Genomic DNA, 72,089 nt, shown 5'->3' on the forward strand with positions numbered 1-72,089 from the left:
TGGGGGATGCAATGTGATTCGTGGAGTTTGACTGAAGTGATGTCATGGACTGAAGTTTTGGGGATGCAGTAGAATTCCATGGCAAGGATTCTTGGAAATTTCTTGGAATGAAATGTCATGGGTTTTGGGGCATGGGGTGGAGTGTCATGGCATAAGATTCAAGGAATGTCATGTAAAACATTACATTAGCATTGACAAGACATGTCATTAGAATGAAAGAATTGTATTCGCCTTAACAAAACATTGTAACAACACTGACACATACTGCATGAATTGGAGAGTAATACTATTACTGCCTTTGTTCAACATTAGTCCCACAGAAACACTGGATTTCAATTACATTGCATATGAAGAAATGAACAAACGCACAAAAGGGAATACAGAAAGCAGCTCTTTTATTTACACGCTCCCCTGTATCCAAAAGCACCAGCCTGCCCCGTGTGAGGCTCGAACTCACGACCTTCAGATTATGAGACTGACGCGCTGCCTAACTGCGCCAACGAGGCATGTGCTGTGACGAGTTGTGAGCGGTGAAGCACTAGCTTCTAGATCATCTGCCATTCGGTGCAGCTCCAACAGCACTGCTCACCCTTAGCCGTCACGTCAGGATGGCCGAGCGGTCTAAGGCGCTGCGTTCAGGTCGCAGTCTCCCCTGGAGGCGTGGGTTCAAATCCCACTTCTGACAACCCCAACCTTTGGCTGCGGGCTCAAGCTAGAGTCTTTAACCCTCTGGCAAGTTTACCCAGAAATGCATTAGTGTTGACCAAGCACTGCGTTTCAGTTCACGCTAGAGTTAACCAAACATTACGGTAACACTGACCTGCATTACATGGACTTTAAAGTAACACTTTAGTGCAATGTATGGGATTCGATGGCATTTTCGTGCAATTTTCTTGGAATGTCAAGTCGTGACATTTCATGAAATTGGACATGTTTATAGAATGGAGTTCAACGGAATTCCATGGACTGCCATGTTGTGATGTTTACCGGAAGAAGAACTTGTTTATGAAAGGCTATTCGTGTTTTTGTTTTTTGGGGTGGGGGATGCAATGTGATTCGTGGAGTTTGACTGAAGTGATGTCATGGACTGAAGTTTTGGGGATGCAGTAGAATTCCATGGCAAGGATTCTTGGAAATTTCTTGGAATGAAATGTCATGGGTTTTGGGGCATGGGGTGGAGTGTCATGGCATAAGATTCAAGGAATGTCATGTAAAACATTACATTAGCATTGACAAGACATGTCATTAGAATGAAAGAATTGTATTCGCCTTAACAAAACATTGTAACAACACTGACACATACTGCATGAATCGGAGAGTAATACTATTACTGCCTTTGTTCAACATTAGTCCCACAGAAACACTGGATTTCAATTACATTGCATATGAAGAAATGAACAAACGCACAAAAGGGAATACAGAAAGCAGCTCTTTTATTTACACGCTCCCCTGTATCCAAAAGCACCAGCCTGCCCCGTGTGAGGCTCGAACTCACGACCTTCAGATTATGAGACTGACGCGCTGCCTAACTGCGCCAACGAGGCATGTGCTGTGACGAGTTGTGAGCGGTGAAGCACTAGCTTCTAGATCATCTGCCATTCGGTGCAGCTCCAACCGCACTGCTCACCCTTAGCCGTCAAGTCAGGATGGCCGAGCGGTCTAAGGCGCTGCGTTCAGGTCGCAGTCTCCCCTGGAGGCGTGGGTTCGAATCCCACTTCTGACAAACCCAACCTTTGGCTGCGGGCTCAAGCTAGAGTCTTTAACCCTCTGGCAAGTTTACCCAGAAATGCATTAGTGTTGACCAAGCACTGCGTTTCAGTTCACGCTAGAGTTAACCAAACATTACGGTAACACTGACCTGCACTGCATGGACTTTAAAGTAAAACTTTAGTGCAATGTATGGGATTCGATGGCATTTTCGTGCAATTTTCTTGGAATGTCAAGTCGTGACATTTCATGAAATTGGACATGTTTATAGAATGGAGTTCAACGGAATTCCATGGACTGCCATGTTGTGATGTTTACCGGAAGAAGAACTTGTTTATGAAAGGCTATTCGTGTTTTTGTTTTTTGGGGTGGGGGATGCAATGTGATTCGTGGAGTTTGACTGAAGTGATGTCATGGACTGAAGTTTTGGGGATGCAGTAGAATTCCATGGCAAGGATTCTTGGAAATTTCTTGGAATGAAATGTCATGGGTTTTGGGGCATGGGGTGGAGTGTCATGGCATAAGATTCAAGGAATGTCATGTAAAACATTACATTAGCATTGACAAGACATGTCATTAGAATGAAAGAATTGTATTCGCCTTAACAAAACATTGTAACAACACTGACACATACTGCATGAATCGGAGAGTAATACTATTACTGCCTTTGTTCAACATTAGTCCCACAGAAACACTGGATTTCAATTACATTGCATATGAAGAAATGAACAAACGCACAAAAGGGAATACAGAAAGCAGCTCTTTTATTTACACGCTCCCCTGTATCCAAAAGCACCAGCCTGCCCCGTGTGAGGCTCGAACTCACGACCTTCAGATTATGAGACTGACGCGCTGCCTAACTGCGCCAACGAGGCATGTGCTGTGACGAGTTGTGAGCGGTGAAGCACTAGCTTCTAGATCATCTGCCATTCGGTGCAGCTCCAACAGCACTGCTCACCCTTAGCCGTCACGTCAGGATGGCCGAGCGGTCTAAGGCGCTGCGTTCAGGTCGCAGTCTCCCCTGGAGGCGTGGGTTCAAATCCCACTTCTGACAACCCCAACCTTTGGCTGCGGGCTCAAGCTAGAGTCTTTAACCCTCTGGCAAGTTTACCCAGAAATGCATTAGTGTTGACCAAGCACTGCGTTTCAGTTCACGCTAGAATTAACCAAACATTACGGTAACACTGACCTGCATTACATGGACTTTAAAGTAACACTTTAGTGCAATGTATGGGATTCGATGGCATTTTCGTGCAATTTTCTTGGAATGTCAAGTCGTGACATTTCATGAAATTGGACATGTTTATAGAATGGAGTTCAACGGAATTCCATGGACTGCCATGTTGTGATGTTTACCGGAAGAAGAACTTGTTTATGAAAGGCTATTCGTGTTTTTGTTTTTTGGGGTGGGGGATGCAATGTGATTCGTGGAGTTTGACTGAAGTGATGTCATGGACTGAAGTTTTGGGGATGCAGTAGAATTCCATGGCAACGATTCTTGGAAATTTCTTGGAATGAAATGTCATGGGTTTTGGGGCATGGGGTGGAGTGTCATGGCATAAGATTCAAGGAATGTCATGTAAAACATTACATTAGCATTGACAAGACATGTCATTAGAATGAAAGAATTGTATTCGCCTTAACAAAACATTGTAACAACACTGACACATACTGCATGAATCGGAGAGTAATACTATTACTGCCTTTGTTCAACATTAGTCCCACAGAAACACTGGATTTCAATTACATTGCATATGAAGAAATGAACAAACGCACAAAAGGGAATACAGAAAGCAGCTCTTTTATTTACACGCTCCCCTGTATCCAAAAGCACCAGCCTGCCCCGTGTGAGGCTCGAACTCACGACCTTCAGATTATGAGACTGACGCGCTGCCTAACTGCGCCAACGAGGCATGTGCTGTGACGAGTTGTGAGCGGTGAAGCACTAGCTTCTAGATCATCTGCCATTCGGTGCAGCTCCAACAGCACTGCTCACCCTTAGCCGTCACGTCAGGATGGCCGAGCGGTCTAAGGCGCTGCGTTCAGGTCGCAGTCTCCCCTGGAGGCGTGGGTTCAAATCCCACTTCTGACAACCCCAACCTTTGGCTGCGGGCTCAAGCTAGAGTCTTTAACCCTCTGGCAAGTTTACCCAGAAATGCATTAGTGTTGACCAAGCACTGCGTTTCAGTTCACGCTAGAGTTAACCAAACATTACGGTAACACTGACCTGCATTACATGGACTTTAAAGTAACACTTTAGTGCAATGTATGGGATTCGATGGCATTTTCGTGCAATTTTCTTGGAATGTCAAGTCGTGACATTTCATGAAATTGGACATGTTTATAGAATGGAGTTCAACGGAATTCCATGGACTGCCATGTTGTGATGTTTACCGGAAGAAGAACTTGTTTATGAAAGGCTATTCGTGTTTTTGTTTTTTGGGGTGGGGGATGCAATGTGATTCGTGGAGTTTGACTGAAGTGATGTCATGGACTGAAGTTTTGGGGATGCAGTAGAATTTCATGGCAAGGATTCTTGGAAATTTCTTGGAATGAAATGTCATGGGTTTTGGGGCATGGGGTGGAGTGTCATGGCATAAGATTCAAGGAATGTCATGTAAAACATTACATTAGCATTGACAAGACATGTCATTAGAATGAAAGAATTGTATTCGCCTTAACAAAACATTGTAACAACACTGACACATACTGCATGAATCGGAGAGTAATACTATTACTGCCTTTGTTCAACATTAGTCCCACAGAAACACTGGATTTCAATTACATTGCATATGAAGAAATGAACAAACGCACAAAAGGGAATACAGAAAGCAGCTCTTTTATTTACACGCTCCCCTGTATCCAAAAGCACCAGCCTGCCCCGTGTGAGGCTCGAACTCACGACCTTCAGATTATGAGACTGACGCGCTGCCTAACTGCGCCAACGAGGCATGTGCTGTGACGAGTTGTGAGCGGTGAAGCACTAGCTTCTAGATCATCTGCCATTCGGTGCAGCTCCAACAGCACTGCTCACCCTTAGCCGTCACGTCAGGATGGCCGAGCGGTCTAAGGCGCTGCGTTCAGGTCGCAGTCTCCCCTGGAGGCGTGGGTTCAAATCCCACTTCTGACAACCCCAACCTTTGGCTGCGGGCTCAAGCTAGAGTCTTTAACCCTCTGGCAAGTTTACCCAGAAATGCATTAGTGTTGACCAAGCACTGCGTTTCAGTTCACGCTAGAGTTAACCAAACATTACGGTAACACTGACCTGCACTACATGGACTTTAAAGTAACACTTTAGTGCAATGTATGGGATTCGATGGCATTTTCGTGCAATTTTCTTGGAATGTCAAGTCGTGACATTTCATGAAATTGGACATGTTTATAGAATGGAGTTCAACGGAATTCCATGGACTGCCATGTTGTGATGTTTACCGGAAGAAGAACTTGTTTATGAAAGGCTATTCGTGTTTTTGTTTTTTGGGGTGGGGGATGCAATGTGATTCGTGGAGTTTGACTGAAGTGATGTCATGGACTGAAGTTTTGGGGATGCAGTAGAATTTCATGGCAAGGATTCTTGGAAATTTCTTGGAATGAAATGTCATGGGTTTTGGGGCATGGGGTGGAGTGTCATGGCATAAGATTCAAAGAATGTCATGTAAAACATTACATTAGCATTGACAAGACATGTCATTAGAATGAAAGAATTGTATTCGCCTTAACAAAACATTGTAACAACACTGACACATAATTCAATGAATCGGAGAGTAATACTATTACTGCCTTTGTTCAACATTAGTCCCACAGAAACACTGGATTTCAATTACATTGCATATGAAGAAATGAACAAACGCACAAAAGGGAATACAGAAAGCAGCTCTTTTATTTACACGCTCCCCTGTATCCAAAAGCACCAGCCTGCCCCGTGTGAGGCTCGAACTCACGACCTTCAGATTATGAGACTGACGCGCTGCCTAACTGCGCCAATGAGGCATGTGCTGTGACGAGTTGTGAGCGGTGAAGCACTAGCTTCTAGATCATCTGCCATTCGGTGCAGCTCCAACAGCACTGCTCACCCTTAGCCGTCACGTCAGGATGGCCGAGTGGTCTAAGGCGCTGCGTTCAGGTCGCAGTCTCCCCTGGAGGCGTGGGTTCAAATCCCACTTCTGACAACCCCAACCTTTGGCTGCGGGCTCAAGCTAGAGTCTTTAACCCTCTGGCAAGTTTACCCAGAAATGCATTAGTGTTGACCAAGCACTGCGTTTCAGTTCACGCTAGAGTTAACCAAACATTACGGTAACACTGACCTGCACTACATGGACTTTAAAGTAACACTTTAGTGCAATGTATGGGATTCGATGGCATTTTCGTGCAATTTTCTTGGAATGTCAAGTCGTGACATTTCATGAAATTGGACATGTTTATAGAATGGAGTTCAACGGAATTCCATGGACTGCCATGTTGTGATGTTTACCGGAAGAAGAACTTGTTTATGAAAGGCTATTCGTGTTTTTGTTTTTTGGGGTGGGGGATGCAATGTGATTCGTGGAGTTTGACTGAAGTGATGTCATGGACTGAAGTTTTGGGGATGCAGTAGAATTTCATGGCAAGGATTCTTGGAAATTTCTTGGAATGAAATGTCATGGGTTTTGGGGCATGGGGTGGAGTGTCATGGCATAAGATTCAAAGAATGTCATGTAAAACATTACATTAGCATTGACAAGACATGTCATTAGAATGAAAGAATTGTATTCGCCTTAACAAAACATTGTAACAACACTGACACATAATTCAATGAATCGGAGAGTAATACTATTACTGCCTTTGTTCAACATTAGTCCCACAGAAACACTGGATTTCAATTACATTGCATATGAAGAAATGAACAAACGCACAAAAGGGAATACAGAAAGCAGCTCTTTTATTTACACGCTCCCCTGTATCCAAAAGCACCAGCCTGCCCCGTGTGAGGCTCGAACTCACGACCTTCAGATTATGAGACTGACGCGCTGCCTAACTGCGCCAACGAGGCATGTGCTGTGACGAGTTGTGAGCGGTGAAGCACTAGCTTCTAGATCATCTGCCATTCGGTGCAGCTCCAACAGCACTGCTCACCCTTAGCCGTCACGTCAGGATGGCCGAGCGGTCTAAGGCGCTGCGTTCAGGTCGCAGTCTCCCCTGGAGGCGTGGGTTCGAATCCCACTTCTGACAACCCCAACCTTTGGCTGCGGGCTCAAGCTAGAGTCTTTAACCCTCTGGCAAGTTTACCCAGAAATGCATTAGTGTTGACCAAGCACTGCGTTTCAGTTCACGCTAGAGTTAACCAAACATTACGGTAACACTGACCTGCATTACATGGACTTTAAAGTAACACTTTAGTGCAATGTATGGGATTCGATGGCATTTTCGTGCAATTTTCTTGGAATGTCAAGTCGTGACTTTTCATGAAATTGGACATGTTTATAGAATGGAGTTCAACGGAATTCCATGGACTGCCATGTTGTGATGTTTACCGGAAGAAGAACTTGTTTATGAAAGGCTATTCGTGTTTTTGTTTTTTGGGGTGGGGGATGCAATGTGATTCGTGGAGTTTGACTGAAGTGATGTCATGGACTGAAGTTTTGGGGATGCAGTAGAATTTCATGGCAAGGATTCTTGGAAATTTCTTGGAATGAAATGTCATGGGTTTTGGGGCATGGGGTGGAGTGTCATGGCATAAGATTCAAGGAATGTCATGTAAAACATTACATTAGCATTGACAAGACATGTCATTAGAATGAAAGAATTGTATTCGCCTTAACAAAACATTGTAACAACACTGACACATAATTCAATGAATCGGAGAGTAATACTATTACTGCCTTTGTTCAACATTAGTCCCATAGAAACACTGGATTTCAATTACATTGCATATGAAGAAAAGAACAAACGCACAAAAGGGAATACAGAAAGCAGCTCTTTTATTTACACGCTCCCCTGTATCCAAAAGCACCAGCCTGCCCCGTGTGAGGCTCGAACTCACGACCTTCAGATTATGAGACTGACGCGCTGCCTAACTGCGCCAACGAGGCATGTGCTGTGACGAGTTGTGAGCGGTGAAGCACTAGCTTCTAGATCATCTGCCATTCGGTGCAGCTCCAACAGCACTGCTCACCCTTAGCCGTCACGTCAGGATGGCCGAGCGGTCTAAGGCGGTGCGTTCAGGTCGCAGTCTCCCCTGGAGGCGTGGGTTCGAATCCCACTTCTGACAACCCCAACCTTTGGCTGCGGGCTCAAGCTAGAGTCTTTAACCCTCTGGCAAGTTTACCCAGAAATGCATTAGTGTTGACCAAGCACTGCGTTTCAGTTCACGCTAGAGTTAACCAAACATTACGGTAACACTGACCTGCATTACATGGACTTTAAAGTAACACTTTAGTGCAATGTATGGGATTCGATGGCATTTTCGTGCAATTTTCTTGGAATGTCAAGTCGTGACATTTCATGAAATTGGACATGTTTATAGAATGGAGTTCAACGGAATTCCATGGACTGCCATGTTGTGATGTTTACCGGAAGAAGAACTTGTTTATGAAAGGCTATTCGTGTTTTTGTTTTTTGGGGTGGGGGATGCAATGTGATTCGTGGAGTTTGACTGAAGTGATGTCATGGACTGAAGTTTTGGGGATGCAGTAGAATTTCATGGCAAGGATTCTTGGAAATTTCTTGGAATGAAATGTCATGGGTTTTGGGGCATGGGGTGGAGTGTCATGGCATAAGATTCAAGGAATGTCATGTAAAACATTACATTAGCATTGACAAGACATGTCATTAGAATGAAAGAATTGTATTCGCCTTAACAAAACATTGTAACAACACTGACACATAATTCAATGAATCGGAGAGTAATACTATTACTGCCTTTGTTCAACATTAGTCCCACAGAAACACTGGATTTCAATTACATTGCATATGAAGAAATGAACAAACGCACAAAAGGGAATACAGAAAGCAGCTCTTTTATTTACACGCTCCCCTGTATCCAAAAGCACCAGCCTGCCCCGTGTGAGGCTCGAACTCACGACCTTCAGATTATGAGACTGACGCGCTGCCTAACTGCGCCAACGAGGCATGTGCTGTGACGAGTTGTGAGCGGTGAAGCACTAGCTTCTAGATCATCTGCCATTCGGTGCAGCTCCAACAGCACTGCTCACCCTTAGCCGTCACGTCAGGATGGCCGAGCGGTCTAAGGCGCTGCGTTCAGGTCGCAGTCTCCTCTGGAGGCGTGGGTTCAAATCCCACTTCTGACAACCCCAACCTTTGGCTGCGGGCTCAAGCTAGAGTCTTTAACCCTCTGGCAAGTTTACCCAGAAATGCATTAGTGTTGACCAAGCACTGCGTTTCAGTTCACGCTAGAGTTAACCAAACATTACGGTAACACTGACCTGCATTACATGGACTTTAAAGTAACACTTTAGTGCAATGTATGGGATTCGATGGCATTTTCGTGCAATTTTCTTGGAATGTCAAGTCGTGACATTTCATGAAATTGGACATGTTTATAGAATGGAGTTCAACGGAATTCCATGGACTGCCATGTTGTGATGTTTACCGGAAGAAGAACTTGTTTATGAAAGGCTATTCGTGCTTTTGTTTTTTGGGGTGGGGGATGCAATGTGATTCGTGGAGTTTGACTGAAGTGATGTCATGGACTGAAGTTTTGGGGATGCAGTAGAATTTCATGGCAAGGATTCTTGGAAATTTCTTGGAATGAAATGTCATGGGTTTTGGGGCATGGGGTGGAGTGTCATGGCATAAGATTCAAGGAATGTCATGTAAAACATTACATTAGCATTGACAAGACATGTCATTAGAATGAAAGAATTGTATTCGCCTTAACAAAACATTGTAACAACACTGACACATAATTCAATGAATCGGAGAGTAATACTATTACTGCCTTTGTTCAACATTAGTCCCACAGAAACACTGGATTTCAATTACATTGCATATGAAGAAATGAACAAACGCACAAAAGGGAATACAGAAAGCAGCTCTTTTATTTACACGCTCCCCTGTATCCAAAAGCACCAGCCTGCCCCGTGTGAGGCTCGAACTCACGACCTTCAGATTATGAGACTGACGCGCTGCCTAACTGCGCCAACGAGGCATGTGCTGTGACGAGTTGTGAGCGGTGAAGCACTAGCTTCTAGATCATCTGCCATTCGGTGCAGCTCCAACAGCACTGCTCACCCTTAGCCGTCACGTCAGGATGGCCGAGCGGTCTAAGGCGCTGCGTTCAGGTCGCAGTCTCCCCTGGAGGCGTGGGTTCAAATCCCACTTCTGACAACCCCAACCTTTGGCTGCGGGCTCAAGCTAGAGTCTTTAACCCTCTGGCAAGTTTACCCAGAAATGCATTAGTGTTGACCAAGCACTGCGTTTCAGTTCACGCTAGAGTTAACCAAACATTACGGTAACACTGACCTGCATTACATGGACTTTAAAGTAACACTTTAGTGCAATGTATGGGATTCGATGGCATTTTCGTGCAATTTTCTTGGAATGTCAAGTCGTGACATTTCATGAAATTGGACATGTTTATAGAATGGAGTTCAACGGAATTCCATGGACTGCCATGTTGTGATGTTTACCGGAAGAAGAACTTGTTTATGAAAGGCTATTCGTGCTTTTGTTTTTTGGGGTGGGGGATGCAATGTGATTCGTGGAGTTTGACTGAAGTGATGTCATGGACTGAAGTTTTGGGGATGCAGTAGAATTTCATGGCAAGGATTCTTGGAAATTTCTTGGAATGAAATGTCATGGGTTTTGGGGCATGGGGTGGAGTGTCATGGCATAAGATTCAAGGAATGTCATGTAAAACATTACATTAGCATTGACAAGACATGTCATTAGAATGAAAGAATTGTATTCGCCTTAACAAAACATTGTAACAACACTGACACATAATTCAATGAATCGGAGAGTAATACTATTACTGCCTTTGTTCAACATTAGTCCCACAGAAACACTGGATTTCAATTACATTGCATATGAAGAAATGAACAAACGCACAAAAGGGAATACAGAAAGCAGCTCTTTTATTTACACGCTCCCCTGTATCCAAAAGCACCAGCCTGCCCCGTGTGAGGCTCGAACTCACGACCTTCAGATTATGAGACTGACGCGCTGCCTAACTGCGCCAACGAGGCATGTGCTGTGACGAGTTGTGAGCGGTGAAGCACTAGCTTCTAGATCATCTGCCATTCGGTGCAGCTCCAACAGCACTGCTCACCCTTAGCCGTCACGTCAGGATGGCCGAGCGGTCTAAGGCGCTGCGTTCAGGTCGCAGTCTCCCCTGGAGGCGTGGGTTCAAATCCCACTTCTGACAACCCCAACCTTTGGCTGCGGGCTCAAGCTAGAGTCTTTAACCCTCTGGCAAGTTTACCCAGAAATGCATTAGTGTTGACCAAGCACTGCGTTTCAGTTCACGCTAGAGTTAACCAAACATTACGGTAACACTGACCTGCATTACATGGACTTTAAAGTAACACTTTAGTGCAATGTATGGGATTCGATGGCATTTTCGTGCAATTTTCTTGGAATGTCAAGTCGTGACATTTCATGAAATTGGACATGTTTATAGAATGGAGTTCAACGGAATTCCATGGACTGCCATGTTGTGATGTTTACCGGAAGAAGAACTTGTTTATGAAAGGCTATTCGTGTTTTTGTTTTTTGGGGTGGGGGATGCAATGTGATTCGTGGAGTTTGACTGAAGTGATGTCATGGACTGAAGTTTTGGGGATGCAGTAGAATTTCATGGCAAGGATTCTTGGAAATTTCTTGGAATGAAATGTCATGGGTTTTGGGGCATGGGGTGGAGTGTCATGGCATAAGATTCAAGGAATGTCATGTAAAACATTACATTAGCATTGACAAGACATGTCATTAGAATGAAAGAATTGTATTCGCCTTAACAAAACATTGTAACAACACTGACACATAATTCAATGAATCGGAGAGTAATACTATTACTGCCTTTGTTCAACATTAGTCCCACAGAAACACTGGATTTCAATTACATTGCATATGAAGAAATGAACAAACGCACAAAAGGGAATACAGAAAGCAGCTCTTTTATTTACACGCTCCCCTGTATCCAAAAGCACCAGCCTGCCCCGTGTGAGGCTCGAACTCACGACCTTCAGATTATGAGACTGACGCGCTGCCTAACTGCGCCAACGAGGCATGTGCTGTGACGAGTTGTGAGCGGTGAAGCACTAGCTTCTAGATCATCTGCCATTCGGTGCAGCTCCAACAGCACTGCTCACCCTTTGCCGTCACGTCAGGATGGCCGAGCGGTCTAAGGCGCTGCGTTCAGGTCGCAGTCTCCCCTGGAGGCGTGGGTTCGAATCCCACTTCTGGCAAACCCAACCTTTGGCTGCGGGCTCAAGCAAGAGTCTTTAACCCTCTGGCAAGTTTACCCAGAAATGCATTAGTGTTGACCAAGCACTGCGTTTCAGTTCACGCTAGAGTTAACCAAACATTACGGTAACACTGACCTGCATTACATGGACTTTAAAGTAACACTTTAGTGCAATGTATGGGATTCGATGGCATTTTCGTGCAATTTTCTTGGAATGTCAAGTCGTGACATTTCATGAAATTGGACATGTTTATAGAATGGAGTTCAACGGAATTCCATGGACTGCCATGTTGTGATGTTTACCGGAAGAAGAACTTGTTTATGAAAGGCTATTCGTGTTTTTGTTTTTTGGGGTGGGGGATGCAATGTGATTCGTGGAGTTTGACTGAAGTGATGTCATGGACTGAAGTTTTGGGGATGCAGTAGAATTTCATGGCAAGGATTCTTGGAAATTTCTTGGAATGAAATGTCATGGGTTTTGGGGCATGGGGTGGAGTGTCATGGCATAAGATTCAAAGAATGTCATGTAAAACATTACATTAGCATTGACAAGACATGTCATTAGAATGAAAGAATTGTATTCGCCTTAACAAAACATTGTAACAACACTGACACATAATTCAATGAATCGGAGAGTAATACTATTACTGCCTTTGTTCAACATTAGTCCCACAGAAACACTGGATTTCAATTACATTGCATATGAAGAAATGAACAAACGCACAAAAGGGAATACAGAAAGCAGCTCTTTTATTTACACGCTCCCCTGTATCCAAAAGCACCAGCCTGCCCCGTGTGAGGCTCGAACTCACGACCTTCAGATTATGAGACTGATGCGCTGCCTAACTGCGTCAACAAGGCATGTGCTGTGACGAGTTGTGAGCGGTGAAGCACTAGCTTCTAGATCATCTGCCATTCGGTGCAGCTCCAACAGCACTGCTCACCCTTAGCCGTCACGTCAGGATGGCCGAGCGGTCTAAGGCGCTGCGTTCAGGTCCCAGTCTCCCCTGGAGGCGTGGGTTCGAATCCCACTTCTGACAACCCCAACCTTTGGCTGCGGGCTCAAGCTAGAGTCTTTAACCCTCTGGCAAGTTTACCCAGAAATGCATTAGTGTTGACCAAGCACTGCGTTTCAGTTCACGCTAGAGTTAACCAAACATTACGGTAACACTGACCTGCATTACATGGACTTTAAAGTAACACTTTAGTGCAATGTATGGGATTCGATGGCATTTTCGTGCAATTTTCTTGGAATGTCAAGTCGTGACATTTCATGAAATTGGACATGTTTATAGAATGGAGTTCAACGGAATTCCATGGACTGCCATGTTGTGATGTTTACCGGAAGAAGAACTTGTTTATGAAAGGCTATTCGTGTTTTTGTTTTTTGGGGTGGGGGATGCAATGTGATTCGTGGAGTTTGACTGAAGTGATGTCATGGACTGAAGTTTTGGGGATGCAGTAGAATTTCATGGCAAGGATTCTTGGAAATTTCTTGGAATGAAATGTCATGGGTTTTGGGGCATGGGGTGGAGTGTCATGGCATAAGATTCAAGGAATGTCATGTAAAACATTACATTAGCATTGACAAGACATGTCATTAGAATGAAAGAATTGTATTCGCCTTAACAAAACATTGTAACAACACTGACACATACTGCATGAATCGGAGAGTAATACTATTACTGCCTTTGTTCAACATTAGTCCCACAGAAACACTGGATTTCAATTACATTGCATATGAAGAAATGAACAAACGCACAAAAGGGAATACAGAAAGCAGCTCTTTTATTTACACGCTCCCCTGTATCCAAAAGCACCAGCCTGCCCCGTGTGAGGCTCGAACTCACGACCTTCAGATTATGAGACTGACGCGCTGCCTAACTGCGCCAACGAGGCATGTGCTGTGACGAGTTGTGAGCGGTGAAGCACTAGCTTCTAGATCATCTGCCATTCGGTGCAGCTCCAACAGCACTGCTCACCCTTAGCCGCCACGTCAGGATGGCCGAGCGGTCTAAGGCGCTGCGTTCAGGTCGCAGTCTCCCCTGGAGGCGTGGGTTCGAATCCCACTTCTGACAACCCCAACCTTTGGCTGCGGGCTCAAGCTAGAGTCTTTAACCCTCTGGCAAGTTTACCCAGAAATGCATTAGTGTTGACCAAGCACTGCGTTTCAGTTCACGCTAGAGTTAACCAAACATTACGGTAACACTGACCTGCATTACATGGACTTTAAAGTAACACTTTAGTGCAATGTATGGGATTCGATGGCATTTTCGTGCAATTTTCTTGGAATGTCAAGTCGTGACATTTCATGAAATTGGACATGTTTATAGAATGGAGTTCAACGGAATTCCATGGACTGCCATGTTGTGATGTTTACCGGAAGAAGAACTTGTTTATGAAAGGCTATTCGTGTTTTTGTTTTTTGGGGTGGGGGATGCAATGTGATTCGTGGAGTTTGACTGAAGTGATGTCATGGACTGAAGTTTTGGGGATGCAGTAGAATTTCATGGCAAGGATTCTTGGAAATTTCTTGGAATGAAATGTCATGGGTTTTGGGGCATGGGGTGGAGTGTCATGGCATAAGATTCAAGGAATGTCATGTAAAACATTACATTAGCATTGACAAGACATGTCATTAGAATGAAAGAATTGTATTCGCCTTAACAAAACATTGTAACAACACTGACACATAATTCAATGAATCGGAGAGTAATACTATTACTGCCTTTGTTCAACATTAGTCCCACAGAAACACTGGATTTCAATTACATTGCATATGAAGAAATGAACAAACGCACAAAAGGGAATACAGAAAGCAGCTCTTTTATTTACATGCTCCCCTGTATCCAAAAGCACCAGCCTGCCCCGTGTGAGGCTCGAACTCACGACCTTCAGATTATGAGACTGACGCGCTGCCTAACTGCGCCAACGAGGCATATGCTGTGACGAGTTGTGAGCGGTGAAGCACTAGCTTCTAGATCATCTGCCATTCGGTGCAGGTCCAACAGCACTGCTCACCCTTAGCCGTCACGTCAGGATGGCCGAGCGGTCTAAGGCGCTGCGTTCAGGTCGCAGTCTCCCCTGGAGGCGTGGGTTCGAATCCCACTTCTGACAACCCCAACCTTTGGCTGCGGGCTCAAGCTAGAGTCTTTAACCCTCTGGCAAGTTTACCCAGAAATGCATTAGTGTTGACCAAGCACTGCGTTTCAGTTCACGCTAGAGTTAACCAAACATTACGGTAACACTGACCTGCATTACATGGACTTTAAAGTAACACTTTAGTGCAATGTATGGGATTCGATGGCATTTTCGTGCAATTTTCTTGGAATGTCAAGTCGTGACATTTCATGAAATTGGACATGTTTATAGAATGGAGTTCAACGGAATTCCATGGACTGCCATGTTGTGATGTTTACCGGAAGAAGAACTTGTTTATGAAAGGCTATTCGTGTTTTTGTTTTTTGGGGTGGGGGATGCAATGTGATTCGTGGAGTTTGACTGAAGTGATGTCATGGACTGAAGTTTTGGGGATGCAGTAGAATTTCATGGCAAGGATTCTTGGAAATTTCTTGGAATGAAATGTCATGGGTTTTGGGGCATGGGGTGGAGTGTCATGGCATAAGATTCAAGGAATGTCATGTAAAACATTACATTAGCATTGACAAGACATGTCATTAGAATGAAAGAATTGTATTCGCCTTAACAAAACATTGTAACAACACTGACACATATTGCATGAATCGGAGAGTAATACTATTACTGCCTTTGTTCAACATTAGTCCCACAGAAACACTGGATTTCAATTACATTGCATATGAAGAAATGAACAAACGCACAAAAGGGAATACAGAAAGCAGCTCTTTTATTTACACGCTCCCCTGTATCCAAAAGCACCAGCCTGCCCCGTGTGAGGCTCGAACTCACGACCTTCAGATTATGAGACTGACGCGCTGCCTAACTGCGCCAACGAGGCATGTGCTGTGACGAGTTGTGAGCGGTGAAGCACTAGCTTCTAGATCATCTGCCATTCGGTGCAGCTCCAACAGCACTGCTCACCCTTAGCCGTCACGTCAGGATGGCCGAGCGGTCTAAGGCGCTGCGTTCAGGTCGCAGTCTCCCCTGGAGGCGTGGGTTCGAATCCCACTTCTGACAACCCCAACCTTTGGCTGCGGGCTCAAGCTAGAGTCTTTAACCCTCTGGCAAGTTTACCCAGAAATGCATTAGTGTTGACCAAGCACTGCGTTTCAGTTCACGCTAGAGTTAACCAAACATTACGGTAACACTGACCTGCATTACATGGACTTTAAAGTAACACTTTAGTGCAATGTATGGGATTCGATGGCATTTTCGTGCAATTTTCTTGGAATGTCAAGTCGTGACATTTCATGAAATTGGACATGTTTATAGAATGGAGTTCAACGGAATTCCATGGACTGCCATGTTGTGATGTTTACCGGAAGAAGAACTTGTTTATGAAAGGCTATTCGTGTTTTTGTTTTTTGGGGTGGGGGATGCAATGTGATTCGTGGAGTTTGACTGAAGTGATGTCATGGACTGAAGTTTTGGGGATGCAGTAGAATTTCATGGCAAGGATTCTTGGAAATTTCTTGGAATGAAATGTCATGGGTTTTGGGGCATGGGGTGGAGTGTCATGGCATAAGATTCAAAGAATGTCATGTAAAACATTACATTAGCATTGACAAGACATGTCATTAGAATGAAAGAATTGTATTCGCCTTAACAAAACATTGTAACAACACTGACACATAATTCAATGAATCGGAGAGTAATACTATTACTGCCTTTGTTCAACATTAGTCCCACAGAAACACTGGATTTCAATTACATTGCATATGAAGAAATGAACAAACGCACAAAAGGGAATACAGAAAGCAGCTCTTTTATTTACACGCTCCCCTGTATCCAAAAGCACCAGCCTGCCCCGTGTGAGGCTCGAACTCACGACCTTCAGATTATGAGACTGATGCGCTGCCTAACTGCGTCAACAAGGCATGTGCTGTGACGAGTTGTGAGCGGTGAAGCACTAGCTTCTAGATCATCTGCCATTCGGTGCAGCTCCAACAGCACTGCTCACCCTTAGCCGTCACGTCAGGATGGCCGAGCGGTCTAAGGCGCTGCGTTCAGGTCCCAGTCTCCCCTGGAGGCGTGGGTTCGAATCCCACTTCTGACAACCCCAACCTTTGGCTGCGGGCTCAAGCTAGAGTCTTTAACCCTCTGGCAAGTTTACCCAGAAATGCATTAGTGTTGACCAAGCACTGCGTTTCAGTTCACGCTAGAGTTAACCAAACATTACGGTAACACTGACCTGCATTACATGGACTTTAAAGTAACACTTTAGTGCAATGTATGGGATTCGATGGCATTTTCGTGCAATTTTCTTGGAATGTCAAGTCGTGACATTTCATGAAATTGGACATGTTTATAGAATGGAGTTCAACGGAATTCCATGGACTGCCATGTTGTGATGTTTACCGGAAGAAGAACTTGTTTATGAAAGGCTATTCGTGTTTTTGTTTTTTGGGGTGGGGGATGCAATGTGATTCGTGGAGTTTGACTGAAGTGATGTCATGGACTGAAGTTTTGGGGATGCAGTAGAATTTCATGGCAAGGATTCTTGGAAATTTCTTGGAATGAAATGTCATGGGTTTTGGGGCATGGGGTGGAGTGTCATGGCATAAGATTCAAGGAATGTCATGTAAAACATTACATTAGCATTGACAAGACATGTCATTAGAATGAAAGAATTGTATTCGCCTTAACAAAACATTGTAACAACACTGACACATACTGCATGAATCGGAGAGTAATACTATTACTGCCTTTGTTCAACATTAGTCCCACAGAAACACTGGATTTCAATTACATTGCATATGAAGAAATGAACAAACGCACAAAAGGGAATACAGAAAGCAGCTCTTTTATTTACACGCTCCCCTGTATCCAAAAGCACCAGCCTGCCCCGTGTGAGGCTCGAACTCACGACCTTCAGATTATGAGACTGACGCGCTGCCTAACTGCGCCAACGAGTCATGTGCTGTGACGAGTTGTGAGCGGTGAAGCACTAGCTTCTAGATCATCTGCCATTCGGTGCAGGTCCAACAGCACTGCTCACCCTTAGCCGCCACGTCAGGATGGCCGAGCGGTCTAAGGCGCTGCGTTCAGGTCGCAGTCTCCCCTGGAGGCGTGGGTTCGAATCCCACTTCTGACAACCCCAACCTTTGGCTGCGGGCTCAAGCTAGAGTCTTTAACCCTCTGGCAAGTTTACCCAGAAATGCATTAGTGTTGACCAAGCACTGCGTTTCAGTTCACGCTAGAGTTAACCAAACATTACGGTAACACTGACCTGCATTACATGGACTTTAAAGTAACACTTTAGTGCAATGTATGGGATTCGATGGCATTTTCGTGCAATTTTCTTGGAATGTCAAGTCGTGACATTTCATGAAATTGGACATGTTTATAGAATGGAGTTCAACGGAATTCCATGGACTGCCATGTTGTGATGTTTACCGGAAGAAGAACTTGTTTATGAAAGGCTATTCGTGTTTTTGTTTTTTGGGGTGGGGGATGCAATGTGATTCGTGGAGTTTGACTGAAGTGATGTCATGGACTGAAGTTTTGGGGATGCAGTAGGCAAGGCAAGGCAAGGCAAGTTTATTTATATAGCACATTTCATACACAATGGCAATTCAAAGTGCTTTACATAGAAGAAATTAAAATAATGAAAAGAAATAAGAATAATTAAAACAGTTTACAAAAATAAAATAAAATACAGTACTTTTAAAAAATAAAAAAGAATATTTATTATAGATCTTTCTTTCAAAGGATTCCCTTAAGACTTAAATCTTTCAACCTTCTTTTAACCTTCAATCTTCTTACGACTTCCATCTATCAACTTTCCTTTAACTTTCTTTTCTCCCTCATTTACTCACACGTTCTTTTCACTTTCTTTAGCACTTTAGCACTGCGTTCACATTCTTTCTCAGACGAAAACTTTAATATCGTCATTTAAATACTGTTCTACTTTCAAACCCACATTAATCACTTTCACATTATCACCTTCTGAGTGGGCATTTACAGTTTCGGGCTAAATGCCCTGCTGACATAGGAGAAATTAAAATAATTAAAAGAAATAAGAATAATTAAAACAGTTTAGAAAAATAGAGTAAAATACAGTACAGTACAAACAGTCGGACGAACAGCGGCACAGTGCTCATTCAGTAAATGCACAGCTAAACAGAAGTGTTTTGAGTCTGGATTTGAATGTGACCACTGTAGGAGCACATCTGATCTCTTCTGGAAGCTGGTTCCAGCTGTGGCTGGCATAATAGCTAAAAGCAGACTCACCATGCTTAGAGTGAACCCTTGGTATTTCTAGCTGATATGATCCTAATGATCTGAGTGATCTGTTGGGTTTATATTCAGTGAGCATATCTGCAATGTATTGAGGTCCTAGGCCATTGAATGATTTATATACCAGTAATAATACTTTGAAATCAATCCTAAATCTAACTGGGAGCCAGTGTAAAGACCTGAGGACTGGTGTGATATGTTCATATTTTCTGGTTCTGCTCAGAATCCTGGCGGCAGCGTTCTGTATGAGCTGCAACTGTCTTATGGTCTTTTTGGGAAGGCCAGTGAGGAGTCCATTACAATAATCCACCCTGCTGGTGATGAAAGCATGCACAAGTTTCTCTAAGTCTTGTCTGGAAACAGAGCATCTAATTCTTGCAATATTTTTCAGATGATAGTATGCTGATTTAGTTATTGCTTTGACATGACTACTGAAACTAAGGTCTGACTCTAGTGTCACACCAAGATTCCTGACTTGATGTTTAGTTGTTTTACCCCTAGAGTGAAGGTATGCGTTCACTTTGAGAACTTCATCTTTGTTTCCAAACGCAATAACTTCAGTTTTGTCTTTGTTTAATTGAAGAAAGTTTTGACACATCCAACTGTTGACTTCGTCAATGCATCGGCACAGGGAGTCAATGGGGCTGTAATCGTTAGGCGATAGGGCTAAGTACAGCTGTGTGTCGTCTGCATAGCTGTGGTAAGCAATTTGGTTATTTCTCATTATTTGGCTCATTGGGAGCATATACAGGTTGAACAGGAGTGGCGCAAGAATTGAGCCTTGAGGGACTCCGCATGTCATGGATGTCCACTCAGACTTATGGTCTCCTATACTCACATAATAACCTCTCCCATCTAAGTATGACCTGAACCATTTTAGGACTATCCCAGAAAGCCCCACCCAGTTTTCCAGCCTGTCAAGAAGTATGTTGTGATCGACAGTGTCAAATGCAGCACTGAGGTCGAGTAGTACCAGCACTGATAATTTGCCTGAATCAGTATTTAAGCGAATATCGTTTATTATCTTTATGAGCGCTGTCTCTGTGCTGTGATGCGGTCGGAAACCAGATTGAAAATTATCAAAGTATCCATTCGAGCTTAAGAATTTGTTCAGCTGATTGAAGACAACTTTTTCAATGATCTTGCCTATGAAAGGAAGATTTGAGATCGGTCTATAGTTGCTTAATATGGTCTTATCCAGATTGCTCTTTTTCAGGAGGGGCTTGACAACTGCAGTTTTCAGGGAGTTTGGAAAACTCCCAGAGAGAAGTGAGGCATTTACCACTTCTAGAAGATCTGCTTCTAAACTGTTTAGCACAATTTTGAAGAAAGATGTGGGAAGTGTGTCAAGGGCGCATGTTGATGTTTTAAGGTGTTGTACGGTTTCTTCCAAAATTTTGCCATCAATTTCTTTGAAGTCAGACATAGTAACTACTTTCTCAGGTGGTCTGATCTGTCTGACCTCAGTGCAACTCAAGGATGTGCTGATCACCTTTCTGATATTATTGATTTTCTCAGAGAAGAAAGAAGCAAACTCACTGCACTTGCTGTTTGAGAGCATTTCACTAGGAATCTGGCTTGGGGGGTTTGTCAGTCTCTCTACAGTAGCAAAAAGAGTGCGTGTGTTGTTTAAATTGCTGTTTATAATATTTGAGAAGAAAGTCTGTCTAGCTTTGCCTAGTTCCATATTGAAAGCATGCAGGCTGTCTTTGTAGATGTTATAATGGACTACAAGTTTTGTCTTCCGCCACATGCGCTCTGCTTTTCTGCATTGTCTTTTCATATGTTGCACTGCTGTTGAGTTTCTCCAAGGTGCTTTTTGTCTGCCACTCTTCTTCCTGACTTTAACAGGAGCAATATCATCAATTATATTTTTAACTTTTGAGTTAAAAGAATCAAGGAGAAAATCAACAGAGTCAGCAGATATGCTTGGTGTTAAGGATATAGCCTTCATAAATAGTACACTAGTGTTCTCATTTAAGCATCTCTTCTTGACAGACACAGATTTAGCTTCAGTGGCAGGAGAGATCAATATATCAAAGAAAATACAGAAATGATCAGACAGTGCTACATCCTTAATAAAAATCGATGAAATGTTTAGACCCTTACTGATAAGTAAATCTAGAGTGTGTCCATGATTGTGTGTGGGTCCATGTACATGCTGAGTCAGATCAAAAGTTTTTAAAACAGTTTTGATTTCTTTTGCCATATTGTTTTCTGCATTATCTATGTGAATGTTAAAATCTCCAGCAATGGCAAAACAGTCAAACTCTGAGGTAATTGTTGATAACAGTTCTGTAAAGTCCTCAGCAAAGGCTGGAGAATATTTTGGAGGCCTGTAAATAATGATAAGTAAAATGCGAGGAGCACCTTTTAACACAGTACCCAGATATTCGAAAGACGGGTAATCCTTGCCAGTAGAATTTCATGGCAAGGATTCTTGGAAATTTCTTGGAATGAAATGTCATGGGTTTTGGGGCATGGGGTGGAGTGTCATGGCATAAGATTCAAGGAATGTCATGTAAAACATTACATTAGCATTGACAAGACATGTCATTAGAATGAAAGAATTGTATTCGCCTTAACAAAACATTGTAACAACACTGACACATATTGCATGAATCGGAGAGTAATACTATTACTGCCTTTGTTCAACATTAGTCCCACAGAAACACTGGATTTCAATTACATTGCATATGAAGAAAAGAACAAACGCAAAAAAGGGAATACAGAAAGCAGCTCTTTTATTTACACGCTCCCCTGTATCCAAAAGCACCAGCCTGCCCCGTGTGAGGCTCGAACTCACGACCTTCAGATTATGAGACTGACGCGCTGCCTAACTGCGCCAACGAGGCATGTGCTGTGACGAGTTGTGAGCGGTGAAGCACTAGCTTCTAGATCATCTGCCATTCGGTGCAGCTCCAACAGCACTGCTCACCCTTAGCCATCACGTCAGGATGGCCGAGCGGTCTAAGGCGCTGCGTTCAGGTCGCAGTCTCCCCTGGAGGCGTGGGTTCGAATCCCACTTCTGACAACCCCAACCTTTGGCTGCGGGCTCAATCTAGAGTCTTTAACCCTCTGGCAAGTTTACCCAGAAATGTATTAGTGTTGACCAAGCACTGCGTTTCAGTTCACGCTAGAGTTAACCAAACATTACGGTAACACTGACCTGCATTACATGGACTTTAAAGTAACACTTTAGTGCAATGTATGGGATTCGATGGCATTTTCGTGCAATTTTCTTGGAATGTCAAGTCGTGACATTTCATGAAATTAGACATGTTTATAGAATGGAGTTCAACGGAATTCCATGGACTGCCATGTTGTGATGTTTACCGGAAGAAGAACTTGTTTATGAAAGGCTATTCGTGTTTTTGTTTTTTGGGGTGGGGGATGCAATGTGATTCGTGGAGTTTGACTGAAGTGATGTCATGGACTGAAGTTTTGGGGATGCAGTAGAATTTCATGGCAAGGATTCTTGGAAATTTCTTGGAATGAAATGTCATGGGTTTTGGGGCATGGGGTGGAGTGTCATGGCATAAGATTCAAGGAATGTCATGTAAAACATTACATTAGCATTGACAAGACATGTCATTAGAATGAAAGAATTGTATTCGCCTTAACAAAACATTGTAACAACACTGACACATACTGCATGAATCGGAGAGTAATACTATTACTGCCTTTGTTCAACATTAGTCCCACAGAAACACTGGATTTCAATTACATTGCATATGAAGAAATGAACAAACGCACAAAAGGGAATACAGAAAGCAGCTCTTTTATTTACACGCTCCCCTGTATCCAAAAGCACCAGCCTGCCCCGTGTGAGGCTCGAACTCACGACCTTCAGATTATGAGACTGACGCGCTGCCTAACTGCGCCAACGAGGCATGTGCTGTGACGAGTTGTGAGCGGTGAAGCACTAGCTTCTAGATCATCTGCCATTCGGTGCAGCTCCAAAAGCACTGCTCACCCTTAGCCGTCACGTCAGGATGGCCGAGCGGTCTAAGGCGCTGCGTTCAGGTCGCAGTCTCCCCTGGAGGCGTGGGTTCGAATCCCACTTCTGACAACCCCAACCTTTGGCTGCGGGCTCAAGCTAGAGTCTTTAACCCTCTGGCAAGTTTACCCAGAAATGCATTAGTGTTGACCAAGCACTGCGTTTCAGTTCACGCTAGAGTTAACCAAACATTACGGTAACACTGACCTGCATTACATGGACTTTAAAGTAACACTTTAGTGCAATGCATGGGATTCGATGGCATTTTCGTGCAATTTTCTTGGAATGTCAAGTCGTGACATTTCATGAAATTGGACATGTTTATAGAATGGAGTTCAACGGAATTCCATGGACTGCCATGTTGTGATGTTTACCGGAAGAAGAACTTGTTTATGAAAGGCTATTCGTGTTTTTGTTTTTTGGGGTGGGGGATGCAATGTGATTCGTGGAGTTTGACTGAAGTGATGTCATGGACTGAAGTTTTGGGGATGCAGTAGAATTTCATGGCAAGGATTCTTGGAAATTTCTTGGAATGAAATGTCATGGGTTTTGGGGCATGGGGTGGAGTGTCATGGCATAAGATTCAAGGAATGTCATGTAAAACATTACATTAGCATTGACAAGACATGTCATTAGAATGAAAGAATTGTATTCGCCTTAACAAAACATTGTAACAACACTGACACATAATTCAATGAATCGGAGAGTAATACTATTACTGCCTTTGTTCAACATTAGTCCCACAGAAACACTGGATTTCAATTACATTGCATATGAAGAAATGAACAAACGCACAAAAGGGAATACAGAAAGCAGCTCTTTTATTTACACGCTCCCCTGTATCCAAAAGCACCAGCCTGCCCCGTGTGAGGCTCGAACTCACGACCTTCAGATTATGAGACTGACGCGCTGCCTAACTGCGCCAACGAGGCATGTGCTGTGACGAGTTGTGAGCGGTGAAGCACTAGCTTCTAGATCATCTGCCATTCGGTGCAGCTCCAACAGCACTGCTCACCCTTAGCCATCACGTCAGGATGGCTGAGCGGTCTAAGGCGCTGCGTTCAGGTCGCAGTCTCCCCTGGAGGCGTGGGTTCGAATCCCACTTCTGACAACCCCAACCTTTGGCTGCGGGCTCAAGCTAGAGTCTTTAACCCTCTGGCAAGTTTACCCAGAAATGTATTAGTGTTGACCAAGCACTGCGTTTCAGTTCACGCTAGAGTTAACCAAACATTACGGTAACACTGACCTGCATTACATGGACTTTAAAGTAACACTTTAGTGCAATGTATGGGATTCGATGGCATTTTCGTGCAATTTTCTTGGAATGTCAAGTCGTGACATTTCATGAAATTGGACATGTTTATAGAATGGAGTTCAACGGAATTCCATGTTGTGATGTTTACCGGAAGAAGAACTTGTTTATGAAAGGCTATTCGTGTTTTTGTTTTTTGGGGTGGGGGATGCAATGTGATTCGTGGAGTTTGACTGAAGTGATGTCATGGACTGAAGTTTTGGGGATGCAGTAGAATTTCATGGCAAGGATTCTTGGAAATTTCTTGGAATGAAATGTCATGGGTTTTGGGGCATGGGGTGGAGTGTCATGGCATAAGATTCAAGGAATGTCATGTAAAACATTACATTAGCATTGACAAGACATGTCATTAGAATGAAAGAATTGTATTCGCCTTAACAAAACATTGTTACAACACTGACACATACTGCATGAATCGGAGAGTAATACTATTACTGCCTTTGTTCAACATTAGTCCCACAGAAACACTGGATTTCAATTACATTGCATATGAAGAAATGAACAAACGCACAAAAGGGAATACAGAAAGCAGCTCTTTTATTTACACGCTCCCCTGTATCCAAAAGCACCAGCCTGCCCCGTGTGAGGCTCGAACTCACGACCTTCAGATTATGAGACTGACGCGCTGCCTAACTGCGCCAACGAGGCATGTGCTGTGACGAGTTGTGAGCGGTGAAGCACTAGCTTCTAGATCATCTGCCATTCGGTGCAGCTCCAAAAGCACTGCTCACCCTTAGCCGTCACGTCAGGATGGCCGAGCGGTCTAAGGCGCTGCGTTCAGGTCGCAGTCTCCCCTGGAGGCGTGGGTTCGAATCCCACTTCTGACAACCCCAACCTTTGGCTGCGGGCTCAAGCTAGAGTCTTTAACCCTCTGGCAAGTTTACCCAGAAATGCATTAGTGTTGACCAAGCACTGCGTTTCAGTTCACGCTAGAGTTAACCAAACATTACGGTAACACTGACCTGCATTACATGGACTTTAAAGTAACACTTTAGTGCAATGCATGGGATTCGATGGCATTTTCGTGCAATTTTCTTGGAATGTCAAGTCGTGACATTTCATGAAATTGGACATGTTTATAGAATGGAGTTCAACGGAATTCCATGGACTGCCATGTTGTGATGTTTACCGGAAGAAGAACTTGTTTATGAAAGGCTATTCGTGTTTTTGTTTTTTGGGGTGGGGGATGCAATGTGATTCGTGGAGTTTGACTGAAGTGATGTCATGGACTGAAGTTTTGGGGATGCAGTAGAATTTCATGGCAAGGATTCTTGGAAATTTCTTGGAATGAAATGTCATGGGTTTTGGGGCATGGGGTGGAGTGTCATGGCATAAGATTCAAGGAATGTCATGTAAAACATTACATTAGCATTGACAAGACATGTCATTAGAATGAAAGAATTGTATTCGCCTTAACAAAACATTGTAACAACACTGACACATAATTCAATGAATCGGAGAGTAATACTATTACTGCCTTTGTTCAACATTAGTCCCACAGAAACACTGGATTTCAATTACATTGCATATGAAGAAATGAACAAACGCACAAAAGGGAATACAGAAAGCAGCTCTTTTATTTACACGCTCCCCTGTATCCAAAAGCACCAGCCTGCCCCGTGTGAGGCTCGAACTCACGACCTTCAGATTATGAGACTGACGCGCTGCCTAACTGCGCCAACGAGGCATGTGCTGTGACGAGTTGTGAGCGGTGAAGCACTAGCTTCTAGATCATCTGCCATTCGGTGCAGCTCCAACAGCACTGCTCACCCTTAGCCATCACGTCAGGATGGCCGAGCGGTCTAAGGCGCTGCGTTCAGATCGCAGTCTCCCCTGGAGGCGTGGGTTCGAATCCCACTTCTGACAACCCCAACCTTTGGCTGCGGGCTCAAGCTAGAGTCTTTAACCCTCTGGCAAGTTTACCCAGAAATGTATTAGTGTTGACCAAGCACTGCGTTTCAGTTCACGCTAGAGTTAACCAAACATTACGGTAACACTGACCTGCATTACATGGACTTTAAAGTAACACTTTAGTGCAATGTATGGGATTCGATGGCATTTTCGTGCAATTTTCTTGGAATGTCAAGTCGTGACATTTCATGAAATTGGACATGTTTATAGAATGGAGTTCAACGGAATTCCATGGACTGCCATGTTGTGATGTTTACCGGAAGAAGAACTTGTTTATGAAAGGCTATTCGTGTTTTTGTTTTTTGGGGTGGGGGATGCAATGTGATTCGTGGAGTTTGACTGAAGTGATGTCATGGACTGAAGTTTTGGGGATGCAGTAGAATTTCATGGCAAGGATTCTTGGAAATTTCTTGGAATGAAATGTCATGGGTTTTGGGGCATGGGGTGGAGTGTCATGGCATAAGATTCAAAGAATGTCATGTAAAACATTACATTAGCATTGACAAGACATGTCATTAGAATGAAAGAATTGTATTCGCCTTAACAAAACATTGTAACAACACTGACACATAATTCAATGAATCGGAGAGTAATACTATTACTGCCTTTGTTCAACATTAGTCCCACAGAAACACTGGATTTCAATTACATTGCATATGAAGAAATGAACAAACGCACAAAAGGGAATACAGAAAGCAGCTCTTTTATTTACACGCTCCCCTGTATCCAAAAGCACCAGCCTGCCCCGTGTGAGGCTCGAACTCACGACCTTCAGATTATGAGACTGATGCGCTGCCTAACTGCGCCAACAAGGCATGTGCTGTGACGAGTTGTGAGCGGTGAAGCACTAGCTTCTACATCATCTGCCATTCGGTGCAGCTCCAACAGCACTGCTCACCCTTAGCCGTCACGTCAGGATCGCCGAGCGGTCTAAGGCGCTGCGTTCAGGTCCCAGTCTCCCCTGGAGGCGTGGGTTCGAATCCCACTTCTGACAACCCCAACCTTTGGCTGCGGGCTCAAGCTAGAGTCTTTAACCCTCTGGCAAGTTTACCCAGAAATGCATTAGTGTTGACCAAGCACTGCGTTTCAGTTCACGCTAGAGTTAACCAAACATTACGGTAACACTGACCTGCATTACATGGACTTTAAAGTAACACTTTAGTGCAATGTATGGGATTCGATGGCATTTTCGTGCAATTTTCTTGGAATGTCAAGTCGTGACATTTCATGAAATTGGACATGTTTATAGAATGGAGTTCAACGGAATTCCATGGACTGCCATGTTGTGATGTTTACCGGAAGAAGAACTTGTTTATGAAAAGCTATTCGTGTTTTTGTTTTTTGGGGTGGGGGATGCAATGTGATTCGTGGAGTTTGACTGAAGTGATGTCATGGACTGAAGTTTTGGGGATGCAGTAGAATTCCATGGCAAGGATTCTTGGAAATTTCTTGGAATGAAATGTCATGGGTTTTGGGGCATGGGGTGGAGTGTCATGGCATAAGATTCAAGGAATGTCATGTAAAACATTACATTAGCATTGACAAGACATGTCATTAGAATGAAAGAATTGTATTCGCCTTAACAAAACATTGTAACAACACTGACACATACTGCATGAATCGGAGAGTAATACTATTACTGCCTTTGTTCAACATTAGTCCCACAGAAACACTGGATTTCAATTACATTGCATATGAAGAAATGAACAAACGCACAAAAGGGAATACAGAAAGCAGCTCTTTTATTTACACGCTCCCCTGTATCCAAAAGCACCAGCCTGCCCCGTGTGAGGCTCGAACTCACGACCTTCAGATTATGAGACTGACGCGCTGCCTAACTGCGCCAACGAGGCATGTGCTGTGACGAGTTGTGAGCGGTGAAGCACTAGCTTCTAGATCATCTGCCATTCGGTGCAGCTCCAACAGCACTGCTCACCCTTAGCCGTCACGTCAGGATGGCCGAGCGGTCTAAGGCGCTGCGTTCAGGTCGCAGTCTCCCCTGGAGGCGTGGGTTCGAATCCCACTTCTGACAACCCCAACCTTTGGCTGCGGGCTCAAGCTAGAGTCTTTAACCCTCTGGCAAGTTTACCCAGAAATGCATTAGTGTTGACCAAGCACTGCGTTTCAGTTCACGCTAGAGTTAACCAAACATTACGGTAACACTGACCTGCATTACATGGACTTTAAAGTAACACTTTAGTGCAATGTATGGGATTCGATGGCATTTTCGTGCAATTTTCTTGGAATGTCAAGTCGTGACATTTCATGAAATTGGACATGTTTATAGAATGGAGTTCAACGGAATTCCATGGACTGCCATGTTGTGATGTTTACCGGAAGAAGAACTTGTTTATGAAAGGCTATTCGTGTTTTTGTTTTTTGGGGTGGGGGATGCAATGTGATTCGTGGAGTTTGACTGAAGTGATGTCATGGACTGAAGTTTTGGGGATGCAGTAGAATTTCATGGCAAGGATTCTTGGAAATTTCTTGGAATGAAATGTCATGGGTTTTGGGGCATGGGGTGGAGTGTCATGGCATAAGATTCAAGGAATGTCATGTAAAACATTACATTAGCATTGACAAGACATGTCATTAGAATGAAAGAATTGTATTCGCCTTAACAAAACATTGTAACAACACTGACACATAATTCAATGAATCGGAGAGTAATACTATTACTGCCTTTGTTCAACATTAGTCCCACAGAAACACTGGATTTCAATTACATTGCATATGAAGAAATGAACAAACGCACAAAAGGGAATACAGAAAGCAGCTCTTTTATTTACACGCTCCCCTGTATCCAAAAGCACCAGCCTGCCCCGTGTGAGGCTCGAACTCACGACCTTCAGATTATGAGACTGACGCGCTGCCTAACTGCGCCAACGAGGAATGTATTGTGAGCGGTGAAGCACTAGCTTCTAGATCATCTGCCATTCGGTGCCGCTCCAACAGCACTGCTCACCCTTTGCCGTCACGTCAGGATGGCCGAGCGGTCTAAGGCGCTGCGTTCAGGTCGCAGTCTCCCCTGGAGGCGTGGGTTCGAATCCCACTTCTGACAAACCCAACCTTTGGCTGCGGGCTCAAGCAAGAGTCTTTAACCCTCTGGCAAGTTTACCCAGAAATGCATTAGTGTTGACCAAGCACTGCGTTTCAGTTCACGCTAGAGTTAACCGAACATTACGGTAACACTGACCTGCATTACATGGACTTTAAAGTAACACTTTAGTGCAATGTATGGGATTCGATGGCATTTTCGTGCAATTTTCTTGGAATGTCAAGTCGTGACATTTCATGAAATTGGACATGTTTATAGAATGGAGTTCAACGGAATTCCATGGACTGCCATGTTGTGATGTTTACCGGAAGAAGAACTTGTTTATGAAAGGCTATTCGTGTTTTTGTTTTTTGGGGTGGGGGATGCAATGTGATTCGTGGAGTTTGACTGAAGTGATGTCATGGACTGAAGTTTTGGGGATGCAGTAGAATTCCATGGCAAGGATTCTTGGAAATTTCTTGGAATGAAATGTCATGGGTTTTGGGGCATGGGGTGGAGTGTCATGGCATAAGATTCAAGGAATGTCATGTAAAACATTACATTAGCATTGACAAGACATGTCATTAGAATGAAAGAATTGTATTCGCCTTAACAAAACATTGTAACAACACTGACACATAATTCAATGAATCGGAGAGTAATACTATTACTGCCTTTGTTCAACATTAGTCCCACAGAAACACTGGATTTCAATTACATTGCATATGAAGAAATGAACAAACGCACAAAAGGGAATACAGAAAGCAGCTCTTTTATTTACACGCTCCCCTGTATCCAAAAGCACCAGCCTGCCCCGTGTGAGGCTCGAACTCACGACCTTCAGATTATGAGACTGACGCGCTGCCTAACTGCGCCAACGAGGCATGTGCTGTGACGAGTTGTGAGCGGTGAAGCACTAGCTTCTAGATCATCTGCCATTCGGTGCAGGTCCAACAGCACTGCTCACCCTTAGCCGTCACGTCAGGATGGCCGAGCGGTCTAAGGCGCTGCGTTCAGGTCGCAGTCTCCCCTGGAGGCGTGGGTTCGAATCCCACTTCTGACAAACCCAACCTTTGGCTGCGGGCTCAAGCTAGAGTCTTTAACCCTCTGGCAAGTTTACCCAGAAATGCATTAGTGTTGACCAAGCACTGCGTTTCAGTTCACGCTAGAGTTAACCAAACATTACGGTAACACTGACCTGCATTACATGGACTTTAAAGTAACACTTTAGTGCAATGTATGGGATTCGATGGCATTTTCGTGCAATTTTCTTGGAATGTCAAGTCGTGACATTTCATGAAATTGGACATGTTTATAGAATGGAGTTCAACGGAATTCCATGGACTGCCATGTTGTGATGTTTACCGGAAGAAGAACTTGTTTATGAAAGGCTATTCGTGTTTTTGTTTTTTGGGGTGGGGGATGCAATGTGATTCGTGGAGTTTGACTGAAGTGATGTCATGGACTGAAGTTTTGGGGATGCAGTAGAATTTCATGGCAAGGATTCTTGGAAATTTCTTGGAATGAAATGTCATGGGTTTTGGGGCATGGGGTGGAGTGTCATGGCATAAGATTCAAGGAATGTCATGTAAAACATTACATTAGCATTGACAAGACATGTCATTAGAATGAAAGAATTGTATTCGCCTTAACAAAACATTGTAACAACACTGACACATAATTCAATGAATCGGAGAGTAATACTATTACTGCCTTTGTTCAACATTAGTCCCACAGAAACACTGGATTTCAATTACATTGCATATGAAGAAATGAACAAACGCACAAAAGGGAATACAGAAAGCAGCTCTTTTATTTACACGCTCCCCTGTATCCAAAAGCACCAGCCTGCCCCGTGTGAGGCTCGAACTCACGACCTTCAGATTATGAGACTGATGCGCTGCCTAACTGCGCCAACGAGGCATGTGCTGTGACGAGTTGTGAGCGGTGAAGCACTAGCTTCTAGATCATCTGCCATTCGGTGCAGCTCCAACAGCACTGCTCACCCTTTGCCGTCACGTCAGGATGGCCGAGCGGTCTAAGGCGCTGCGTTCAGGTCGCAGTCTCCCCTGGAGGCGTGGGTTCGAATCCCACTTCTGACAACCCCAACCTTTGGCTGCGGGCTCAAGCTAGAGTCTTTAACCCTCTGGCAAGTTTACCCAGAAATGCATTAGTGTTGACCAAGCACTGCGTTTCAGTTCACGCTAGAGTTAACCAAACATTACGGTAACACTGACCTGCATTACATGGACTTTAAAGTAACACTTTAGTGCAATGTATGGGATTCGATGGCATTTTCGTGCAATTTTCTTGGAATGTCAAGTCGTGACATTTCATGAAATTGGACATGTTTATAGAATGGAGTTCAACGGAATTCCATGGACTGCCATGTTGTGATGTTTACCGGAAGAAGAACTTGTTTATGAAAGGCTATTCGTGTTTTTGTTTTTTGGGGTGGGGGATGCAATGTGATTCGTGGAGTTTGACTGAAGTGATGTCATGGACTGAAGTTTTGGGGATGCAGTAGAATTTCATGGCAAGGATTCTTGGAAATTTCTTGGAATGAAATGTCATGGGTTTTGGGGCATGGGGTGGAGTGTCATGGCATAAGATTCAAGGAATGTCATGTAAAACATTACATTAGCATTGACAAGACATGTCATTAGAATGAAAGAATTGTATTCGCCTTAACAAAACATTGTAACAACACTGACACATAATTCAATGAATCGGAGAGTAATACTATTACTGCCTTTGTTCAACATTAGTCCCACAGAAACACTGGATTTCAATTACATTGCATATGAAGAAATGAACAAACGCACAAAAGGGAATACAGAAAGCAGCTCTTTTATTTACACACTCCCCTGTATCCAAAAGCACCAGCCTGCCCCGTGTGAGGCTCGAACTCACGACCTTCAGATTATGAGACTGACGCGCTGCCTAACTGCGCCAACGAGGCATGTGCTGTGACGAGTTGTGAGCGGTGAAGCACTAGCTTCTAGATCATCTGCCATTCGGTGCAGCTCCAACAGCACTGCTCACCCTTAGCCGTCACGTCAGGATGGCCGAGCGGTCTAAGGCGCTGCGTTCAGGTCGCAGTCTCCCCTGGAGGCGTGGGTTCGAATCCCACTTCTGACAACCCCAACCTTTGGCTGCGGGCTCAAGCTAGAGTCTTTAACCCTCTGGCAAGTTTACCCAGAAATGCATTAGTGTTGACCAAGCACTGCGTTTCAGTTCACGCTAGAGTTAACCAAACATTACGGTAACACTGACCTGCATTACATGGACTTTAAAGTAACACTTTAGTGCAATGTATGGGATTCGATGGCATTTTCGTGCAATTTTCTTGGAATGTCAAGTCGTGACATTTCATGAAATTGGACATGTTTATAGAATGGAGTTCAACGGAATTCCATGGACTGCCATGTTGTGATGTTTACCGGAAGAAGAACTTGTTTATGAAAGGCTATTCGTGTTTTTGTTTTTTGGGGTGGGGGATGCAATGTGATTCGTGGAGTTTGACTGAAGTGATGTCATGGACTGAAGTTTTGGGGATGCAGTAGAATTCCATGGCAAGGATTCTTGGAAATTTCTTGGAATGAAATGTCATGGGTTTTGGGGCATGGGGTGGAGTGTCATGGCATAAGATTCAAGGAATGTCATGTAAAACATTACATTAGCATTGACAAGACATGTCATTAGAATGAAAGAATTGTATTCGCCTTAACAAAACATTGTAACAACACTGACACATAATTCAATGAATCGGAGAGTAATACTATTACTGCCTTTGTTCAACATTAGTCCCACAGAAACACTGGATTTCAATTACATTGCATATGAAGAAATGAACAAACGCACAAAAGGGAATACAGAAAGCAGCTCTTTTATTTACACGCTCCCCTGTATCCAAAAGCACCAGCCTGCCCCGTGTGAGGCTCGAACTCACGACCTTCAGATTATGAGACTGACGCGCTGCCTAACTGCGCCAACGAGGCATGTGCTGTGACGAGTTGTGAGCGGTGAAGCACTAGCTTCTAGATCATCTGCCATTCGGTGCAGTTCCAACAGCACTGCTCACCCTTTGCCGTCACGTCAGGATGGCCGAGCGGTCTAAGGCGCTGCGTTCAGGTCGCAGTCTCCCCTGGAATGAATGAATGAATAGACCTTTATTGCCCCAAGGGGAATTTGTTTTGCACTCATGGGAGCCACATTAAACATCAACACAGCCAACATGATATAGCAATAAGACAAGAAACAGAACATGTACAACAACAACAATAATAATACAACAAAGGCATGAATTCATCAGTTCAACAGCTTAAAAGAACCAATAAATAAATAAATATTCAATATTCAATAATACGCATTTAAAATATGTCTATGTGCCTATGGATGATCTATTTAGTAATTGAATGCTCCTCGGCAAAAATGATGTAATATATCGTTTAGTTTTTGTTCGGGGCATTCTAAATCTACGTCCAGAGGGGAGGGGAGAAAATTCTGAACAAAGTGGATGCAATGGATCCTCCAATATTCTCAGTGCCAAATTAAGGGTATACTGGTCAGTCAGATTTGTGATGCTTTTAGTGTCTGATCCAGTAATTTTTCTACCCATTTTTGTCACCTTGTCCAGCATGTTCCTGTTCGGGATAGAAAGACCCCCCCCCCAACATTGGATGGCAAAAGACACCACACTCTGAATAAAGGTTAAATAAAACAATGTCAGAGTACTAGTCTCTGCATTAAAACTGCGCAATTTTCTTAAAAAAAAGAGCCGCTGCTGTGCTTTTGAGTATCTTGCTAATGTGTTGGCTGACCATGTGAGTTTGTGATCAATAATAGTGCCCAAATACTTGTACTCCTCCACAATCTCAATAACTGTCTCTTGAATAGTAACAGGTTGCAGTGGAGGGGGCCTTCTCCTAAAGTCGATCACCATTTCTTTTGTTTTTGAAATGTTTAAAATTAGTGAGTTTTCACTACACCATTCATGGAAATGGTCAACCTCAGTCCTGTATTCCTGTTCGTTGTCTGTTAAAAACCCAACCAAGGCTGCATCATCTGCAAACTTAATCAATGAACATTTGGAATGGTGGCTGACACAGTCATTAGTATACAGAATAAATAACAACGATGATAAAACACATCCTTGTGGCACTCCTGTGTTTGTCATGATGATTTTTGACTGGCTGTGACCCGCTCTCACAAACTGTAGTCTGCCTGTTAGAAAATCCTGAATCCACTTTACCAGATTGAGATTTACACCCATGATTATCAGCTTCTCTATCAACATGTGTGACTGAACGGTGTTAAAAGCTGAAGAGAAATCTGCAAATAGGATGCGTACATAAGAGGCAGGTGTTTCAAGATGTTTATAAATTCCATTCAGGAGGGTTGTTACTGCATCTTCCACACCTCTTTTCTCTCTATAGGCAAACTGTAATGTATCCATGTGTTCTTTGGTTTGTTTTTTGAGATGAGTTAAAATGATCCGCTCAAAGCATTTCATAGCAACTGAAGTGAGCGCTATTGGTCTAAAATCATTCAGTCCATCTGGTTTGTGTTTCTTAGGAAGTGGTACAATTTCCGCAGTTTTCCATATCTTTGGGACTTTGTGTGTGTCAAGTGATTTCTGGTACAACCCTCTGAACACCGGGCTCAGTTGTTCTTTGCAGCTCTTTAGGATGGTGCCTTCCAGCCTGTCAGGGCCGGCAGCTTTCCGAGTCCTTACATGGGAGAAGATCCGCCCCACTTCCTCACAGAGGCGTGGGTTCGAATCCCACTTCTGACAACCCCAACCTTTGGCTGCGGGCTCAAGCTAGAGTCTTTAACCCTCTGGCAAGTTTACCCAGAAATGCATTAGTGTTGACCAAGCACTGCGTTTCAGTTCACGCTAGAGTTAACCAAACATTACGGTAACACTGACCTGCATTACATGGACTTTAAAGTAACACTTTAGTGCAATGTATGGGATTCGATGGCATTTTCGTGCAATTTTCTTGGAATGTCAAGTCGTGACATTTCATGAAATTGGACATGTTTATAGAATGGAGTTCAACGGAATTCCATGGACTGCCATGTTGTGATGTTTACCGGAAGAAGAACTTGTTTATGAAAGGCTATTCGTGTTTTTGTTTTTTGGGGTGGGGGATGCAATGTGATTCGTGGAGTTTGACTGAAGTGATGTCATGGACTGAAGTTTTGGGGATGCAGTAGAATTTCATGGCAAGGATTCTTGGAAATTTCTTGGAATGAAATGTCATGGGTTTTGGGGCATGGGGTGGAGTGTCATGGCATAAGATTCAAGGAATGTCATGTAAAACATTACATTAGCATTGACAAGACATGTCATTAGAATGAAAGAATTGTATTCGCCTTAACAAAACATTGTAACAACACTGACACATAATTCAATGAATCGGAGAGTAATACTATTACTGCCTTTGTTCAACATTAGTCCCACAGAAACACTGGATTTCAATTACATTGCATATGAAGAAATGAACAAACGCACAAAAGGGAATACAGAAAGCAGCTCTTTTATTTACACGCTCCCCTGTATCCAAAAGCACCAGCCTGCCCCGTGTGAGGCTCGAACTCACGACCTTCAGATTATGAGACTGACGCGCTGCCTAACTGTGCCAACGAGGCATGTGCTGTGACGAGTTGTGAGCGGTGAAGCACTAGCTTCTAGATCATCTGCCATTCGGTGCAGCTCCAACAGCACTGCTCACCCTTTGCCGTCACGTCAGGATGGCCGAGCGGTCTAAGGCGCTGCGTTCAGGTCGCAGTCTCCCCTGGAGGCGTGGGTTCGAATCCCACTTCTGACAAACCCAACCTTTGGCTGCGGGCTCAAGCAAGAGTCTTTAACCCTCTGGCAAGTTTACCCAGAAATGCATTAGTGTTGACCAAGCACTGCGTTTCAGTTCACGCTAGAGTTAACCGAACATTACGGTAACACTGACCTGCATTACATGGACTTTAAAGTAACACTTTAGTGCAATGTATGGGATTCGATGGCATTTTCGTGCAATTTTCTTGGAATGTCAAGTCGTGACATTTCATGAAATTGGACATGTTTATAGAATGGAGTTCAACGGAATTCCATGGACTGCCATGTTGTGATGTTTACCGGAAGAAGAACTTGTTTATGAAAGGCTATTCGTGTTTTTGTTTTTTGGGGTGGGGGATGCAATGTGATTCGTGGAGTTTGACTGAAGTGATGTCATGGACTGAAGTTTTGGGGATGCAGTAGAATTCCATGGCAAGGATTCTTGGAAATTTCTTGGAATGAAATGTCATGGGTTTTGGGGCATGGGGTGGAGTGTCATGGCATAAGATTCAAGGAATGTCATGTAAAACATTACATTAGCATTGACAAGACATGTCATTAGAATGAAAGAATTGTATTCGCCTTAACAAAACATTGTAACAACACTGACACATAATTCAATGAATCGGAGAGTAATACTATTACTGCCTTTGTTCAACATTAGTCCCACAGAAACACTGGATTTCAATTACATTGCATATGAAGAAATGAACAAACGCACAAAAGGGAATACAGAAAGCAGCTCTTTTATTTACACGCTCCCCTGTATCCAAAAGCACCAGCCTGCCCCGTGTGAGGCTCGAACTCACGACCTTCAGATTATGAGACTGACGCGCTGCCTAACTGCGCCAACGAGGCATGTGCTGTGACGAGTTGTGAGCGGTGAAGCACTAGCTTCTAGATCATCTGCCATTCGGTGCAGCTCCAACAGCACTGCTCACCCTTAGCCGTCACGTCAGGATGGCCGAGCGGTCTAAGGCGCTGCGTTCAGGTCGCAGTCTCCCCTGGAGGCGTGGGTTCGAATCCCACTTCTGACAACCCCAACCTTTGGCTGCGGGCTCAAGCTAGAGTCTTTAACCCTCTGGCAAGTTTACCCAGAAATGCATTAGTGTTGACCAAGCACTGCGTTTCAGTTCACGCTAGAGTTAACCAAACATTACGGTAACACTGACCTGCATTACATGGACTTTAAAGTAACACTTTAGTGCAATGTATGGGATTCGATGGCATTTTCGTGCAATTTTCTTGGAATGTCAAGTCGTGACATTTCATGAAATTGGACATGTTTATAGAATGGAGTTCAACGGAATTCCATGGACTGCCATGTTGTGATGTTTACCGGAAGAAGAACTTGTTTATGAAAGGCTATTCGTGTTTTTGTTTTTTGGGGTGGGGGATGCAATGTGATTCGTGGAGTTTGACTGAAGTGATGTCATGGACTGAAGTTTTGGGGATGCAGTAGAATTCCATGGCAAGGATTCTTGGAAATTTCTTGGAATGAAATGTCATGGGTTTTGGGGCATGGGGTGGAGTGTCATGGCATAAGATTCAAGGAATGTCATGTAAAACATTACATTAGCATTGACAAGACATGTCATTAGAATGAAAGAATTGTATTCGCCTTAACAAAACATTGTAACAACACTGACACATACTGCATGAATCGGAGAGTAATACTATTACTGCCTTTGTTCAACATTAGTCCCACAGAAACACTGGATTTCAATTACATTGCATATGAAGAAATGAACAAACGCACAAAAGGGAATACAGAAAGCAGCTCTTTTATTTACACGCTCCCCTGTATCCAAAAGCACCAGCCTGCCCCGTGTGAGGCTCGAACTCACGACCTTCAGATTATGAGACTGACGCGCTGCCTAACTGCGCCAACGAGGCATGTGCTGTGACGAGTTGTGAGCGGTGAAGCACTAGCTTCTAGATCATCTGCCATTCGGTGCAGCTCCAACAGCACTGCTCACCCTTAGCCGTCACGTCAGGATGGCCGAGCGGTCTGAGGCGCTGCGTTCAGGTCGCAGTCTCCCCTGGAGGCGTGGGTTCGAATCCCACTTCTGACAACCCCAACCTTTGGCTGCGGGCTCAAGCTAGAGTCTTTAACCCTCTGGCAAGTTTACCCAGAAATGCATTAGTGTTGACCAAGCACTGCGTTTCAGTTCACGCTAGAGTTAACCAAACATTACGGTAACACTGACCTGCATTACATGGACTTTAAAGTAACACTTTAGTGCAATGTATGGGATTCGATGGCATTTTCGTGCAATTTTCTTGGAATGTCAAGTCGTGACATTTCATGAAATTGGACATGTTTATAGAATGGAGTTCAACGGAATTCCATGGACTGCCATGTTGTGATGTTTACCGGAAGAAGAACTTGTTTATGAAAGGCTATTCGTGTTTTTGTTTTTTGGGGTGGGGGATGCAATGTGATTCGTGGAGTTTGACTGAAGTGATGTCATGGACTGAAGTTTTGGGGATGCAGTAGAATTTCATGGCAAGGATTCTTGGAAATTTCTTGGAATGAAATGTCATGGGTTTTGGGGCATGGGGTGGAGTGTCATGGCATAAGATTCAAGGAATGTCATGTAAAACATTACATTAGCATTGACAAGACATGTCATTAGAATGAAAGAATTGTATTCGCCTTAACAAAACATTGTAACAACACTGACACATATTGCATGAATCGGAGAGTAATACTATTACTGCCTTTGTTCAACATTAGTCCCACAGAAACACTGGATTTCAATTACATTGCATATGAAGAAATGAACAAACGCACAAAAGGGAATACAGAAAGCAGCTCTTTTATTTACACGCTCCCCTGTATCCAAAAGCACCAGCCTGCCCCGTGTGAGGCTCGAACTCACGACCTTCAGATTATGAGACTGACGCGCTGCCTAACTGCGCCAACGAGGCATGTGCTGTGACGAGTTGTGAGCGGTGAAGCACTAGCTTCTAGATCATCTGCCATTCGGTGCAGCTCCAACAGCACTGCTCACCCTTTGCCGTCACGTCAGGATGGCCGAGCGGTCTAAGGCGCTGCGTTCAGGTCGCAGTCTCCCCTGGAGGCGTGGGTTTGAATCCCACTTCTGACAAACCCAACCTTTGGCTGCGGGCTCAAGCAAGAGTCTTTAACCCTCTGGCAAGTTTACCCAGAAATGCATTAGTGTTGACCAAGCACTGCGTTTCAGTTCACGCTAAAGTTAACCAAACATTACGGTAACACTGACCTGCATTACATGGACTTTAAAGTAACACTTTAGTGCAATGTATGGGATTCGATGGCATTTTCGTGCAATTTTCTTGGAATGTCAAGTCGTGACATTTCATGAAATTGGACATGTTTATAGAATGGAGTTCAAACGGAATTCCATGGACTGCCATGTTGTGATGTTTACCGGAAGAAGAACTTGTTTATGAAAGGCTATTCGTGTTTTTGTTTTTTGGGGTGGGGGATGCAATGTGATTCGTGGAGTTTGACTGAAGTGATGTCATGGACTGAAGTTTTGGGGATGCAGTAGAATTTCATGGCAAGGATTCTTGGAAATTTCTTGGAATGAAATGTCATGGGTTTTGGGGCATGGGGTGGAGTGTCATGGCATAAGATTCAAGGAATGTCATGTAAAACATTACATTAGCATTGACAAGACATGTCATTAGAATGAAAGAATTGTATTCACCTTAACAAAACATTGTAACAACACTGACACATAATTCAATGAATCGGAGAGTAATACTATTACTGCCTTTGTTCAACATTAGTCCCACAGAAACACTGGATTTCAATTACATTGCATATGAAGAAATGAACAAACGCACAAAAGGGAATACAGAAAGCAGCTCTTTTATTTACACGCTCCCCTGTATCCAAAAGAACCAGCCTGCCCCGTGTGAGGCTCGAACTCACGACCTTCAGATTATGAGACTGACGCGCTGCCTAACTGCGCCAACGAGGCATGTGCTGTGACGAGTTGTGAGCGGTGAAGCACTAGCTTCTAGATCATCTGCCATTCGGTGCAGCTCCAACAGCACTGCTCACCCTTAGCCGTCACGTCAGGATGGCCGAGCGGTCTAAGGCGCTGCGTTCAGGTCGCAGTCTCCCCTGGAGGCGTGGGTTCGAATCCCACTTCTGACAACCCCAACCTTTGGCTGCGGGCTCAAGCTAGAGTCTTTAACCCTCTGGCAAGTTTACCCAGAAATGCATTAGTGTTGACCAAGCACTGCGTTTCAGTTCACGCTAGAGTTAACCAAACATTACGGTAACACTGACCTGCATTACATGGACTTTAAAGTAACACTTTAGTGCAATGTATGGGATTCGATGGCATTTTCGTGCAATTTTCTTGGAATGTCAAGTCGTGACATTTCATGAAATTGGACATGTTTATAGAATGGAGTTCAACGGAATTCCATGGACTGCCATGTTGTGATGTTTACCGGAAGAAGAACTTGTTTATGAAAGGCTATTCGTGTTTTTGTTTTTTGGGGTGGGGGATGCAATGTGATTCGTGGAGTTTGACTGAAGTGATGTCATGGACTGAAGTTTTGGGGATGCAGTAGAATTTCATGGCAAGGATTCTTGGAAATTTCTTGGAATGAAATGTCATGGGTTTTGGGGCATGGGGTGGAGTGTCATGGCATAAGATTCAAGGAATGTCATGTAAAACATTACATTAGCATTGACAAGACATGTCATTAGAATGAAAGAATTGTATTCGCCTTAACAAAACATTGTAACAACACTGACACATAATTCAATGAATCGGAGAGTAATACTATTACTGCCTTTGTTCAACATTAGTCCCACAGAAACACTGGATTTCAATTACATTGCATATGAAGAAATGAACAAACGCACAAAAGGGAATACAGAAAGCAGCTCTTTTATTTACACGCTCCCCTGTATCCAAAAGCACCAGGCTCGAACTCACGACCTTCAGATTATGAGACTGACGCGCTGCCTAACTGCGCCAACGAGGCATGTGCTGTGACGAGTTGTGAGCGGTGAAGCACTAGCTTCTAGATCATCTGCCATTCGGTGCAGCTCCAACAGCACTGCTCACCCTTTGCCGTCACGTCAGGATGGCCGAGCGGTCTAAGGCGCTGCGTTCAGGTCGCAGTCTCCCCTGGAGGCGTGGGTTCGAATCCCACTTCTGACAAACCCAACCTTTGGCTGCGGGCTCAAGCAAGAGTCTTTAACCCTCTGGCAAGTTTACCCAGAAATGCATTAGTGTTGACCAAGCACTGCGTTTCAGTTCACGCTAGAGTTAACCGAACATTACGGTAACACTGACCTGCATTACATGGACTTTAAAGTAACACTTTAGTGCAATGTATGGGATTCGATGGCATTTTCGTGCAATTTTCTTGGAATGTCAAGTCGTGACATTTCATGAAATTGGACATGTTTATAGAATGGAGTTCAACGGAATTCCATGGACTGCCATGTTGTGATGTTTACCGGAAGAAGAACTTGTTTATGAAAGGCTATTCGTGTTTTTGTTTTTTGGGGTGGGGGATGCAATGTGATTCGTGGAGTTTGACTGAAGTGATGTCATGGACTGAAGTTTTGGGGATGCAGTAGAATTCCATGGCAAGGATTCTTGGAAATTTCTTGGAATGAAATGTCATGGGTTTTGGGGCATGGGGTGGAGTGTCATGGCATAAGATTCAAGGAATGTCATGTAAAACATTACATTAGCATTGACAAGACATGTCATTAGAATGAAAGAATTGTATTCGCCTTAACAAAACATTGTAACAACACTGACACATAATTCAATGAATCGGAGAGTAATACTATTACTGCCTTTGTTCAACATTAGTCCCACAGAAACACTGGATTTCAATTACATTGCATATGAAGAAATGAACAAACGCACAAAAGGGAATACAGAAAGCAGCTCTTTTATTTACACGCTCCCCTGTATCCAAAAGCACCAGCCTGCCCCGTGTGAGGCTCGAACTCACGACCTTCAGATTATGAGACTGACGCGCTGCCTAACTGCGCCAACGAGGCATGTGCTGTGACGAGTTGTGAGCGGTGAAGCACTAGCTTCTAGATCATCTGCCATTCGGTGCAGCTCCAACAGCACTGCTCACCCTTAGCCGTCACGTCAGGATGGCCGAGCGGTCTAAGGCGCTGCGTTCAGGTCGCAGTCTCCCCTGGAGGCGTGGGTTCGAATCCCACTTCTGACAACCCCAACCTTTGGCTGCGGGCTCAAGCTAGAGTCTTTAACCCTCTGGCAAGTTTACCCAGAAATGCATTAGTGTTGACCAAGCACTGCGTTTCAGTTCACGCTAGAGTTAACCAAACATTACGGTAACACTGACCTGCATTACATGGACTTTAAAGTAACACTTTAGTGCAATGTATGGGATTCGATGGCATTTTCGTGCAATTTTCTTGGAATGTCAAGTCGTGACATTTCATGAAATTGGACATGTTTATAGAATGGAGTTCAACGGAATTCCATGGACTGCCATGTTGTGATGTTTACCGGAAGAAGAACTTGTTTATGAAAGGCTATTCGTGTTTTTGTTTTTTGGGGTGGGGGATGCAATGTGATTCGTGGAGTTTGACTGAAGTGATGTCATGGACTGAAGTTTTGGGGATGCAGTAGAATTTCATGGCAAGGATTCTTGGAAATTTCTTGGAATGAAATGTCATGGGTTTTGGGGCATGGGGTGGAGTGTCATGGCATAAGATTCAAGGAATGTCATGTAAAACATTACATTAGCATTGACAAGACATGTCATTAGAATGAAAGAATTGTATTCGCCTTAACAAAACATTGTAACAACACTGACACATATTGCATGAATCGGAGAGTAATACTATTACTGCCTTTGTTCAACATTAGTCCCACAGAAACACTGGATTTCAATTACATTGCATATGAAGAAATGAACAAACGCACAAAAGGGAATACAGAAAGCAGCTCTTTTATTTACACGCTCCCCTGTATCCAAAAGCACCAGCCTGCCCCGTGTGAGGCTCGAACTCACGACCTTCAGATTATGAGACTGACGCGCTGCCTAACTGCGCCAACGAGGCATGTGCTGTGACGAGTTGTGAGCGGTGAAGCACTAGCTTCTAGATCATCTGCCATTCGGTGCAGCTCCAACAGCACTGCTCACCCTTTGCCGTCACGTCAGGATGGCCGAGCGGTCTAAGGCGCTGCGTTCAGGTCGCAGTCTCCCCTGGAGGCGTGGGTTCGAATCCCACTTCTGACAAACCCAACCTTTGGCTGCGGGCTCAAGCAAGAGTCTTTAACCCTCTGGCAAGTTTACCCAGAAATGCATTAGTGTTGACCAAGCACTGCGTTTCAGTTCACGCTAGAGTTAACCAAACATTACGGTAACACTGACCTGCATTACATGGACTTTAAAGTAACACTTTAGTGCAATGTATGGGATTCGATGGCATTTTCGTGCAATTTTCTTGGAATGTCAAGTCGTGACATTTCATGAAATTGGACATGTTTATAGAATGGAGTTCAACGGAATTCCATGGACTGCCATGTTGTGATGTTTACCGGAAGAAGAACTTGTTTATGAAAGGCTATTCGTGTTTTTGTTTTTTGGGGTGGGGGATGCAATGTGATTCGTGGAGTTTGACTGAAGTGATGTCATGGACTGAAGTTTTGGGGATGCAGTAGAATTCCATGGCAAGGATTCTTGGAAATTTCTTGGAATGAAATGTCATGGGTTTTGGGGCATGGGGTGGAGTGTCATGGCATAAGATTCAAGGAATGTCATGTAAAACATTACATTAGCATTGACAAGACATGTCATTAGAATGAAAGAATTGTATTCGCCTTAACAAAACATTGTAACAACACTGACACATACTGCATGAATCGGAGAGTAATACTATTACTGCCTTTGTTCAACATTAGTCCCACAGAAACACTGGATTTCAATTACATTGCATATGAAGAAATGAACAAACGCACAAAAGGGAATACAGAAAGCAGCTCTTTTATTTACACGCTCCCCTGTATCCAAAAGCACCAGCCTGCCCCGTGTGAGGCTCGAACTCACGACCTTCAGATTATGAGACTGACGCGCTGCCTAACTGCGCCAACGAGGCATGTGCTGTGACGAGTTGTGAGCGGTGAAGCACTAGCTTCTAGATCATCTGCCATTCGGTGCAGCTCCAACAGCACTGCTCACCCTTAGCCGTCACGTCAGGATGGCCGAGCGGTCTAAGGCGCTGCGTTCAGGTCGCAGTCTCCCCTGGAGGCGTGGGTTCGAATCCCACTTCTGACAACCCCAACCTTTGGCTGCGGGCTCAAGCTAGAGTCTTTAACCCTCTGGCAAGTTTACCCAGAAATGCATTAGTGTTGACCAAGCACTGCGTTTCAGTTCACGCTAGAGTTAACCAAACATTACGGTAACACTGACCTGCATTACATGGACTTTAAAGTAACACTTTAGTGCAATGTATGGGATTCGATGGCATTTTCGTGCAATTTTCTTGGAATGTCAAGTCGTGACATTTCATGAAATTGGACATGTTTATAGAATGGAGTTCAACGGAATTCCATGGACTGCCATGTTGTGATGTTTACCGGAAGAAGAACTTGTTTATGAAAGGCTATTCGTGTTTTTGTTTTTTGGGGTGGGGGATGCAATGTGATTCGTGGAGTTTGACTGAAGTGATGTCATGGACTGAAGTTTTGGGGATGCAGTAGAATTTCATGGCAAGGATTCTTGGAAATTTCTTGGAATGAAATGTCAAGGGTTTTGGGGCATGGGGTGGAGTGTCATGGCATAAGATTCAAGGAATGTCATGTAAAACATTACATTAGCATTGACAAGACATGTCATTAGAATGAAATAATTGTATTCGCCTTAACAAAACATTGTAACAACACTGACACATATTGCATGAATCGGAGAGTAATACTATTACTGCCTTTGTTCAACATTAGTCCCACAGAAACACTGGATTTCAATTACATTGCATATGAAGAAAAGAACAAACGCACAAAAGGGAATACAGAAAGCAGCTCTTTTATTTACACGCTCCCCTGTATCCAAAAGCACCAGCCTGCCCCGTGTGAGGCTCGAACTCACGACCTTCAGATTATGAGACTGACGCGCTGCCTAACTGCGCCAACGAGGCATGTGCTGTGACGAGTTGTGAGCGGTGAAGCACTAGCTTCTAGATCATCTGCCATTCGGTGCAGCTCCAACAGCACTGCTCACCCTTAGCCGTCACGTCAGGATGGCCGAGCGGTCTAAGGCGCTGCGTTCAGGTCGCAGTCTCCCCTGGAGGCGTGGGTTCGAATCCCACTTCTGACAACCCCAACCTTTGGCTGCGGGCTCAAGCTAGAGTCTTTAACCCTCTGGCAAGTTTACCCAGAAATGCATTAGTGTTGACCAAGCACTGCGTTTCAGTTCACGCTAGAGTTAACCAAACATTACGGTAACACTGACCTGCATTACATGGACTTTAAAGTAACACTTTAGTGCAATGTATGGGATTCGATGGCATTTTCGTGCAATTTTCTTGGAATGTCAAGTCGTGACATTTCATGAAATTGGACATGTTTATAGAATGGAGTTCAACGGAATTCCATGGACTGCCATGTTGTGATGTTTACCGGAAGAAGAACTTGTTTATGAAAGGCTATTCGTGTTTTTGTTTTTTGGGGTGGGGGATGCAATGTGATTCGTGGAGTTTGACTGAAGTGATGTCATGGACTGAAGTTTTGGGGATGCAGTAGAATTTCATGGCAAGGATTCTTGGAAATTTCTTGGAATGAAATGTCATGGGTTTTGGGGCATGGGGTGGAGTGTCATGGCATAAGATTCAAGGAATGTCATGTAAAACATTACATTAGCATTGACAAGACATGTCATTAGAATGAAAGAATTGTATTCGCCTTAACAAAACATTGTAACAACACTGACACATATTGCATGAATCGGAGAGTAATACTATTACTGCCTTTGTTCAACATTAGTCCCACAGAAACACTGGATTTCAATTACATTGCATATGAAGAAATGAACAAACGCACAAAAGGGAATACAGAAAGCAGCTCTTTTATTTACACGCTCCCCTGTATCCAAAAGCACCAGCCTGCCCCGTGTGAGGCTCGAACTCACGACCTTCAGATTATGAGACTGACGCGCTGCCTAACTGCGCCAACGAGGCATGTGCTGTGACGAGTTGTGAGCGGTGAAGCACTAGCTTCTAGATCATCTGCCATTCGGTGCAGCTCCAACAGCACTGCTCACCCTTTGCCGTCACGTCAGGATGGCCGAGCGGTCTAAGGCGCTGCGTTCAGGTCGCAGTCTCCCCTGGAGGCGTGGGTTCGAATCCCACTTCTGACAAACCCAACCTTTGGCTGCGGGCTCAAGCTAGAGTCTTTAACCCTCTGGCAAGTTTACCCAGAAATGCATTAGTGTTGACCAAGCACTGCGTTTCAGTTCACGCTAGAGTTAACCAAACATTACGGTAACACTGACCTGCATTACATGGACTTTAAAGTAACACTTTAGTGCAATGTATGGGATTCGATGGCATTTTCGTGCAATTTTCTTGGAATGTCAAGTCGTGACATTTCATGAAATTGGACATGTTTATAGAATGGAGTTCAACGGAATTCCATGGACTGCCATGTTGTGATGTTTACCGGAAGAAGAACTTGTTTATGAAAGGCTATTCGTGTTTTTGTTTTTTGGGGTGGGGGATGCAATGTGATTCGTGGAGTTTGACTGAAGTGATGTCATGGACTGAAGTTTTGGGGATGCAGTAGAATTTCATGGCAAGGATTCTTGGAAATTTCTTGGAATGAAATGTCAAGGGTTTTGGGGCATGGGGTGGAGTGTCATGGCATAAGATTCAAGGAATGTCATGTAAAACATTAAATTAGCATTGACAAGACATGTCATTAGAATGAAATAATTGTATTCGCCTTAACAAAACATTGTAACAACACTGACACATATTGCATGAATCGGAGAGTAATACTATTACTGCCTTTGTTCAACATTAGTCCCACAGAAACACTAGATTTCAATTACATTGCATATGAAGAAAAGAACAAATGCACAAAAGGGAATACAGAAAGCAGCTCTTTTATTTACACGCTCCCCTGTATCCAAAAGCACCAGCCTGCCCCGTGTGAGGCTCGAACTCACGACCTTCAGATTATGAGACTGACGCGCTGCCTAACTGCGCCAACGAGGCATGTGCTGTGACGAGTTGTGAGCGGTGAAGCACTAGCTTCTAGATCATCTGCCATTCGGTGCAGCTCCAACAGCACTGCTCACCCTTAGCCGTCACGTCAGGATGGCCGAGCGGTCTAAGGCGCTGCGTTCAGGTCGCAGTCTCCCCTGGAGGCGTGGGTTCGAATCCCACTTCTGACAACCCCAACCTTTGGCTGCGGGCTCAAGCTAGAGTCTTTAACCCTCTGGCAAGTTTACCCAGAAATGCATTAGTGTTGACCAAGCACTGCGTTTCAGTTCACGCTAGAGTTAACCAAACATTACGGTAACACTGACCTGCATTACATGGACTTTAAAGTAACACTTTAGTGCAATGTATGGGATTCGATGGCATTTTCGTGCAATTTTCTTGGAATGTCAAGTCGTGACATTTCATGAAATTGGACATGTTTATAGAATGGAGTTCAACGGAATTCCATGGACTGCCATGTTGTGATGTTTACCGGAAGAAGAACTTGTTTATGAAAGGCTATTCGTGTTTTTGTTTTTTGGGGTGGGGGATGCAATGTGATTCGTGGAGTTTGACTGAAGTGATGTCATGGACTGAAGTTTTGGGGATGCAGTAGAATTCCATGGCAAGGATTCTTGGAAATTTCTTGGAATGAAATGTCATGGGTTTTGGGGCATGGGGTGGAGTGTCATGGCATAAGATTCAAGGAATGTCATGTAAAACATTACATTAGCATTGACAAGACATGTCATTAGAATGAAAGAATTGTATTCGCCTTAACAAAACATTGTAACAACACTGACACATGTTTTGGGGTGGGGGATGCAATGTGATTCGTGGAGTTTGACTGAAGTGATGTCATGGACTGAAGTTTTGGGGATGCAGTAGAATTTCATGGCAAGGATTCTTGGAAATTTCTTGGAATGAAATGTCATGGGTTTTGGGGCATGGGGTGGAGTGTCATGGCATAAGATTCAAGGAATGTCATGTAAAACATTACATTAGCATTGACAAGACATGTCATTAGAATGAAAGAATTGTATTCGCCTTAACAAAACATTGTAACAACACTGACACATAATTCAATGAATCGGAGAGTAATACTATTGTAACGGAGAGCAGATCACCAGTTGCATGGTGATTAAATCAAATTAATTAATTCAGTCTAAATCTACAAAACCCCTGTCTCGCTCTGACCCAAGCTATTCTCACATTCCAAAGAACTCTCATTTACGACACCTCTGCTGTTTTGAGATTGCTCTACGCAAGACGTGCAGCCCAAACGGCGCCGAAAAATGGTGTAAATCATTGACTATCTCTCACTCTACATGATCTCTTACGTCTAAACCAACAGAGACCGTCTGTTTATGGCCGGAGAGCCTGACGCTGACCAATGAGAGCGATCCCGAAAGCGCCCCCCCCCCCAGGGAGTCTCTCGGACACTGATTTACACATAGACACTAATTAACTCTTCACGACAATAAAACAGTGTTTTAGAGACCAGATACCCAAAACATGTGGTCTGTGCCTAATACATCAATCCAAGGACTCAAACGCACGTACACACATTTACACCCTCACCCTCCCCGGCTCGGAAAGCCAAAAGTTCAACGCATGGTGTGAACTCTGTTTGACACCACACACACACACACACACACACACACACACAGAAACACACGCAGGTCCACCACGTGGGACTCAAATCCTTGTATGAAATATTTTAAATGTATTTTCTTGATGTGTGCCTGACCCCCTTTGTCCCAAATATTATGCCTATGTAGTTTGTTGGCTTGTAATCACCCTGTGGTGCCCACAATTACAAGAAATGATGTACCTCCTTGATTTTAGATATTAGAACTGTCATTCGCGGTATTGCCGTGTTCCACAAACCACAACGATGCTGAATCTTTAACACAAAATATCAGAGAATGCATTGTTTTATTAAATACCAGTGTTAGTAAGTTATGGACGAATTCATCGTTTCAAAACCCCGCGGAAAGAAGGCGTATAGACCTCAAAACGTCAGGAGGTGGGCCCATACGTTGTTAAAGACGATTGGCCCACGTACGTGAGGGAGGCGTGAGTTTAGCCCTTTAAAATTGCGCGCCCCCTTTCCTCTCATTGCAGTCCGCCAGAGAGAAAGAAGACACGCCTCCTTCCCTCAAGGAAGCTCCGCTCGCTTTTATTTTCCTTTTATTTCCAAGTCTTTTCTTAGAACTACCATTACTTCAGTATAGTCTTCTGAAACCAACCCACAAAACCAACTTAAGGCTAAAGATAATCTTTGCTGAGTCTTCGCTCGCTTCAAGTCGCCATAGCAACCAGAACGCTGTGACCACGTGATCCAGGTGTCTTTTCCAACACAGACGAACGCACCCACGGAAGGCCGATCTTTCAAACAGAGTAACGTAGATCTTTTAAATTTGCAATCTGAAGGAAATGCTGTTTAAAGTTGCCTAAATATTACTGAGAAACGTTGGGGTTTTGTGGTGAATGACTAAAACTGTTTCTATCTCTCTCTCTAAATTCTCTTTCACACACACCAACATATACGTTCACACACACACACACACACACATACTCTCACCCACGTGTGCCGAGATAAACACACTACCACGTGCTCACGGAGCGACACACCCACCTTACAAACGCTACCATCTCCACCTTTCACACACACACCTAAAATCATTCGTATCTCAACTATTAGTTTCCTCTCGCTGAGTTTCTCTCTCTCTCTCTCTCTCTCTCTCCCAAATCTCTCTCTAAAACCTTTTTATTTTGTTGTATTTCTGTATTACGATCGTTATATTGCCTGTTTTGTTTATGCATTTTTACTCCTGCGTGATTTAAAATAATTGTGTAATCGCTAGCTTGTTTAAATAAACTTTGTTAAATCATTTGAATTAAGTTTGCCTGTTTTGTTTCAAATTCTGAGTCCCTGATGAGTGCAGATTTTACCTTATAAGCTCTACGATTGGTTACTCTTAAAAGAAACCTAAAATTGTCTAAAACACGGAGATAATTATCTTCTTTGTGGCCACAAGAAAGTGTTATCTATCAGTGTTAAAGACGCCCGATTGCTGTTCATAAAGAATACATTCTGTCCGCTGGACGGCCAGTCTGCATGGTAAATGAACAAACTCAACTTCTACCTCAAATTCCCCCAAATTGAGTAAATGCTACCCGTCTCTATCAGTGATTATTACAAGTAATTGTGTAATCGCTGATACAAGCCGAGATTTTGACCTATTCCCTAATTTGAATAAATTAATTTATGGAAGCAACAGATGCATATTCACATTGATGAATATTACCGCTAATTTGAGCTAATTAATTCCCCAACACAAAGTCATTGTTGTTACATAAATATTGGTGGAGAATGCGGGCACTCTCATACTCAGTTTTGATGCAAATTGTGCAATTTGATATTCATGTGTGATTTTTGAAAGTTTAACGTTTTTGTGCGCGTTTGAATCTTGTAACGTTACCGAACAAGTATTGAATTACTGAATAAGTCGACTCGAAAAACTGATCAAAGGGCAAAAAGCCATAACCCACCAGTTAAGTCTGGTCGTGGAGAAAAACTGCAGTTAAGTTTACAGTATTGTTGCGAGTCCAAAATTAGAGGAAAATAAACATCTCTTTTACTTGACCGTACATGTAATTCTGTTTTAATACCTGTGTTGGAACAAAGGAGTCCATCAGGCATTGTTACCGGTACTTCTGTAAATCCCGAGAGCAAAGTAAGCTACTCCGGTCAGAAAGAATATTCTATTGCATGTCGCTAGCCACGACACATTACGGGTTAAACCACTGGCTTCGCTAACCAGCAAAAAAACCCACGTTATAGTTTCTGCACAGAACAGAAACAAAAGATCCGCCGTGATCTCTCAAGAATTTATTTGCAGTGTAATTTATGTGTTTGCAAAAGGTCTGCGTGACCTTTTTAAAGAATTTAGTTGCAGTGTGATTTTTTTTGTGTGTTTGTAAAAGGCCTGCACGCGTGAAATTGCGATTGCTGAAGTCAATCCTACAGGCGTGTATTGTTCTCATGTTTTAAATTTACCACCTCGTGTCTTTGTTCCGCGTAAGCGCAACACTGCCACCGCGTGGTTGACGACGGGGTAAACACCCGTCGGCCATTTCCTTCCGCCTTGATTTTTGGTGATAAAAAATAAATAAATAAATTCGCGGTCGTAAGTATCTAAGACGCTGTTTAAATACATATTTGTATTTACAGCTCGCTAAGTTCGTTTAAAACAACCCTTGTATTTTGAACTGAGACATTTTATTGTGAATTTAGATTCCCAGAAAGGAAACCGGAAATTATAGAGTGTCTCAATCCAAAAGCACTGATAGTTCACCCGGAAGAGGACAGTGCCCCACGTGGCCACACCCCTCCAGGTCAACTATCCCTCTTCTCCTCGGGGTCACTATACCCTGCTGTGTTTTCCACTTTTAAATCTACATTGATGATTCTGTTTGGGTTTACTCCCGTTTTTAAATAATCATTTAATAACGACTTCAATGTTATAGTGATTATTTTATTTTGTTGTTGAAATCCTTCCATTTCTAAAAGAAAAATTTTTTTTTTTTTTTTTTGTTATTTCCAATCATCATACCCCTGAGAAAGACAGAGCCCCCTAGTGGAAGCTCCCTGTCCAAGTCAGCTTTCTACAAATTTACTCTGTTGAATTTCATTCCATAGATGCTGATTTCGAATGATTAGTTTGTAATCATTACAAAATAACTTAAGTGTTGTTTGATTGTTATAAATAACCATTCGAATTCTCTGTTAAGGTACCCCAGGATTATTTGGATTTGATTTTAAGCCAATTTTGAATTAAAAGTTTAAGTGTGTCCAACAGTTAAGGCGAACCGACGAGAGGAAGAGCGCCCCCTAGAGGCTCTATTAAACCACTACAGTGGTCTACCGCACCGCTTCTCCTGTTTCCACCTACATCGAGAAACCGCTAACCATCTTCTGTTTCACCTTTAACTGACAAGACCATACACCCTTTTAATTCGGTTTTTCCGTTTCAAGGTTGGTTTAATTTTACTTTGTTTTTTTTTCTCTCTGCGAAGTTTTACCTTGTTATTATTGTTTTACCACATAACCCATTTGGTGTAAGCAAGAAATCTTAATTCAATCTAGAGTCCCTTGTTTCACTCCATGTTGTGGCTTTTATAGGCAAGAATCTCAGCACTTGCAGTGGACCACAGGAGTCCCGGTTCGCCCTCTGTGGGTGAGTCTCCCGACTGACGTTTCCGACACTGACCGTGCGGTGACCCTTGAGTTTCTCTTACCTCTGCCACGGGCGACGGCACGCAGTGCGTGACCTCAGCAATCCGGTGCTTCGGAGTGTCAGCCATAAAAACCGACGCAAGAGTCAATTGTTGAGACCGCTGCGCAAACACTAGGCAGCCCCTGCCACCGTTCTGTGACGCACTCACCTTTGCATTGCGTTTGGTTGGTTGATATCTCCGGAACTACTAGGATTGTGTTAAAAGTCACCCTGTTTGAGGGGTCGTGTCCGTGAGCAGAGTAACGGAGAATCCAAGGTCACGGCGGCCAGGTGTTCGGGGCGCCAGGAAGGTTGACCGCGCTCAGGGAGGGCCGGCCGGGGCGACCTCCGTCCATTTCAGGTAAGACTAAATCATTTAAAAAAAAAAGAAAACTCTGCCTCCCACTATAAGCCACATAATCTTAAATATCTCCCCCAAGGCACATCCTTTGTGCTATTAGTGTCCAAATTACAGCTCAGATCAAATCACTGATATTTTTTGTTTTTGTTTTTGTGTTCAATTTCTGTTTCTTCCTCCCCTTTAAATCCTCGCCTACTCGTGCCTTGCATGTTCTGTGGTAACTTGTTTTTCAGTGCACCAACGAGACCCCAGAAAGCTAAGTAATAGAGGGACAACTGAACAGTCTCTATTCCGGGTCCTAGGCTGACCCGCCTAACTGTCTAAAGTCAGTTAGCCCAAAGTTCTATAGACGGCACACCGTCCTATAGTTTATTAGCTTCACGACACGATTGCATTGGCCCTTCTTGTGTGTGTGTGTGTTGTGTTTTCTCTCGCCTACAGTGAGTCAACATGTCGCGCTCACCCAGCCCTGCAGCTCACTGGAGTAGCCTAGAAGCTTGGCTGTCCGCCATGACTTCCGGATGTCTATCCAAAGACTTCGGTGACCCAAAACTCCTGACCCAACAGGAACTGGACAACAACGTGGACCAGATCATGTCCCAGGACCCCACGCAGGCCTACAGTTCAAAAGAATGGAGTCGCCTCATCGGGAGTCTCTCTCACTACCTGGTGTCCCAGGCACGTCTGCTGGAGGAGGACAAAGCCCAGCTGGAAAAGGACAAAGCCAAGCTGGAAAAGGACAAAGCCCAGCTGGAAAAGGACAAAGCCAAGCTGGAAAAGGACACCGCTGGACTAAAGACTCAGCTAAAGGAGGCCTGCAAACAAAAGGAGCTGGCACAACAACAACTGGACGAGCTACTTCTGGGAACTGAGGAGGAAACACACCCGGAACTACAACAGGAAGTGGAAAGACTGCAACAGGAAGTGGAAAGACTACAACAGGAAGTGGAAAGATTACAGCAGGCCCTGGAGGACCTGCGTCTGGACACGGACAGGACAGTGGAGGCGGAGAAACAGACCACGGCTGCCCTAAATTCCAAGCTGCTACGTGGAGAGGATCTGCTAGCAAGAGCACGCACAGAATTAACGGACAGAGACGCTAGAGTCAAAGTTTGTGAAACATTTTTGCAGAAAGCCCGAGCTGAAATTGACGAGCTCATCCAACAAAGACATGAGCTTAAGGGCGAGCTGGACATGGTCCACTGTGAACTCAAACATGTGTACGACCTACAAGATAAGCGGGAGGGGGAGACACACACCACCCCGTCTCTCCTCACCCGCGAACCTGCACTTCACAGACAAACTATTAAAGCTAAAGAAGAAGAGGAAAGCCCACGCCCTGACACTACCTCACCTGCTGGCCCCGTCCCGGAAAGACGAGCCACCAGTCACCGCACAGCCTCTAAAGAACTGGACAAGCTGGCAAGAAACATCCCTACATTCAACCCAAATCCAGCAGGTGGCAACGACGTGCACTCTTATTTAACCGATATTGAATTTCACTTGCAAACTGTGGACAATGTCACGACTTGGGACAAGTTATATCTCCTTCGGACCACTTCTGGGCGCATCGTGAGAAGTTTCCTGGATCGCCAGCCAGAATCCGTTAAAACGAACTATCCACAATTACGACAAGCCCTGATCCGTGAATTCTCTGATCCAGACTCGGACCAAGGCATCATTGCGGCAATGGACCTCAAACAAGCTCGTCTGGAAACGCCGCAAGCCTACTACGAACGTCTGCGGCTCGCCTACTTCGGACCAAGGAATGAGGCACACATGGAAGAGGACGTGAGTTTCAAAACGCTTTTTCTGCGGAATCTCCACCCAAGTCAAAGTGCGCACCTGGGCGTTCTAGTCTGTCCACGGACCCTGTCAATTCAACAGTTACGTGACCTGGCCCACAAAGCGTACGTAAAACAAAAGACTGTGTCTGAAAAACCTGTAAAATACCCCACAGTGTGTGCCGTCGCTGCGCCCGGTCCAGAACTTGCCCTGGAGGGTGCACAGCCTGCCAACTACGAACCCGGCAACAAACAGTCCCGACCGTTCCAAGCCGGCAGAGGACAGCGAAACCGGGGAGGTGTCCGCCCAAGGCCGCAAAATGATCGTTTCGGTGGATCCTGGGACCGGCATCGCTTCCCCCACAACCAAAAAGGCGGAGTCAGCTGGGAAGCCGACCGCAACCCCAGAAGGGGCCGACCCCGATCTCCCCGAACCACAAGCCCAGATCAACGGCCAAGGGACCCATCTCGACATGACAACGGTAAAGTCAAAATGGAGCCCACACCCGACAGAAACAGTGCAGCCACGCCCGAAGAAGCAGAACTCATAAGAGCACTGAGAAATCTTGTCCAAAAGAAACCTCACAAGGAAGACAAAGATAAACCAGACACCGCATGACTAGCCCACAGGCCTGAAACCAATGCTCCTCACGCTGACAGCCCACCTGAAACTAGTGTTAAACCTCAGACTGCTGAACTCGCTGTCACATCACAAAATGACAGCTCCACTCACTCCCTCAAACTGACAGCCCCGCAAAACACTGCTGTCAAACCAAAGACTATCGAACTCGCTGTCACATCACAAAATGACAGCTCCACTCACTCCCTCAAGCTGACAGCCCCGCAAAACACTGTTGTTAAACCTCAGACTATCGAACTCGCTGCTGCATCACCAAATGACAGCTCAACTCACTCCCTCCAGCTGACAGCAACACTTCCTGCACAAGACTGCAGCAGCTCTCACAACAAAATGCCAGACAGCGCTGTCCTAGTAATCTGCACCAACAACGAGACACTAGAGACCTACCCCCACTGCTTGTCAATCAACACACAAGAGCCCATGCCACAACTCCTGGGCAACCTCATTGAGAGAGGAGTGGCACGAAAACTGTACTTAACCATCACCTTAGAAAAGGAAATGCAGCTCGAAGCCCTGGTGGACACAGGTTCTGACCTAACGCTAATTTCTGCTCAACTATTTCAAAAACTCAAGTGTGAAGCGCAAAGACAAAACCGAACTCTTAAATTCCACACTTGTGAGCTGAACGTGCAGTCATACAGCCAGAACGACATCCAGCTAAAGAACTTAGCTCCCATTCACCTGGCAATCGGTCCTATGAGCGTAGTCCACCCTGTGTATATTTCCCCTGTGAACACTTATCAATTTCTCATAGGCAAGGACCTGCTGGACCGTTTTGAACCCTTGTTGGACTTCAAGCATCTACAAATTTGGGCTCAGGTGCGCGAACCCCTCCCCCTCCAGCCGCACAAATCCATTGAGCCAAAATGCCAAGCCACAAGGATCGTGGAAATTTCCTCAGCCAGACATGAGGATGAAATCCCCACAGCTGTTCAGGGTTCAAGTTCGCTACTCTGCACGTTCAGAACAACGCCAGACTCCGATAATTACTGCCCCCAGGTAAAAACTCCCCTGCAGCTGCAGGACGTAACCGCAACAGACATTATCCTGGCACTATGGGCAGACAACTCAGCTATAAGCTTGTCACTATTCAATGCAATTCTTGAACAGACTCCAGACCTGCCCTACACCTGTAAACGCACCCGTTTCCCTTTGAACCCAGAACCAACCTCATTGACATCTGCCAAAGGGATCTGTGCCTTGAACTTGACATGGAATCACCGGCACTTGACCCATTACTTCCTGATCCTGGAAGACCCAGCTCACGACGTCTACATTGGAGCAGACATCTTGATTCGCCTCAAGGCTCATGTGGACATGTTTAATGAGGTTGTATGGGCCCCATTGATTTCACTGCCACCTGTTCCCATCAGTCATGACAATCTACTGTCAGGTCAGACCATCCCTGAAGTCTGCACCCTCATCAACGAACAAGGAACAGTTGTACCTGCTTACACGAAAGGCGTCGCCGTGCGCCTCAACCTGCGACAGGGCCAAACCCTAAACCACACACTGGCTTTCTTCCAACCTTCACCTGAATGTGTAGAACTCGGACTCACCCTCGAAGCCACACCCCTCACTGAAGTGTCATCTCGGGTAGTCTACATTCTGTTCAACAATTGCACAGCAGCTGACATCAGCATCCCCAAAGCCTACCGACTGGGATGGCTAGTCAGTAATGACTTTCATGACTTTGAACTGATACTACCCGTAATAGGGCCCATTCCACCTGCACTGATACCTGAGGGACATACTGACAATACATTGTTCACAGCACCCTTCCAATTCATTGCCATCACATCTGTCATGTCGGTAGCCAAACACCGTGTGTGCAGAACAGAGCTGACAGAGGATCAACACCTCACAGTGTACACAGTCTCCCACCAGCCCGTCAGTGAAGCTGACGCACCTGCCATGCCGGTTGAAACCAACCCGACTGATGACAAACCAACAGAGGAACCATACCAAGGTTTCGAATTGCAAGTGCAACAAATTCTACAGGATGCTGATGCCCTTCAGGATGATGCAGACCGCCAAAGACTAAAACAAGTCCTATACAAGTTCAAAGAATCATTTGCGAAAGACTCTTTAGACTGTGGTCTGACGGACCTCCACACAGTGCGTATCCCCACGCACCCTGAGGCTCCGCCCACCTTTGTCAAGCAATACAAGATTCCCATCGCCTCACACGAACCGGTGCGGGAAATCATCGAATCAATGCTTGAGAAAAATGTCATTCGAGCCTGCAACAGCACATACTCTGCGCCACTATGGCCTGTTCTCAAGCCTAATGGAAAGTGGAGACCAACCATCGACTATCGCAAATTAAATCAACAGGTGCCATTGTCACGATGGCCCATGACTCAGCTGGAACAGGAAATCCCACAAATCAGAGGAGCCACCATCTTCTCTACACTCGATGTGGCCTCTGGATTCTGGACCATTCCAGTACACCCTGACGACCAACACAAGCTGGCATTCACGTTCGGCAACCGACAGTACACCTTCAACAGGTGTCCGTTCGGATATGCAAACTCACCAGCTGAATTCAACATATTCCTGAACAAAGCATGCCCAGACGCCAGGATGAGAGGTAACCTGATTTATGTCGACGATGTGCTTATGAAAAGCACGACGGTGGCAGACCACCTAAAAGAAATTGACTATGTTTTAAACCAGTTATCTGCTGCCGGCGCCAAAATAGCCCTCCACAAGGGACAATGGTGTAAAAGCAAGGTCAATTACGTTGGCTTGCTCATTGGACCACATGGCATTGAACCACAATCAAACCGTATTCATGCCATTCAAAACATCAAGCCTCCCACTAACGTCTCAGAACTTCGAAGCTTTCTGGGAGTTTGCAACTACTCCCGACAGTTCATCGAAAACTACTCAGACATCGCCAGGCCTCTAACGACTTTATTGAAAAAGGACTGCCCTTTCGTCTGGTCAGATGCTCAAGAACACGCTATGGTAGAACTAAAAAGACATTTATGCACAGCTCCATGCCTTGCTTACCCTGATCCACAGAAAGAATTCCACCTGGAAGCTGGGTTTTCAAACCAATGTCTCAGTGCTGGCCTATACCAACAACATGACCAAGACAAGAAGGTAGTCGCATATGCCAGAAAGACACTTCTCCCTCCAGAATGTAAATTCTCAGACTGCGAAAAAGCTTTGCTCTGTACAGTGTGGGCAATTCAGCGCTTCTCCAACTACATTGGTGCACAGAAAGTCATCATAGAAACATGCCACCAGCCCGTCATGTTCCTCAATAGCCAGCGAATCCGCGACGGCGTTGTCACTAATTCACGCATTGCTACATGGCTAATGGCTCTCCAAGGACGAAACGTCGAGGCAAGATATGCACAAAACCACAAATCCGCTCTAGGTAACGGCTTGGCGGCCTGTCAAAACTGCTCTGACAACTCTCCTGCCGCAACGCTGAACACACCTGAGCCCCAAGAACCACCACTGACCTGCCACAGGTACTTTGACAAGAATGCGTGCGAAGGCATGCCCACAGCCTACGTGGACGGATGCTCCTACAACAGCGAGGGCATCCTAAAAGCAGGTGCAGGGGTACTGTGGGTGAACGACCACCCATGCCCACCACAACACTTCAAGCTAGGCCCCAAGTCATCACAGTATGCAGAAATCGCGGCAATTCTCATAACTCTGCAAATCGCAGCATCAAACAACATCAAAGAACTTCTCATCTGCACAGACTCTAACTATGCCAGACTCAGTTTTGTATGCCATCTCCAGACCTGGAAACAGAATGGTTTCAAAACTGCTAACAACAAGCCTGTAAAACACCAACACCTGTTCCAGGAATGTGATAACATCACAACGACACACGATCTCGCCGTGTACTGGAAAAAGGTAAAAGGACACTCCAAACTCCCAGGCCAAGACAAAGACTTCAATGACCACACTGACGCCCTCGCAAAAGCGGGCGCCCTAAACGGTGAACCGTGGAATTCCCCGAAACCCTCACCCACCCCCGATGTAGCAGTGCTAACCCGAAGCAAGAAACCATCACCTGCTACCGCACCTGCTTCGCAGATGCTGTCACTAACCCCACAATTTCAAACAATGACCTTGCAGAAATGCAAGGCTCGGACACTGCCATAAAGACTATGATTCTCCACCTCAAAGACCCCTCCACCAACCCAATCGCACCGTCTGACACCACTGATAACTCAGATCTCAGACACTTACACAACAGCAGACACATGCTGCGTGTGCGGGACGACATTTTATGGTTTGTCACCGATGACACCACTTCGCCCAAGCTTGTCGTGCCCCGATGTCAAAGGGGGGAGATGATAAACCACGCCCACAACGCACCTTACGCGGGGCACCACGGTACCAGAGCCACGTATGAGACACTTAGACAAGTGGCATACTGGCCAGGTATGCAGCAGGATGTGGCAGAGTATGTGAGAGAATGCCTGGTCTGTTGCCAGTTTCACCCAACAAACCTGACTCACAGAGCCCCGTTGCAACGCAGAGGAATCACATTTCCCTGGTCAGATCTCCAAATTGATTGGGTGGGACCGCTGCCCAGATCGAGCAGAGGTAACAAATACTTTCTCACGGTGGTGTGTCAGTTTACCAAGTGGGTAGAGTGTTTGCCAGCACCTAACGACACCGCCCAAACAACGGCATATCTCCTGATGAACCACATCTTCTCCCGATTCGGGTTGCCACTGAAAGTCAATTCAGATCGAGGTACCCATTTCACCGCAGAGATCATGCAAAAGATCTGGAGAATTCTAGGGGTACAAGCCAAACTTCACATCAGTCACCATCCGATCTCATCCGGACAGGTAGAAAGGTCTAACCGAACGGTGGTCGCCATGTTGAGAAAATATGTGTCGGCTAACCAGAAAGACTGGGATGTGAAACTTCCCCTGGTGCTGATGGCTATCCGAGCCACACCACAGGAATCCACCAGAGTGGCTCCATTTGAACTCATGACTGGGAGGCAGATGACTCTGCCCTTACACCTGTTGTACCAACCAGGAGACAACAACCTCGTCACCGCCTATACCACGTCCCAATATCTGGACGAGCTCCATAGACACTTGAAAACAACTTTCGCTTTCGCTCAGCAACACCTGAAAACCAGCGCTGATGGCCAGAAAGCATACTATGATCGAAAGGCATCCCACCAAGAACTCAGTGTGGGCGACAAAGTCCTGTACTACAGTTTCGCCTTGCCACCCAAGCAACTGTCAAAAAAGTTTCTGCCTCACTGGACTGGACCACATGAAATTGTGAACAAACTCTCTCCTGTAGCATACCAGATCCAGCTTAAACGGGGACCAAGAGAACCCGTTCTCAAATGGGTCCACCGAAATCAAATTAGAAGATATGTGGCCCGTAGTAGGGACAGACAAGAAGAGGCCAATACGAACTAAACTCAACCGCCGTCCCTACAGGAAAGAAGACTGTCCCATCCCCCGGGACAACCCTCGCTGACCTATGACCAACACGACACTGCTACACGTGTCAGCCTGCTCAACCAAAGCATGTGGATTCAAGTCCCACGAGGAGCCATCCTCCACCTAGAGGACCTGGCCTCGTACCACCTCCCAAGTGAAGAGTACCAAGCCGAACTAGAAATTCTGTCTTTCTTCAAGAGCCGCAATTTCACTCTAGATCCCGAACTGGAAGATTGGATTGCAAAAAGGGGGTCACAAGTCATCGACATAGCTCCCCTGGACTCAGCCCTTCAAGCATTGTCTCGACTACCCATTCTGAACACTTCACCTGTGGTACAAACATGGACAGCCGCTGATACCGCACTGTGCATTACCAACATCCTCGGACACGCCCTAGCTTTGGGTTTGGCCTATATCCTGTACAGAAGGATCAACGCAATTCGAACCTCCACAGCCAAGCTCACAGAGGCAGTCTCCGTCGGCTTCAGGAGAAACCTCCGGAAGGATGACTCCCCACCAGAGCAAGCTGAAGACCTCATCGAGCTCACGCTGCAGTCCTAAGCAACACCCGTGTGCAGCCTCCGCCCATCCATGCACCTGCCATCTGACCGTTGTTACCGTGATGACTCGACTAGGCCCATACACGCCCGGTCGACTCATCAAAAGGGGGAATGTAACGGAGAGCAGATCACCAGTTGCATGGTGATTAAATCAAATTAATTAATTCAGTCTAAATCTACAAAACCCCTGTCTCGCTCTGACCCAAGCTATTCTCACATTCCAAAGAACTCTCATTTACGACACCTCTGCTGTTTTGAGATTGCTCTACGCAAGACGTGCAGCCCAAACGGCGCCGAAAAATGGTGTAAATCATTGACTATCTCTCACTCTACATGATCTCTTACGTCTAAACCAACAGAGACCGTCTGTTTATGGCCGGAGAGCCTGACGCTGACCAATGAGAGCGATCCCGAAAGCGCCCCCCCCCCCAGGGAGTCTCTCGGACACTGATTTACACATAGACACTAATTAACTCTTCACGACAATAAAACAGTGTTTTAGAGACCAGATACCCAAAACATGTGGTCTGTGCCTAATACATCAATCCAAGGACTCAAACGCACGTACACACATTTACACCCTCACCCTCCCCGGCTCGGAAAGCCAAAAGTTCAACGCATGGTGTGAACTCTGTTTGACACCACACACACACACACACACACACACACACACAGAAACACACGCAGGTCCACCACGTGGGACTCAAATCCTTGTATGAAATATTTTAAATGTATTTTCTTGATGTGTGCCTGACCCCCTTTGTCCCAAATATTATGCCTATGTAGTTTGTTGGCTTGTAATCACCCTGTGGTGCCCACAATTACAAGAAATGATGTACCTCCTTGATTTTAGATATTAGAACTGTCATTCGCGGTATTGCCGTGTTCCACAAACCACAACGATGCTGAATCTTTAACACAAAATATCAGAGAATGCATTGTTTTATTAAATACCAGTGTTAGTAAGTTATGGACGAATTCATCGTTTCAAAACCCCGCGGAAAGAAGGCGTATAGACCTCAAAACGTCAGGAGGTGGGCCCATACGTTGTTAAAGACGATTGGCCCACGTACGTGAGGGAGGCGTGAGTTTAGCCCTTTAAAATTGCGCGCCCCCTTTCCTCTCATTGCAGTCCGCCAGAGAGAAAGAAGACACGCCTCCTTCCCTCAAGGAAGCTCCGCTCGCTTTTATTTTCCTTTTATTTCCAAGTCTTTTCTTAGAACTACCATTACTTCAGTATAGTCTTCTGAAACCAACCCACAAAACCAACTTAAGGCTAAAGATAATCTTTGCTGAGTCTTCGCTCGCTTCAAGTCGCCATAGCAACCAGAACGCTGTGACCACGTGATCCAGGTGTCTTTTCCAACACAGACGAACGCACCCACGGAAGGCCGATCTTTCAAACAGAGTAACGTAGATCTTTTAAATTTGCAATCTGAAGGAAATGCTGTTTAAAGTTGCCTAAATATTACTGAGAAACGTTGGGGTTTTGTGGTGAATGACTAAAACTGTTTCTATCTCTCTCTCTAAATTCTCTTTCACACACACCAACATATACGTTCACACACACACACACACACACATACTCTCACCCACGTGTGCCGAGATAAACACACTACCACGTGCTCACGGAGCGACACACCCACCTTACAAACGCTACCATCTCCACCTTTCACACACACACCTAAAATCATTCGTATCTCAACTATTACTTTCCTCTCGCTGAGTTTCTCTCTCTCTCTCTCTCTCTCTCTCCCAAATCTCTCTCTAAAACCTTTTTATTTTGTTGTATTTCTGTATTACGATCGTTATATTGCCTGTTTTGTTTATGCATTTTTACTCCTGCGTGATTTAAAATAATTGTGTAATCGCTAGCTTGTTTAAATAAACTTTGTTAAATCATTTGAATTAAGTTTGCCTGTTTTGTTTCAAATTCTGAGTCCCTGATGAGTGCAGATTTTACCTTATAAGCTCTACGATTGGTTACTCTTAAAAGAAACCTAAAATTGTCTAAAACACGGAGATAATTATCTTCTTTGTGGCCACAAGAAAGTGTTATCTATCAGTGTTAAAGACGCCCGATTGCTGTTCATAAAGAATACATTCTGTCCGCTGGACGGCCAGTCTGCATGGTAAATGAACAAACTCAACTTCTACCTCAAATTCCCCCAAATTGAGTAAATGCTACCCGTCTCTATCAGTGATTATTACAAGTAATTGTGTAATCGCTGATACAAGCCGAGATTTTGACCTATTCCCTAATTTGAATAAATTAATTTATGGAAGCAACAGATGCATATTCACATTGATGAATATTACCGCTAATTTGAGCTAATTAATTCCCCAACACAAAGTCATTGTTGTTACACTATTACTGCCTTTGTTCAACATTAGTCCCACAGAAACACTGGATTTCAATTACATTGCATATGAAGAAATGAACAAACGCACAAAAGGGAATACAGAAAGCAGCTCTTTTATTTACACGCTCCCCTGTATCCAAAAGCACCAGCCTGCCCCGTGTGAGGCTCGAACTCACGACCTTCAGATTATGAGACTGACGCGCTGCCTAACTGCGCCAACGAGGCATGTGCTGTGATGAGTTGTGAGCGGTGAAGCACTAGCTTCTAGATCATCTGCCATTCGGTGCAGCTCCAACAGCACTGCTCACCCTTTGCCGTCACGTCAGGATGGCCGAGCGGTCTAAGGCGCTGCGTTCAGGTCGCAGTCTCCCCTGGAGGCGTGGGTTCGAATCCCACTTCTGACAAACCCAACCTTTGGCTGCGGGCTCAAGCAAGAGTCTTTAACCCTCTGGCAAGTTTACCCAGAAATGCATTAGTGTTGACCAAGCACTGCGTTTCAGTTCACGCTAGAGTTAACCGAACATTACGGTAACACTGACCTGCATTACATGGACTTTAAAGTAACACTTTAGTGCAATGTATGGGATTCGATGGCATTTTCGTGCAATTTTCTTGGAATGTCAAGTCGTGACATTTCATGAAATTGGACATGTTTATAGAATGGAGTTCAACGGAATTCCATGGACTGCCATGTTGTGATGTTTACCGGAAGAAGAACTTGTTTATGAAAGGCTATTCGTGTTTTTGTTTTTTGGGGTGGGGGATGCAATGTGATTCGTGGAGTTTGACTGAAGTGATGTCATGGACTGAAGTTTTGGGGATGCAGTAGAATTTCATGGCAAGGATTCTTGGAAATTTCTTGGAATGAAATGTCATGGGTTTTGGGGCATGGGGTGGAGTGTCATGGCATAAGATTCAAAGAATGTCATGTAAAACATTACATTAGCATTGACAAGACATGTCATTAGAATGAAAGAATTGTATTCGCCTTAACAAAACATTGTAACAACACTGACACATAATTCAATGAATCGGAGAGTAATACTATTACTGCCTTTGTTCAACATTAGTCCCACAGAAACACTGGATTTCAATTACATTGCATATGAAGAAATGAACAAACGCACAAAAGGGAATACAGAAAGCAGCTCTTTTATTTACACGCTCCCCTGTATCCAAAAGCACCAGCCTGCCCCGTGTGAGGCTCGAACTCACGACCTTCAGATTATGAGACTGATGCGCTGCCTAACTGCGCCAACAAGGCATGTGCTGTGACAAGTTGTGAGCGGTGAAGCACTAGCTTCTAGATCATCTGCCATTCGGTGCAGCTCCAACAGCACTGCTCACCCTTAGCCGTCACGTCAGGATGGCCGAGCGGTCTAAGGCGCTGCGTTCAGGTCGCAGTCTCCCCTGGAGGCGTGGGTTCGAATCCCACTTCTGACAACCCCAACCTTTGGCTGCGGGCTCAAGCTAGAGTCTTTAACCCTCTGGCAAGTTTACCCAGAAATGCATTAGTGTTGACCAAGCACTGCGTTTCAGTTCACGCTAGAGTTAACCAAACATTACGGTAACACTGACCTGCATTACATGGACTTTAAAGTAACACTTTAGTGCAATGTATGGGATTCGATGGCATTTTCGTGCAATTTTCTTGGAATGTCAAGTCGTGACATTTCATGAAATTGGACATGTTTATAGAATGGAGTTCAACGGAATTCCATGGACTGCCATGTTGTGATGTTTACCGGAAGAAGAACTTGTTTATGAAAGGCTATTCGTGTTTTTGTTTTTTGGGGTGGGGGATGCAATGTGATTCGTGGAGTTTGACTGAAGTGATGTCATGGACTGAAGTTTTGGGGATGCAGTAGAATTTCATGGCAAGGATTCTTGGAAATTTCTTGGAATGAAATGTCATGGGTTTTGGGGCATGGGGTGGAGTGTCATGGCATAAGATTCAAGGAATGTCATGTAAAACATTACATTAGCATTGACAAGACATGTCATTAGAATGAAAGAATTGTATTCGCCTTAACAAAACATTGTAACAACACTGACACATACTGCATGAATCGGAGAGTAATACTATTACTGCCTTTGTTCAACATTAGTCCCACAGAAACACTGGATTTCAATTACATTGCATATGAAGAAATGAACAAACGCACAAAAGGGAATACAGAAAGCAGCTCTTTTATTTACACGCTCCCCTGTATCCAAAAGCACCAGCCTGCCCCGTGTGAGGCTCGAACTCACGACCTTCAGATTATGAGACTGACGCGCTGCCTAACTGCGCCAACGAGGCATGTGCTGTGATGAGTTGTGAGCGGTGAAGCACTAGCTTCTAGATCATCTGCCATTCGGTGCAGCTCCAACAGCACTGCTCACCCTTAGCCGTCACGTCAGGATGGCCGAGCGGTCTAAGGCGCTGCGTTCAGGTCGCAGTCTCCCCTGGAGGCGTGGGTTCAAATCCCACTTCTGACAACCCCAACCTTTGGCTGCGGGCTCAAGCTAGAGTCTTTAACCCTCTGGCAAGTTTACCCAGAAATGCATTAGTGTTGACCAAGCACTGCGTTTCAGTTCACGCTAGAGTTAACCAAACATTACGGTAACACTGACCTGCATTACATGGACTTTAAAGTAACACTTTAGTGCAATGTATGGGATTCGATGGCATTTTCGTGCAATTTTCTTGGAATGTCAAGTCGTGACATTTCATGAAATTGGACATGTTTATAGAATGGAGTTCAACGGAATTCCATGGACTGCCATGTTGTGATGTTTACCGGAAGAAGAACTTGTTTATGAAAGGCTATTCGTGTTTTTGTTTTTTGGGGTGGGGGATGCAATGTGATTCGTGGAGTTTGACTGAAGTGATGTCATGGACTGAAGTTTTGGGGATGCAGTAGAATTTCATGGCAAGGATTCTTGGAAATTTCTTGGAATGAAATGTCATGGGTTTTGGGGCATGGGGTGGAGTGTCATGGCATAAGATTCAAGGAATGTCATGTAAAACATTACATTAGCATTGACAAGACATGTCATTAGAATGAAAGAATTGTATTCGCCTTAACAAAACATTGTAACAACACTGACACATACTGCATGAATCGGAGAGTAATACTATTACTGCCTTTGTTCAACATTAGTCCCACAGAAACACTGGATTTCAATTACATTGCATATGAAGAAATGAACAAACGCACAAAAGGGAATACAGAAAGCAGCTCTTTTATTTACACGCTCCCCTGTATCCAAAAGCACCAGCCTGCCCCGTGTGAGGCTCGAACTCACGACCTTCAGATTATGAGACTGACGCGCTGCCTAACTGCGCCAACGAGGCATGTGCTGTGACGAGTTGTGAGCGGTGAAGCACTAGCTTCTAGATCATCTGCCATTCGGTGCAGCTCCAAAAGCACTGCTCACCCTTAGCCGTCACGTCAGGATGGCCGAGCGGTCTAAGGCGCTGCGTTCAGGTCGCAGTCTCCCCTGGAGGCGTGGGTTCGAATCCCACTTCTGACAACCCCAACCTTTGGCTGCGGGCTCAAGCTAGAGTCTTTAACCCTCTGGCAAGTTTACCCAGAAATGCATTAGTGTTGACCAAGCACTGCGTTTCAGTTCACGCTAGAGTTAACCAAACATTACGGTAACACTGACCTGCATTACATGGACTTTAAAGTAACACTTTAGTGCAATGTATGGGATTCGATGGCATTTTCGTGCAATTTTCTTGGAATGTCAAGTCGTGACATTTCATGAAATTGGACATGTTTATAGAATGGAGTTCAACGGAATTCCATGGACTGCCATGTTGTGATGTTTACCGGAAGAAGAACTTGTTTATGAAAGGCTATTCGTGTTTTTGTTTTTTGGGGTGGGGGATGCAATGTGATTCGTGGAGTTTGACTGAAGTGATGTCATGGACTGAAGTTTTGGGGATGCAGTAGAATTTCATGGCAAGGATTCTTGGAAATTTCTTGGAATGAAATGTCATGGGTTTTGGGGCATGGGGTGGAGTGTCATGGCATAAGATTCAAGGAATGTCATGTAAAACATTACATTAGCATTGACAAGACATGTCATTAGAATGAAAGAATTGTATTCGCCTTAACAAAACATTGTAACAACACTGACACATACTGCATGAATCGGAGAGTAATACTATTACTGCCTTTGTTCAACATTAGTCCCACAGAAACACTGGATTTCAATTACATTGCATATGAAGAAATGAACAAACGCACAAAAGGGAATACAGAAAGCAGCTCTTTTATTTACACGCTCCCCTGTATCCAAAAGCACCAGCCTGCCCCGTGTGAGGCTCGAACTCACGACCTTCAGATTATGAGACTGACGCGCTGCCTAACTGCGCCAACGAGGCATGTGCTGTGATGAGTTGTGAGCGGTGAATCACTAGCTTCTAGATCATCTGCCATTCGGTGCAGCTCCAACAGCACTGCTCACCCTTAGCCGTCACGTCAGGATGGCCGAGCGGTCTAAGGCGCTGCGTTCAGGTCGCAGTCTCCCCTGGAGGCGTGGGTTCAAATCCCACTTCTGACAACCCCAACCTTTGGCTGCGGGCTCAAGCTAGAGTCTTTAACCCTCTGGCAAGTTTACCCAGAAATGCATTAGTGTTGACCAAGCACTGCGTTTCAGTTCACGCTAGAGTTAACCAAACATTACGGTAACACTGACCTGCATTACATGGACTTTAAAGTAACACTTTAGTGCAATGTATGGGATTCGATGGCATTTTCGTGCAATTTTCTTGGAATGTCAAGTCGTGACATTTCATGAAATTGGACATGTTTATAGAATGGAGTTCAACGGAATTCCATGGACTGCCATGTTGTGATGTTTACCGGAAGAAGAACTTGTTTATGAAAGGCTATTCGTGTTTTTGTTTTTTGGGGTGGGGGATGCAATGTGATTCGTGGAGTTTGACTGAAGTGATGTCATGGACTGAAGTTTTGGGGATGCAGTAGAATTTCATGGCAAGGATTCTTGGAAATTTCTTGGAATGAAATGTCATGGGTTTTGGGGCATGGGGTGGAGTGTCATGGCATAAGATTCAAGGAATGTCATGTAAAACATTACATTAGCATTGACAAGACATGTCATTAGAATGAAAGAATTGTATTCGCCTTAACAAAACATTGTAACAACACTGACACATACTGCATGAATCGGAGAGTAATACTATTACTGCCTTTGTTCAACATTAGTCCCACAGAAACACTGGATTTCAATTACATTGCATATGAAGAAATGAACAAACGCACAAAAGGGAATACAGAAAGCAGCTCTTTTATTTACACGCTCCCCTGTATCCAAAAGCACCAGCCTGCCCCGTGTGAGGCTCGAACTCACGACCTTCAGATTATGAGACTGACGCGCTGCCTAACTGCGCCAACGAGGCATGTGCTGTGACGAGTTGTGAGCGGTGAAGCACTAGCTTCTAGATCATCTGCCATTCGGTGCAGCTCCAACAGCACTGCTCACCCTTAGCCGTCACGTCAGGATGGCCGAGCGGTCTAAGGCGCTGCGTTCAGGTCGCAGTCTCCCCTGGAGGCGTGGGTTCAAATCCCACTTCTGACAACCCCAACCTTTGGCTGCGGGCTCAAGCTAGAGTCTTTAACCCTCTGGCAAGTTTACCCAGAAATGCATTAGTGTTGACCAAGCACTGCGTTTCAGTTCACGCTAGAGTTAACCAAACATTACGGTAACACTGACCTGCATTACATGGACTTTAAAGTAACACTTTAGTGCAATGTATGGGATTCGATGGCATTTTCGTGCAATTTTCTTGGAATGTCAAGTCGTGACATTTCATGAAATTGGACATGTTTATAGAATGGAGTTCAACGGAATTCCATGGACTGCCATGTTGTGATGTTTACCGGAAGAAGAACTTGTTTATGAAAGGCTATTCGTGTTTTTGTTTTTTGGGGTGGGGGATGCAATGTGATTCGTGGAGTTTGACTGAAGTGATGTCATGGACTGAAGTTTTGGGGATGCAGTAGAATTTCATGGCAAGGATTCTTGGAAATTTCTTGGAATGAAATGTCATGGGTTTTGGGGCATGGGGTGGAGTGTCATGGCATTAGATTCAAGGAATGTCATGTAAAACATTACATTAGCATTGACAAGACATGTCATTAGAATGAAAGAATTGTATTCGCCTTAACAAAACATTGTAACAACACTGACACATAATTCAATGAATCGGAGAGTAATACTATTACTGCCTTTGTTCAACATTAGTCCCACAGAAACACTGGATTTCAATTACATTGCATATGAAGAAATGAACAAACGCACAAAAGGGAATACAGAAAGCAGCTCTTTTATTTACACGCTCCCCTGTATCCAAAAGCACCAGCCTGCCCCGTGTGAGGCTCGAACTCACGACCTTCAGATTATGAGACTGACGCGCTGCCTAACTGCGCCAACGAGGCATGTGCTGTGACGAGTTGTGAGCGGTGAAGCACTAGCTTCTAGATCATCTGCCATTCGGTGCAGCTCCAACAGCACTGCTCACCCTTAGCCGTCACGTCAGGATGGCCGAGCGGTCTAAGGCGCTGCGTTCAGGTCGCAGTCTCCCCTGGAGGCGTGGGTTCAAATCCCACTTCTGACAACCCCAACCTTTGGCTGCGGGCTCAAGCTAGAGTCTTTAACCCTCTGGCAAGTTTACCCAGAAATGCATTAGTGTTGACCAAGCACTGCGTTTCAGTTCACGCTAGAGTTAACCAAACATTACGGTAACACTGACCTGCATTACATGGACTTTAAAGTAACACTTTAGTGCAATGTATGGGATTCGATGGCATTTTCGTGCAATTTTCTTGGAATGTCAAGTCGTGACATTTCATGAAATTGGACATGTTTATAGAATGGAGTTCAACGGAATTCCATGGACTGCCATGTTGTGATGTTTACCGGAAGAAGAACTTGTTTATGAAAGGCTATTCGTGTTTTTGTTTTTTGGGGTGGGGGATGCAATGTGATTCGTGGAGTTTGACTGAAGTGATGTCATGGACTGAAGTTTTGGGGATGCAGTAGAATTTCATGGCAAGGATTCTTGGAAATTTCTTGGAATGAAATGTCATGGGTTTTGGGGCATGGGGTGGAGTGTCATGGCATTAGATTCAAGGAATGTCATGTAAAACATTACATTAGCATTGACAAGACATGTCATTAGAATGAAAGAATTGTATTCGCCTTAACAAAACATTGTAACAACACTGACACATAATTCAATGAATCGGAGAGTAATACTATTACTGCCTTTGTTCAACATTAGTCCCACAGAAACACTGGATTTCAATTACATTGCATATGAAGAAATGAACAAACGCACAAAAGGGAATACAGAAAGCAGCTCTTTTATTTACACGCTCCCCTGTATCCAAAAGCACCAGCCTGCCCCGTGTGAGGCTCGAACTCACGACCTTCAGATTATGAGACTGACGCGCTGCCTAACTGCGCCAACGAGGCATGTGCTGTGACGAGTTGTGAGCGGTGAAGCACTAGCTTCTAGATCATCTGCCATTCGGTGCAGCTCCAACAGCACTGCTCACCCTTAGCCGTCACGTCAGGATGGCCGAGCGGTCTAAGGCGCTGCGTTCAGGTCGCAGTCTCCCCTGGAGGCGTGGGTTCGAATCCCACTTCTGACAACCCCAACCTTTGGCTGCGGGCTCAAGCTAGAGTCTTTAACCCTCTGGCAAGTTTACCCAGAAATGCATTAGTGTTGACCAAGCACTGCGTTTCAGTTCACGCTAGAGTTAACCAAACATTACGGTAACACTGACCTGCATTACATGGACTTTAAAGTAACACTTTAGTGC

The sequence above is a fragment of the Leuciscus leuciscus genome, assembly GCF_965113295.1.
Source record: "Leuciscus leuciscus genome assembly, chromosome: 4".
Taxonomy (NCBI): domain Eukaryota; kingdom Metazoa; phylum Chordata; class Actinopteri; order Cypriniformes; family Leuciscidae; genus Leuciscus; species Leuciscus leuciscus.